We start from the raw sequence: 72,089 nt of genomic DNA on the forward strand, positions 1-72,089 counted from the left end.
TCATTCTATTACATCTGACAAGGATATATTAAACAGCAACAGAAGAAGTCCCATCTGGAAGAGGTGTGAGGTTTGTAGAGCCATTGTTTCTCAAGCCTCCTTCAATACTCTGAAGTTGTCTCTTACTCAGTTCTGCTGAATAAGTTTCACTTCTGTACTAATGAAGAGGGAGACGATCTTCTGTGCCTCTTCCTTTTGAAGAATCTATGACCCAGTTATCCTTGCAGTGAAATAATGGGTACTGATTAGAGGAGAAGCTTGTTGGTCTAGGAACAGAGTCAGTGTGGTGTTTGCTTTTCTCTTCTAATGTGGCTTTGGAGGCAACTCTGATGTAAGCCATAGCACACCATTATGGGCATTGGAGCTCATTCAAATTCCAGTTCTGACTCCTGTGAATGATGGTCTCCCATGCTCACAGAATCTCTGTTTCACATTTGTTAAATAAAAAATAATAATCTCTGCCCTCTCCTTTCCAGGATTTGGGGGTTGGGGTGCTAAGTAGCAAGTTCTATGCACATTTACTTTGTTACATTAAGATGTATGTTTTTTTTTTATTTCAAAATGTTTAAGTTGTAAAGTTGTACTACCTAGTTTATGCTTAGGCACTTGTGACGTTAGGTCAGCATTTTAAAATATTTGAAAGTTTTGATATTCAAAAAAAAAACTATTTTATTGTTTGATGAAGTATCACAAGTTCAATATTTTTATATAAAACTCAAAGATACACTGATTTCCCCCAACTCATAAATTTCCAACCAGTCTCAATCTGAGAATCCAGCATGTTGAACAATGTTTTGGACCAAAGGCTTCATTTTTTTTTCTTAATTCTAACTACACTCTGGTACTGTTGTAGGAACAAAGGAGGCAAGGCACCGAAGATAGCAGGAAACAGTTTTATTTGGCTGCAGCCAGGTTCAGAGGGCACAGCTTTTGCTGTAATCAATTAATCCCCTGAACCCCAAGTTCAGTGAGTTTCAGAGTTTTATACCCAGCGTGTAAGGGGAGGGGCTCAGAAGTTCACAATCTGCAGAAGTTCACATAAAAGCAACTTTTTCTTTCACTGTTCTGTGCAACTTAACCCTTCAAGGACAACACCTGAGAAGGGGAGAGCTTCTTCTCCCCTTTCTTTTCTCCCCCTGCCAGCTGTTACCATGGAGCCTATTTGTAACTTATCTTAAAAATGTAGACATCTCTGTGAAGCTCCAGCTCTAGGCCAGAGTCCTTGTTTGCACATTTCTTCAAAGTACTATACTGGATATGTTTGTGAAAAACTAGTAAGGGGGTGTCCAGCACCTGGAGTGCTGGTATCTTCTCCGCCAGTGGCCAAGTAAACAGGCCGACACTAAAATAGGAGGTTTATCTACATTGGACTCTTTTGCAAAGACTCTTTTGCTGACAGTCCTAAGATCAGCCATGGTGAAGAGGGCTTTTCTGTGGAGAAAGGGGGTGCCACTTCAGTACCATTAGAGGTCATATGCTTGTTTATTTGTTTGTTTGTTTGTTTGTTTTAGAATGTCTACTCCTTTAATCTATCCCAGAGTGGCTGAACTAGTTTGTTAGGATAGTGGTTTGAAAAGGAGCAAAACACTAAACCATAGTTTAATTTTATCCTTACCAGGTGACCAATGTACACTTCAAGGTTGTTGGAATTTATCTAGTTGATTGGCTTCGCAATTAATGTTGATAGGACACATTCTGAACTAGCAGGGAATGTCACAAAAGTTTTCATTGATTGCCAAGCTCAGTTATCTCATTAAAAAAAAAAAGAGGCTTCAGTGGATCCAGTTGTGGTCCTGGTGATCAGTCTCTCCTGTACATTTCTCCTCTTATTATGGGGAAAGAGATCTGGGAGAGGGAAACTCCACAATGCCTCTCCCAGAATTCTTGAAAATGTTTAAAACATCAGCAAATCCTTAGCTAATATGAGTACGTCAATGCTCATGGCTTGCTAAGGGTTAATAAATTGATGGTGGCTTGTAAGGCTAAATATATTAATCATTAATTTTTAATTAAATTTACAAATGAGGCAAATTATTAAAAGATTATTAAACAGAAAATAGGTGAATTTTGATGTTTCTATTGTATTTTATAGTTTTTCATTGTTAGAAGTTGTGTAATAAGACAATGCACCTGGGATAAAGGAAATATTTAAGTTTAATATTTGTCACAATTAAAAAAAAATCAAAAGTCTGGAGTACCCCTGCCCTTTATTGCTTCATGGTAATTTGCTTTTGTTTTCTGTTTTCTGCACAATCTAATCTGTTTGTGATGCTTTGAGTGAATTTTTGTTTGTTTGTTTCAGTGTCTTTCGTTTCTAGAAGTTCTGACTAGCTTCTTTTCAATATTGCTAATTCTTTATTGAAATAGTCTTTCAACAACTCAGTTTTCTCTCTTAATTCATCCTTAGGTCTTCTTTAACTTTATTGAACATTTTAATCGAAAGTATTTTTTAATAATTTTTCTCTGGAATTTCACCCACTTTTATATCAGTGGGATTCTTTGTTGGGGGAGTGTGAATTTGGGAGAAAGATTTGTTTCCTCATTTTCAGAGGTCTTTATCTTGCACATCAATTGAGATGGATTCCCCTTTCTGTTTTTTACCTATGCTCTTTTTGTGTGTAGTTATCTCCTTTGTTTTGGGATCTCTCTGTTTTTTTGATATATGAGTAGGTCCAGGAGTATGACCTGAGGTCCCCCCCCCTGGTTGATCCACCTTGGAGCCTGGTTGCTGGTTTGAGGTTTATGTCTCCTGAAGTCTATGTGTTGAAGTAATATTAAGGATGAGGTGGGGTTACAATAGGTGTTTAGTGAGATTCACTGTTACTGAGCTGTTGTGAGTATTGTTTGGGAGCAAGATGTCTGTGAACCTAAAGTGATCCATTCACTTTCCAACCACACTTTGAGGAAGTGGTGAGCCAGGAATAGCACTGTTGTTATCAACATATGTACAACCTTAAGTCAAATGTTCAAATCACTTATTAGACTGCAGGGGCCTACATTGCCAGCTGTGTTAATAGTCATTACAACCTGAATGAGGTACAATTTGCATAAACTGCATTATTCTTTATTTAATGAAATTACAATTTCTTATGTGCAGAGAAAATAATGTATAAAGGCAAGAGAAAGTTTTAAATGTTTTAAAAAGTGAAGACAGGAGAGGCAGAAGATATATCACAAATGTAGACTCTAAAGAAAGAGGAATAAAAATTTAAGTGTAAATAGTTTACAAATTAAAAAGAGGAAGAGGGAACTGGAAAATTGGACAGTTATTGGGAGAAAAGAGTGAAGAAGAGGCAATAAGAGGGACAAAAAATAAAGAAAAACAAGAAGAGACGGATGTAAGGTGCAGAGGCAAAGTAAAAGGGCTGTTTGTCTGAGCTACCAGATTTACTTATATCCAAAGATTTCTTTAGGTCATTGGCATCATTAGTACATATTGTTCATTGTATAAAGTTACTGTTATATGGGCAGGTTTAGGCACAGTGACACATTATTGTTGTCTCAAAGAGTTCCTTTATTCCCAGATCTTAGTGTCTGAGATTAAGCTCAAGGCTGATAAGATCCTAACACAGAGCCTCCTCACAAAGGACTTTGCCATAGCAGCCAGGCATTGAGCGTGTATTAATGCTCATTTGAAAACACCTTCACAGAGATACCCAGAAATTATGCTATTGGTTATCACTTAATCCAGTCAAGTGGAAGTCTAAAGTTAATTACATCTCCTTTGCACTTTTTTTTTTTTTTGAGAAGGGTGTTCTTATAAACAAGAGAGATAAATGAGACAAAGGAGAAGCTGAAAGCAGGCACAGAAGGTCCAAGACGTCGGTCAAAGGGAAAATCTCAGAGAATATTAAAAGTTGGTCCTAAGAGGAGAGAGATGGGCTCTAGGCTTCCAGACCATGTAGAGAGAGAGGGAGAGAATTTTTTGTGTTGCTCTTTGTGTTTCTTACTGATCTACCAGATGGAGTGCCCTAAAACTGAAGCTGTTGAGGTAGCCCTCAACTCCTTTTCACTTTTAAATTTCTTTGTAAATTACTTTAATGTTTTTATTAATTAATTAATTAATTTTAATTAGGTATATATGACCTCAGAATGCATTTTAATTTATTGTACACAATTGCTCCACGGCTTTTCATTTTTGTGGCTGTACATGATGAAGCATCATACCGTATGTACTGTCTTACATGTACCTAGGGTAATTATGTCCATCACATTCCACCATCTTTCCTGCCCCCATCCCCCCTCCAGACTCCTCCCTCCCCTTCGTCCCATCAAATTTCCTCCATTTTTCCCATTCCCCCCTCCCCGCCCCATTATGGATCAGCATCCAGTTATCAGCAAGAGCATTCGGCCTTTGGTTTTTGATTATAGCTTACTTTGCTTAGCATGATGTTCTCCAACTCCATCCATTTACCTGCAAATGTCATGATTTTATTCTCTTTTAATGCTGAGTAATATTCCATTGTGCATATATACCTCAGTTTCTTTATCCATTCATCTATTGAAGGACATCTAGGTTGCTTCTCTGGTTTAGCAACTCTGAATTGAGCTGCTGCAAACATTGGTGGAGCTGTGTTACTATAATATGCTGATTTTAAGCCCTTTGGGTGTAGACCAAGGAGTGGTATAAAAAGATCAAAAGGTGGTTCCATTTTAAGTTTTATTTTTTAAGGAATCTCCATTACTGCTTTCCAGATTGGTTGCATCAATTTGCAGTCCAACTAGAAATGTATGAGTGTGCCTTTTCCCCCGATCCTTGCCAACATTTATTGTTGTCTGTATTCTTGATAACTTCCATTCTGACTGACATGAGATGAAATCTTGGAGTAGTTTTGATTTGCATTTCTCTAATTACTAGAGATGTTGAACATTTTTTCATATATTTGTTGATCAAAAGTATATCTTCTTCTGAGAAGTGTGTGTCCAGCTTCTTAGTTCATTTATTTATTGGGGTGTTTGGCTTTTTGGTGTTAAGTTTTTTGAGTTCTTTATGTATCCTGGAGATTAGTGCTCTATCTGAGGTGCATGTGGCAAAATTTTTTTCCCAAAATGTAGGCTCTCTCGTCACTTCATTGATTGTTTCTTTTGCTGAGAAAAAGCTTTCTAGTTTGGGTTCATCCCATTTATTAATTCTTGATTTTTTTTTCTTGTGCTTTAGGAGTCTTGTTAATGAAGTCAGGGCCTAATCCAATGTGATAATGATTTGGGCCTACTTTTTCCTCTATTTCGCAAAGGGTCTCTGGTTTAATTCCTAGGTCTTTGATTCACTATGAGTTGAGTTTTGTGCATGGTGAGAGATAGGGGTTTATTTTCATTTTGCTGCCTATGGATTTCAAGTTTTCCCAGCACCATTTGTTAACAAGGCTATCTTTTCTCCAATGTATCTTTTTGGTAACTATGTCTAGTATGAGATAACTGTGTTTATGTGGTTTTTCTCTCTGTCTTCTATTCTGTCCCATTGGTCTACATGTCTATTTTGGTGCCAATACTATGCTGTTTTGTTACTATAGTTTTGTAGTATAGTTTAAAGTCTAGAATAGTGATGCCTCTTGCTTCACTTTTCTTGCTAAGGATTGCTTTGGCTATTCTGAGTCTCTTATTTTTCCAGTTCAATTTCAATATTGCTTTTTCTATTTCTACAAGAAATGATGATAGAATTTTAATTGGAATCACATTGAATCTGTATAGTGCTTTGGGTAGTATGGAAATTTTGACAATATTAATTTTTCCTATTCAAGAACATGAGAGATCTTTTCATCTTCTAAGGTCTTCTTCAATTCCATTCTTTAGTGTTCTGTAGTTTTCATTGTTGAGGTCTTTCACTTGTTTTGTTAAGTTTATTCCCAAGTATTTCTTTTTTCTTTTTTCTTTTTTTTTTTTTTTTTTTGAGGCTATTGTGAATGAGGTAGTTTTTTCTAATTTCTCTTTCAGAGGATTCATCACTGATGTAGAGAAGTGAATTTGATTTATGAGTATTGATTTTATATCCTGCTACTTTGATGAATTCATTAATTAATTCTAGAAGTTTTCTGGTGGAATTTTTTGGATCCTCTAAGTATATAATCATGTTGTCAGCAAATAATGAGAGTTTGAGTTCTTCTTTTCCTATTTGTACCCCTTTAATTTCTTTCTTCTGTCTAATTGCACTGGCTATAGTTTCAAGGACTATGTTGAATAGAAGTGGTGAAAGAGAGCATCCCTGTCTTGTTCCAGTTTTTAGAGGGAATGCTTCCATTTTTCTACATTTAGAATGATGTTGGCCTTGGGTTTAGCACAGCTAGCTTTTACAATGTTGAGGTATGTTCTTATTATCCCTAGTTTTTCTAGTTTTTCAAACATGAAAATGTGCTGTACTTAGTCAAATGATTTCTCTGCATCAATTGATATAATCATATAATTTTATCTTTAAGTATATTGATGCAATAATTCTATTTATTGATTTCTGTATGCTGAACCAACCTTCATCCCTGGAATGAACCCCACTTGATCATGGTGCACTACTTTTTTAAAATATGCTTTTGTATGTGATTTGACAGAATTTTATTGAGAATTTTTGCATCTTTATTCATCAAGGATATTGGTCTGTAATTTTCTTTCCTTGATGTGTCTCTGACTGGTTTTGTTATCAGGATGATGCTAACTTCATAAAATAAGTTTTTTTCTCTTGTTTACAAGAACACCCTTCTCAAAAAAAAGGGCAAAGGAGATATAATCAACTTTAGACTTCCACTTGACTGTATTGAGTGATAACCAATAGCATAATTTCTGGGTATCTCTGTGAAGGTGTTTTCAAATGAGCATTACTCTACCATGCTCATGCCATAGACTTTAACTGAGTCACATCACTGGTTTTCTTTGTTCTACAGAGTGAAGATCACCTAGCAAAATTTTTCAGTTGCCACAACCATGTGAGCCAATTCCTTTAATAAATTCCTTGTTTTCTATTTACCATGTATCTATAACTAGTGTTGCTGAAATCTCAGTCTTTGTTCCTGATGTCAATCTAAAAACGAGGACATGATTTAGAGAAAAAGGAAAAAGAAGGTTTATTACATTGTGATCCAAAAAAGAAGCACAGAGGATTCCTATCCCAGAGGTAGATTCTGCCCATCAACAGGAAACGGGAGCATTTAAAGAGGTGACTCAAAGACTACATTCCATGTGCTCTCTGTTGGTGTTGTAATTCACTTTTTAATTTGGGAGACAGTCATTTCTGAGATGTTCTGGTACCATCCCCAAAGTCTGGATTACTTTATTCCTTTGGTGGGTGTGTACCCAGGAACAGATAACTCTGTTTCCCCTGAGATTCAGGAAAGGGAGAGATTGAGGAAGAGCAGGGAGAGAAGAAGAGAAAGAAACATGTCCATTTCAACAATAAGTTGCAGAGGCAGAGCAGCAAGGGTCATATTCAAAGCACAAAGTGGACCATGGTTACTATCACTTTGATATTCTCTCTCTCTCTCTCTCTCTCTCTCTCTCTCTCTCTCTCTCTCTCTCTCTCTCTCTCTCCTCTCCTATTCTCTCTCTCTCTCTCTCTCTCTCTCTCTCTCTCTCTCTCTCTCTGTCTGTCTCTCTCTCTCCCTGACTAATACAGAAAATCAATTTCCTGATATTTTGTTATAAATTAGTTGAATGTTGGCTGAATTTAGGTTTCTAGGTTTAAAACACTTTCTCTGAGAATCCTCAAGGCAGCCTGATGCAGTGAAGCATGCCTATAATTCCAGTCCCTTGGGAGGTTAAGGCAGGAGGACCACGAGTTCAAAGCCAGCTTCAGCAACTTACTGATGCCCTAAGCAACTCAGCAAGACCCTGTCTCTAAATAAAATATTAAAAAGGGCTGTGGATGTGGCTCAGTGTTTAAGCACTCCTAAGTTCAATACCAGGTACCCCCCCCCAAAAAAAATTCTCAAGGCCTATTTCTAGTAATTTCTAGTGTACTGTGCTGCTTTTGAGAAATTGCATTCCTTCCTGGATCTTGATCCTTGTTATGAAGTCTGTTTTCTTTTTCTTTGAAATCTGAAAATATGTTCTCTCCACTAAATATTAACATATATTAACTGTATGTCAATTACCTGCCAATAAAGCTATAAAACAGAAAGATACTGAACCCAATAATAATTAAAATAAACTGATTAGAAACCTTTATTCTAAAGCCAGATGACTCTGAGGTTCATCTCCTTGTGAGCCTGAACAAGATACTTAACAAAGCCTTGTCTGAATCATCTTGTTAGTAATAGGATATAATAATAATTTCATATGCTGAATAATGACTTCATACCCCAAAACACCTATATTTTAATCCTTGAAACTTATTAACCCATGAATGTGTTAAGTTACATGATAAAGGGACATTATGGATATATTTATGTCAAGGATCATAACATGGATAAATTCTACTGTATTATTGCAGGTATGTTCAATGCAATCACCAAGGTTTTTGTTTGTTTGGGGGAAGGGGTTGTGGTTTTTTGTTGTTGTTGTTGTTGATACCAGTGATTGAACCCAAGGGTATTTAACCACTGAGCCACATCTCCAGCACTTGTTATATATAATTTTAAGACAGGATCACTCTTAGATGTTAGGATCTCCCTAAATTGCTGAGGCTGGCTATCATTGCAATCATTCCACCTCAGACTGCCCAGCCAACGGGATTATATGCATGGACCACTTTATCACGCTTTATTTAACTAACTTCTTTCCCCATCCACTCACATTGTCACCCCTTCCCAAATTCTGATAACAATTACTTATCATTAAGAGTGTGACTTTTTTTATATTACACATAAAAGTGAAACATGTGGCTTGATCTTGCTATGCCTGACTTATTTCACTTCACATGATTACCCCCAGGCTTTCATTGGTTTAACAGTGATGCCATAGTAAAAACTCACAAGACTGTTAAAATATACTGTGGCTAATGCAAGTGTTACAGTATGTGAATAGGAAGCATGCATTTGTGGAAACTTAGGAAACTCTCTCCAGCGGGGTTGGATGTTCACTGAAGTTCAAAGAAATAGAGTGGTGAGAAGCAGGTCAGAGAAGACAAGCCTGTAGAGGAGGAGGAGGAAGAACCCCAAAGAGAAGATTTCCAGATGACAGCACAGCAGCAGCCAGACAGAGTGCACTTCTTCAGACAGGAATGAAGCAGATTCGGTATGCAGGTGGCACAGAGATAAATCCATTGTAAACTGGGGTGGTATCAAGATCCTTTGGGTCAACCACAGATTTCAGGCGAAAGTTTTGTAAAATGGTGGTCAAGAATATAAACAGTTCCATGCGGGCCAGACTTTCTCCTGCACAAATCCGTTTTCCTGAAATAATCAAAAGAGAGGGTAAATATTCTGTGCGGTTTATTTCTGATTGACACATGAAGAATACAGAGTCACTATGTGATGAACGATTGGGTGGATGGATGGATGGATGGAAGGATGGATAGACAAAGAGTAAATATAGGGTTGGGTTGTAGCTTAGTGGTAGAACACTTGCCTAGCATATGTGAGGCACTGGATTTGATCCTCAGTGTGACATCAAATTAAATAAATAAAATAAAGATATTGTGTCCATCTAAAACTAAAAATGTTTTAGAGAGTAACTATAAAGGATGGCTCATTAAACAAATGGATGGAAACATCTGATATCCACCTAATATTTTATCAACACTCTTCATTCCATCAGTATTTATTGACCATCAGCTCTACACTAAGAACTTCTTAACCATGTCCAAAGTAAGACTGTTCTTTTGACATTTCATGTTTCCATCAATCTTTTCCCAGAAACACATGCTGACTAATTGTATTCCTTGTTCCCAGTCTGAAGTTCCATGATCATTCCTCCCATTCGTCACATCTATCTAGTCTCATCAGCCTTAAACATACAATGCAATTTCAAGCTTTATCTCATGCTGTTCTTTTGACTAGGTTGCACTTCATACTTCTCTCAAATCCTAGATTATTTTTCTTTTACATTTGCCATTTTTCTTTTACACGCTTTGTGATTCCTGTAGGCTGTGGATTCTTGTCCTCTTTGGTTTTACTCAGCACTGAAGCATAGTTAGTTTGAATCATTATTCTCTATTTTTCTAGCCTCCTAAATAGGAGTTCCATTAAGGTAGGTCTCAGTTCTTCTCATAATAGTATCTATAGTACCAGACCTAAAAGCAAGCCTGAAGAGTCAAAGAATAAATTTAGGCAATGATATGCCAGAGACTCAGCACACACTTCAGATATGAAGGGTCCTGTATTCCAAGGAGGATCTAGATGTAGGGAGACAAAGGTGGTCTGGTGTTCTTAAAGAATAATCTGCACTATTCCCAAGGTTTGCTGACCCTTATTTACCAGTCATAAGGCTCTGGTGTCCTTGATCAAGAGCAAATATCCTAGTCTCTGGTTTTTGTCTCTTAAAATGCCTTTACCTCTCTTCAGTCCTTTTACTTGGCCTCTTATGAAGCAGCTCTAATGTTTTTTCTTCTATTTGAACAGTAGTCAATTCATTTTATGCTTCACTGTGTGGTATGAGAGAAAAGGCTGGCGGCATGTTCTCCCTCTGCAATTATGAACAGACAATCCTTTCTTCTCTCCCACAGGATTAGTCATATTGGATTACAACAATCTATCTCTTCATCTGCTTGACTAACTGGGTTGTGGGATGCTTTGGGTGGCCCATTCTGTGCTCTAGATACTTACCATGCCCAGAGATCAGCAGAGGAATGAGAGGGCCCACATGGAAGATACTCACTAAAATTGTGTAGTTAGATATCTTTCAGAGGGCAAATGAGGACAGTGGAGATGAGTTGAATCTTCTAAGAAGAGTTCTTGGAGTACAGTGTTGTATTTTGAGGCATGACTCAATTTACTTTCTCTGTAGCTTTCTGACTTTGGAAGAACGAGGTCAATTTTCCCAACACCCCAGTAATTAGACACAGTTATGACTTTGTAGCCTGATCTTGGACAGTGCATGGGCACTGGGAGTGTTGCTCCTGACATGTGCAAAGAACATTTCTACCAGCCCCCAAATAAGCATTGTCAAGTTTAAGTGATCCCAAATTTTTCTCCCCTGAATAAAAACCAATGGAAATAAATTTCTATTACCTGTCGAGAAAGGCATGAAGTAGTCACTCTTCTTGAATTTGCCACTCTTATCCAGGAAATGGCCAGGGTCAAACTTCTCTGGATTGGGGAATTCTTTGCTGTCATGCAGCACAGATGTCAGTGATGTAATTATGGTTGTACCCTGCAATGAACAGTCACAGATAAACAAAGTTGTAAAGAAGTCATGGAGCTAGAGGAAAGTTTGGACTTTACTTAGTCCAAATATTACGATAAGAAACCCTTGTCCAAAGAAGAGCAGTGATATTTCCAATTAGGCAACCAAGTAATAAATGCATGAGTTTAATTCCAGTGGCTACGACCTTGCTAAAGTGCCTCCAAAGCATTTGACGTAGTGAGAACTTGAGTACTTAAGTACCAAACCTTCTGTTCTCTTTATCATCAAACTTGGATGCTAGTGTCTGCCCCTACTCAATACTTATTTTATCACTTCAGTTTTCACACATCTTGTATAGGATTCTGCTTTAAAATGGGTCTTTGTCAGCTCTTGAAATGTCCAGGATATTGTTTATAAGACCTTTCTGGAATAATAAAATGTACACCAAAAACTAACTGAATATTTATCATTGTCACAAAATTTGATTCTCCATAGAAATGTGAAATGTTGAAGATCACAAATTAATGCTAAAGTTTTTTTTAATATTCCATTTTTGTTTTAAATAAGAATGTGAAAAATGTTTATTTTTTCACATTTTTGGTACATTACAATTATACATAACGGTAGGATTTTTTGTTTTACATTCATGCTTACATATAATATAACACTATAATTTGGTCAGTATCATTCCCTAATCACCTTCTTCTTTCCTCACCTCCTAACTCCCCCTGGTCCCTTTTGTCTTCTCCACTGATCATTCTTTATGAATTTTTTCTAACTTCTACATGTAACAGTAAAAATATGTCCCTTGACTTTCTGAGTTTGACTAATTTGCTTAACATAACACTCTCATCCTGCATTATGCATATAACTATGTCATATCCAGGAAAAGTCCATCTCTTTTCCTGGATATGACATAGTTTCATTTTTTATGGTTGAACAAAACTCTGTTGTATATATACGTATACCACATTTTCTTTATTAATTTATCTGTTGATTGATATTCAAGATGGTTCCATATATAGACTGTAATGAATTATGCTGCTATGATCATGGCCATAGCAATGCATGTATCACATTAGTATGCTCACTTTAAGTCTTTAGGATAAATGCAGAGGAGTGGTATATTGGATCATGTAATGGTTCCTGAAGATACAAATATTTCTTGAAGATAGAAGGATATATTTTCAAAAAAATTGTACTAGAGTGACTGGACACTTTTGAGAAACACATAGGCTTGGCATGATGGCATATACTTGTAGCCTCAACTGCAAAGGAGGCTAAGGCATCAGGATTGCATTGAACCCAAGACTTTGGAGCCAGCTTGTGAAACATAGAGAAATCTTGACTCAAGAAAAGGAAAGGAAAGGAATGAATTGCATGACCATTATTTCATACCACAAATAATTAACTTGAAACGAATCACCAATTTAAATGTAGGAGCTAAAACTATTAAAATTCTAGAAAAATATAAAGACAAATTATGCAATCTTGTACTAGTAAATATTTTTTACATAGGAAATAAAGCACAAATTATAAAATAAAATATTGAATTGAGTCTGTCAGTTTAGCATAAAGTTAAGAAATTATGCAATAATCTCAGTCTTAGGTATTTACTTAATAGAAAAGTAAATATAGTCCACCTCAACATTTTTACACAAATGTTCATATTATTTATATTTTAAAAGCCAAAAGCAAGAAAGAACCAAAAATTTCCATCTCACTCAGAGTAGAGAATAAATTCATGGTATTCTTTGTAATGGAAGGAATACTATTCAGTAATAAAGGGGAATGAACTACTAATACATGTAAATGAAAATGAATCTAAAACAGGTCCTGCTGCATTAAAAAAAAGAAAGAAAGAGAGATACATTAAAATTAAAAAGAGAGATATATTAAAAAGACACATTAAAGGGAGACCAGTACAGTCTAGTGAGAGGATCAAGAGGAGGAGGAGTACAGGAGGACAAAAGAAGATACTGGGGAATGAAATTGATCAAATTATGTTATGTGCATTATGAATTGGCCACAATGAAATGTACTATTATTCTGTGTAATTATTATATGCCAATAAAAATTTAAAAAAGAAACTTGGACCTATATAAAGAAGAGTGTTAGAGAAAGAATGAATGAAGGTAAAATGGGCAGAGATGAAAGACTTGATTCTGTCATATTCAATGCATTTTTTTGTTGTTTTCATATTCTGTCATATTGTTCTGTCATATTCTAGTGTATTTCTAGGGTAGTACTCTTTCACACAAGTGACACTTCTTTCACTCTCTTCCCTATGTATGCAACTGTGATCCGGATTCTGTATTTTGCTCACTAAGAAATAAGAACTCCTCAATAAAAAAAGATGAATATTTTTGATGCAGTCATTATCATTGACTCTTCTACATCTCAGAGGAAGTCATCCTTCTCAGAATTGTTTCATCAACCATTTTATAATTGTGTGTGTGTGTGTGTGTGTTGAGGGGGGCAGTTTTACTGTGCCCACATTTCTGATTAAGTCCTTAAGTATGAATTGCAATTGCTCCATTGTCAGACTGATTAACATTTTAGAAAGGCATTATGATGTGTGCACTCTAGATATTTATGATACTTCCAATGGGGTAATGTAGGATAATATCATAGAATCAAATACATGGGTATTTTTAGAAAAATAAATGAATATTTCATACAAATATAAGGAGAATATAATAAAAGAGAATATAAATGATTCGTCCAAATTTAATTTAATTTTGGCCACTTAGTGAGACAGCACTTAAATGCATTCTTTTGTTTTCAGGGCTTTTGGTGGTGAACAATTTCTTTTTAAATTTGTACTTACTTGTGGTGCCTACATGTGTAATGACCAAATCAGGGTAAGTAGCATTTTCATCCCCTTATATTTTTCTTTGGTAACATTTGAACTGCTGTCTTCTGATATTTCAAAAAATACATAGTAAATGGCTATAAACAAATTAAATTAATTTAAATTTCTTATTTGCCCTAATCATATTATAAGCACTGAACAGGCATGAGTAGCTAGTAACTACTGTATTGGGCAACAGAGACATAGAACATTTCTGTCATTCAGCAAGTTCTTTGAACAGGGCGCAGACCAGTAATTAGTAAATCACAACCCATCCAAATCTAGTCTGTCATCTGTTCATGTATAGCCTTTTATCTAGTAACTTTTAAATTGAAAAATATATGTATTTTGTGACGTGCAAATTCTAAAAATCACTGTCCATCCATATTGGAATACACAGTTTTCATTCACTTACATATCATATATGAGGGCTTTTGTGTAACTATGGCAGAGACAAGAAGTGACAAGAGAGACCCTATTGCCAAAAAGACTAAAATATTTACTATCTAGATCATTACGGAAGAAGTTTCCCAAGTTATCTTAGACCATATGTCCACCTTGCGGAGTGGCTCAATCCTGTGATAGCAGAACTTATTTTTATAATTCACATGGGAGTCATTAAAATAAGCTATGCAGCATCTCAACTTCTGATTGTACCACACAGAAAGGAGTAGCTCATTCCCTTTAGCACTGGGCCCTCTACATTCAACAGAGGCCAAGTATTCTTTGCTGAAAACAGAGTGACTGGAAAAAAGGAACCCTTGTCTGAAAACTGTCATCACCAGGTCAAGGCCCATTACTTCTCTCTAGAAGATCCTCCATTCCTTTTTCTCCAAAAGATGAAAAAAGTACTTCTAACCTACTAAAATCATAATTCTTTTTTGACCATTTAACACAATTTTTAGTTTTACAATATGTAAATTTCATTAGTAATATGTTCCAGCTTTAAGTGAAATGGAGTAGCTTGGAGCATACTGACCAAAAAGTCTAAATAAAGATAGAAACTTTATATTAGACTCACTGGAAAAGCTGCTCCGAGGTAAAAATTGGGTCAAGAATGCACAGCTGGAGGAACCTCAAAGTTGGTTGAGAGCTTTGGTCAATTTTCAACTGTGTTAGTCAACAATTCTGAGTCAGGGTAAGAGGTGTTGTAGCATACTGACTATCTAGTGGAGCAGGGGTAGAAATCTTTCTCAAAGAAGATGAACATCATCGGAAACTGCAGCTTTTCTTATATGACTGTACTTAGAAAAATATTGTTAGGCATTCCAAAGACACAACTAAGAGGCCACAAAAACAAGAGGGTGGGGGATAGAAAGGCAATAAAAATAGTCACAAAGTAGGAAATATCATCTCCCTTATCTATGACACCAAGCTTCTCTTTGACAGAAATACAACAAAGAAATTTCAAGAAGAAAAATTGGAGAATAATCTGTCAAAAATGTGAATTAAAATGCTCGGAAGTGATATTGGTGAAATTATATTGTTATATCATGTGTAGGCCTGAATATGTAACAACAAATCCCATCAATATGGACAAAAATAATGCAATAATAAAAATATGGGAAGAAACAAAAGTCTTTAACAAACTGAAACAGAAGATTAAGTTCTGCTATGTGTCTGTACATAAAATATGAATATTTAGTGGAGAAAGACCAAAAAATATGACCATCAACACATGATCAATGGATGCAGAGAATCCATTTGATAAACTTGTACATTACTGTCAAACATAAATGATATAAGAAAACACCAAACACAAATAAGAAAAAGGGAAACTTCTGCCAAAATGTGCATAAAACATTACACTCAGTAATATGATGTTAAATCTTCACCTCCTGTGAGAGTCCAAAAAATTAAAAGCTTGCTCAACACACCACTTCTATTCAACCCTGTGCTAGAAATTTCAGCCAGTACAATTACGTAAGAAGAAAAACTAAGCTCACTAGAATTGGCTATAGTAATAAAACCAACACTAACCAGATAGCAAGGAAATGTACATAAGACATTGCAAATGAATCTAAACACAAATTATTATCAATGATTAACAAAGTTAATAAGAATTCTAGATATAAAGTCATCAAAGTAAAACTCTAACTATATGTTATTATGCCAAGAACAGCAAAATGGAAAAGGCATTATTTAAATTGTACAATTCATATTAGCTTTCAAAATGTTAATTACTTAATTAAAAATTCTTTCAAAAAGTGTGGAAACCACTCCAATGAAAATAAAACATTATTGAAAAAAAATAAACAAAATCCAAATGAGAACATACACAATGTGCAATAACTGAAATATTTCTACATATCAAGATGTCAATTCTTTCCAAGCTGATCTTTCGATTTCATATTATGCTGAAAAATATCCCATGAGAGTGTTTTAGAAAATTAACAGACTGATTCTGAAATTTGTTTGGAAATGTAAACAGCTGAGAATAGACAAAGCAAACTGGAAGGAGCAGAAGAAATTGGGAGAGTTCACCCTGCTGGATGTCAGGAACAGTTAGGGAGCTTCATGACCTAATCTGACCCAGCAGTGAGTCCATCAAGGTGCTGCATGGGTGAGTTTTGTACTTCTCTCATCTTGTTCTGGCAGAGGATTGGGACCATTCTGCTAAGTTGGGAACTTCAAGAGCACTGAAGTGCAATGTGGGAGAAATAATACCTTGGGAATGAAATAGTTTCTGAATTTAATGCCACAGGTCACTGCATGGGGAAGATTGGTTGGCAGGAGGTCAATGTATCTCTGGATCTCATGCAGGACAGCCTCTGTGTAGGGCATACTGCTCTTGTCCTGCATGCAGGGGCTGCGATGTCTGCCAATCACATGGTCAATCTCTTCCTGGACTTTAGCTGATAAGATACAAATGAGAACTTATGAAAAAGAGAAAAATAGTATAATCCTTAAATATTTTAGGGTTATATGAAGCATTAATGAGTATCCAGGAGGTACTAGAAACATGACTTATATGCAATAAATACTTCTGTACGTAAGAAATGATCACCATGATACTATCTATATCTACTTATCAATATCTATCAACAAATACTGTTAAACATAGATAAATACATACATACATATACTATTAGTCATATGCATTTAAGACTCTCCTATAAGCTAGGTATTAAAATATATCTACAAACTTATATAAGCCTCACATATTAGCATATATATCAAATATAATTATAAATGATAAGTGTTTCAAAATATCAAGTCATCACATAACTAATTAAAGAATTGTCACTTCAGAAAGAAAAACAGAGAAAATATTAATTTTATACCAAAATAACATGACATTATAAAATTAAATTCTACTAATGGATCTATATGATTGCATGCCTACGCGTGAACGTGTGTGTTTTTTTGTGTATGAGTGCATGTGTGGTTTTCAGTGGAACCCTTTCCAATCTCTCATTCCTTAAAGATAGCCATTTTGAGTCATTCTAGAAATCTTCTGAATATTCCTATTCCTAAATAATTATCTATTTTCGTTTCTTGATTTATCCAATTTTAGAAAATTTCTAATGATTTCCTGGTAAGGAAGATTAAGTTCCATTCCTACTCCCTGTAAAATACACACCACAAATAAATGTGCACACCCACATGCCTGAAATTATTACCCTCTCCACTGCTATATATCTTGATCACAATTTTTGATCTTATCAATATACTGTGTTTACACCATTATGACCACATAAATAATGTTTAATGTTTCATTCATTGCATATGTTTAACTTATATTTGAACAACTTATGCCAATTCCTAATTTTCTGGTTATTATCTTATATATAAATGCTTAGATTGATGTTTCAAACTTCTAGAAATAATTTTCTAAATGTTTAAACTTTAGATTCTCTCTTTTATTTTCTTTATCTTTGATTACACCTGCTTTATACTTCATGTGGACAATTGGTTGTTTCCTAAGCCTAGTGTTCAGGACCCTCCCTCACTCCCTTAAACTCCCATCTTTATACATAAATTCTCTTGATTCCTGAAACCCCTGACTGGCTCTGCCTTGATTGCAAATATTTGGATGGAGCATATGCTCAGTATCTTCCTGTGAAAATGAAAAAGGGGAATAAATTTGTACCAAAGATGGATTTTAAAACATGGGTTTTTGTTGTTGTTGTTCTTTTGTGTTAGTATGGATTTTTCTTTTGGGTGGTGTTTTTTGGTTTGGTTTGGTTTGGTTTGTCCTGGGGATTGATCCAGAGGCCCTCTACATCTGAGCCATACCTAAAGCCTTTTGATTTTATTTTGAGACAGACTGGCTCAGGCTAGTCTTGACTTCCACTCAGCTTCCTGCTTCAACCTCCCAATAGTTGGAATATAGTCTTGTGCCACCACACCCGGCTCTTACATTTTCTATTAACACACAAAATAATCGATGCTCTTTGGAACTCAGATGCCCTTCTGATTCATTCTTCTTAACATAAGACCTGGTATATTTCTAAAAGTTTATGTGATTTTTTTTAAACTTTATTTTGATGTTCTAAAATTGATTACAGGACCCCTTAGTTTCAGTTTTTCTAAAGAGTAAGCCTCTGTTCCTATGAGAGGAAAACAGTTAACTGCTCAAGGGGATGCAGAGGGTACCTGCACATAGAGGGACTCCTATTTTCTGCCTCAGTTTTCTCTAATTTGTTTGATATATGGTGCTTCTAAATGCTGAACCTTATGGATATTTTTAGGTACACAGATTGGCTTTTCCACAGTATTACAACTTCTTCTGACATACAGGCTACAGTTTGAAACTCTCTGCTAAGTTGTATTCCTTTCTTCCGCCCTCTGTGCTTCAGAAAATTGTTGAAGGTTTGTTGCCTGTTTCCTCTATTCCTCTTCTCACACTTTAGAAGAAGTAATTTGCATTTGTACTCTGGTGACACAGCACATTCAATAAGGAAACTTCTTTAAGAGAAATAAGGTGGAGGACACTAGCAGTGTCTTGCCAAGTTTCTATTGTAAAATTCACCCTGCTCACCATCTGCAGTCATACCTGTGACCTCTGGGTGCTTCAGAAGGAGCAGGAGTCCATATCTCAGAGTAGTGCTTGTTGTCTCTGTTCCAGCTCCAAACAGATCATTAACAGTGTTTATTAAGGCTTCAGTGGTAAATTCAGTCTGTGGATTGCCCTTTTCCTATAAATAATTCAATGCATTTATTTCACAATTAATTTATTTATAATAATTTACAATCATACAGTTATAAAATTAGGCCAACAGAGAATCAAAAGACTACAATATTATTAAAAGCTACTGTGTGATATGGTAAACTATAGATAAATTGACTAAATGTCTGTTTGCACCTTGTTGCCTAAAGATTCTATTCACCATCCTTTTTGCAACTAGGAAGGACATGTATCATATTTCTTATCAATAAAATACAAGGGAAAGTCTGTTGATGCAATTTCTCTTTCCTGCTTCCTACATAATATATATACATAAAATGATAGACCCATAGTGTAGGCCAGACAGAAATCATTTTGAGATTGCAAGATTTAATCATGAAGATAAAAGCTAGTATATTAAGTACAATGTGTTATTTCATTTTCTGTTGCTATAACAGATTGCCAGAAACTGTGTGATTTACAAAGAAAAGAGATTTATTCTGTCCTGGCACCTCTCAACACTGTTTCATTGAGAAACAACTTTCAACATAAGTTTTGGAGAGGACAAACTACATGCAACACATAACATATGGTGCAGGAAAATGGAAGGCACCTGAGTCTCTGATGTTTCTCTGCTATGGTACTAAACCTAGTCTAGCCCACCACAAGTCTTCCTTATATGTTAGATGACTAAATACAATTTTGAAATTTCTGGTAATTGGTTTTCCTTTATTTGTACATGAAGATGATAATAATTGATACAAATAGGTAAATTACGGCCACATCATAGTAGATAAAATTACATAAATCAAGAACATGCAATTTTCTTCTTCTGATAAAGAATTTACTTGGAATTAGGATTTCCCACACACTCATTAGGAACTGGAAAATATGCAAAAGATAATATGGCAGCACAGTCTAAAATAAACAAGAAGAGAATATATTTCGTATGTGAGGCAACAGATAACTTAGGAAAAAATTATAAGAATAAATTCACCAGGAAATTCACCCTATTCTTAAGATACAAATTGAAAAAGACACCACAAACACAAAGACAGAGTGTTTAGGTATTAACTGTTCATTGAGAATTAAGGGAAAGAGTAGAGATAATGCAGATTCTGAGGATAAGGGGCTGACTCGATAGAGCTCTCATACATTGGAAATTGAGAAATAGAAAGTACTCGATAAGAACAACTAATTTTGATTTTGGACTGAGGGTATTACTTGCCACAGAGTTGACATCAACAAAGGTTAACTTTACTGAGTAAAGATTTGAAAATATAAAATAACCCTAACACATGAATTACATATATAAAATATGTATTTTTATAACAAGTTCATAGGTGAGAATTTATTTAATGGGGCTTATATAAGCTCCAGGTGGACTATAGGATGTTCAATAATATGTAAGCAACATTTAGAGAGACAGCTATCTCAACAGGCATATTTCCTGGATAAGGTAATATTGACTTTACCTAGTTTTCTAAGATTGCCCAAACAAAATTTCAAAGAAGACCCAAATAGGAATATATTGTGCAATAGGCAGTGAAACATTTAGTGTCATTAAAATAGAAGTACTGCAGTTAAGGAAAATGGAAGACCAAAGGAACCCACAATAGAGTAGCAGCTCCCCAAGTATGAATTAAAACATCAGTTCTACAGAGAAAAACTGAGGTCGGAAGACTGTGGGAAATTTTCATTAAGGCAGCAGACAGGTGAATACCAAAAATATCAGGTGCTACAGTAGAAAGAGAATTAATAAAACAACAGACAGCCATACCATTCAGTGAGTGGTGGCTCAGTAGGGAAGATGAAGCTACTTTCCCATTAGATAAATGAATATCTGCTACTAAGTTTAAGAAAAGCAGACACAATTGTCCAACAAAGTCACATTTGAGCAGAAAATAAGCTCAGATGACATGATCCTATACTTAGAAGTACCCCTCCCCAAGGCGAGGCATGGTGCTGCTGCACACCTGTAATCCCAGCAGCTCTGCAGGCTGAAACAGGAGGATCACCAGTTCAAAGCCAGCCTCAGCAAAAGCAAGGCACTAAGCAACTCAGTGAGACCTTGTCTCTAACTAAAATACAAAATGTGGCTTAGTGGTCAAGTTCCCCTAAGTTCAATCCCAGATATGTAGAACTAATTTTTTAAAAATTGTGAATATAGCAGGATACAAGATCAACATACAAAAATCAATTGCTTTCCTGTATTCCAATAATGAATCTTCTGAGAAAGCATTCAGGAAAACAATTCCATTCAAAATAGCCTCAAAATGGCAACATTACTAGGAATGAATCTAACCAAGAAAGTGCAGATATCTACACTGAAAATCATAGAATACCAAAGAAAGAAATAGAAGAGAATCAAAGAAGATGGGAAAATCACACATGTTTCTGAACAGGCAGAATTAATATTAATATAATGGCGATAATACCAAAATCACCTATAGATTTAATGCAATCCTCATCAAGATACAAATGATATTCTTCACAGAAATAGGAAAATCAGCCCTAAAAATTTATACAGAGAAACCAAAGACCCAGAATATCCAAAGCAATACTGAGGAATAAGAACAATTCTGGAAGCATCTCAATACCTGATCTGAAATTATACTACAGAGTTTTAGTAATGAAATAGCATAGTACTGGCAAAAAAAAAATAACAGAATAAAAGACACAAGATGTTTTGCCTCACTTTGTGTCCAGGGATGTGGAATCAGCAAACACAGATTGAACCTCTGTGACAATGAGCCAAAATAAATGTTTCCTCTTCTATGTTGTTCTTGTCAGATCTGGGGTCACAACAAAGAAAAAGTTGACTAAAAGAAAAAAAATGGTATTGGAAGTGGGGCCATTGCTGTGTCTAACCTTTCCATGTGGTTAATAAGTCTTCGGGATTCATTTGATGGAGGAGGAATTTTGAAGTTTAAAGATGCAAGCTGCAAAAGCGTTAGAATGTTGTAAGTGGAGCTTAAAGAGTGATTCTGGTGGACACTCAGGAAACCAGAAGGCTGACACAACTGTGGACAGTTAAGACTGGGCTCACTTGGTTTCAAACAAGGGGACTCTTGGAAATTGAACTGGACGGCATTCATGTTATGTTGCAGCATGTTCTACATTTTTCCAGTACCCTGAGACTATCTGTGAGGCTGAATTTAATAGTGCTAGACTAATTAATCTGGCAGAAGAAATTTCAAGGCAATACAGCATTCAGCCTGTGTCATAGATCTTTCTAGTGACTTTTAGCCAACTGTACTGTGATAACCAGAGGCAGAAATAAAAGTAGAAAGATTTGAAAAATTGATGTTTGGCCATAAAATCCAAGTAAAACTGGGATACAGAATTTGTGGTTGTTAAAAACATTACAGCTACTAAATAATGTTATACTTTAAAAAGGGACAATAGGAAAGATGGTTGGAGGGCCTCTCAGGAATTGGCAAGACCACATCCATCTCAGACTAAAGGGTATAAAACTAAAAAATCATTTGAGAGGAGATCATGGCAGCACCATGCTTGCATAAAGATATTTTATGGAATATCTGGAAAGATGTTTCAATATGCAGAATGATGCAGATAGAGAGACTGCTGTATCCATGGTCCCTGGAAGCTTGGCTGCTGCTCCAGATGTTGGCATATCCTGATGTCAATCAATAGAGATGCAACATGCCAGAATCTCTGGAATCCTAGGAAGGCAGTTCTTAGACAAGAGTTTATAAACCATGAATGAATACATTAAAAAATCTGAAATAGCCCAAATACCTAATAATGCATCTCCAAGCTTTAGAAAATTTATAACAACCTAATCTCAAATATTATAGAAAGAATGAAATAATTAAGATGCAAGCTGAAGAGAACAAAAAAGTACAAAGGATCAATGAAACAAAGACTTGGTTCTTTGAAAGGATCGAACAAGACTGATAAAATAGCCAAACTAAACAAAAGAGAGAAGATATAATTTAACAAAATCAGACATGAAAAAGGAGGTAGTTCCAGAGAATCTCTGAAATCCAGAGGATTATTTTGGACTGCCTTTAAAACTTCTATTCCAATAAATTGGAAAATCTAGATGAAATGGACAAATTTATATCCAGATGCTACCTGCAATAATTGAACCAAGACATAGAAAACTTAATCATACCAATTACAAACAACAAGACTGAAGCAGTGCTAAAAAATCTTCCAGGAAAAAAAAACAGAACAGATAGCTTCTCATCTGAATTCTATCGGGCCTTTAAAGAAGAACAAGTGCTGCTCTTCTTCTGCACATGATTCCATGAAATAGAAAGTGTGAATGGGAGGGGGGTAAGTCATACTTAATTTTATGAAATCTATATCACTGTGACCCCCCAAACAGGTAAAAACACATCATGGAAAGAAAACTAGAAACCAATAAATAAAACACAAATGAATAAATTTTTAGTAAAATATTGGCAAATCATGTTTGAAAGCACAATAAGATTATACATGTGAAAAGAACACATTTTAAAAATTGTACATGATGATCAAATTTGTTTCATTCCAGGGATTCAAGAATGGGTGGATCAATACCTACAAATCAGTAAACATAATCCATTACATAAGTAGAATCAAGGAATCATAATCACATGGCATTCTCAATAAATCCAGGAAAAGCTAGTGGCAAAATCTAGCACCTATTCATGTTAAAAAAATGATGAAGAAAGTAAGAATAGTAAGAACTTCCCTAAATATCATAAGGGAAGTTGAAACTCAAGCCATCATATAGTGAATGGGAAAAAAACTGAAAACATTTTTCTCCACACTCAGGAAAAAGACAAGGATGTCCACTGTCACTTCTTCTACTTAAAAAAGTACTTGATATTTTAGTCAGAGCAATTAGGCAGGAGAAAAAAAAATAAACATGATACAAATAGGAAAGAAAGAAGTCAAATATCACTGTTTGCAAATGATATGAGTCTGTATTTGGAAAACCCAAAATAACTTCACCAGAAGATTTCCAGGGTTGTTTCAGAAAACCAGTTAAGAAAAGTAGTGGGCTATAAGATCAAAATATTAAAAATAATCAATAACTGTTACATACAGCAATAATGAATCCACTAAAAAACAAATCAAGACCACAATTTCATTCATAATAGCCTTAAAAAACCCAAATCCTAAAATCTAACTGAGGAGATGAAAAATCTATGATTAAAATCACAAAACAATGAAGAAAGAAACTGAAGAAGACCTAGGAGGAAGAGAAGAAGACTTCCCATGTTCTTGAATAGAAAGAGCTAACGTTATCAAAATGAACATATTACCACAGCAATCTATAGATTCAATGAAATCCTGATCAAGATGACAATGCCATTCTTCACAGAACTGGAAGAAAAGGTCCTAAAATTCATTTGGAAAAATAAAAGACCCAGAATAGCTTAAGCAATATGGAGCAGTAAGAGCAATGCCAGAGGCATCACAGTACATAATCTCAAATTATATTATAGTGCTCTGGCAACAAAGACTACCTGATTCTTTCATGTAGATTAATGGGAACGAAATCATAAAGATAAACCCACATGGATACAGTGATCTAATCCTTGACAAGGGCGCCAAACATATACATTGAAGAAAAGTCATATTTGTTCCGTTTTGTTTTGTTTAAACAAGTGGCACTGAGAAAACTGGATGTCCATATGTAAATGAAGAAAACTACATTCCTCCCTCTCACCCTTCTCACAATCAACTCAAAGTAGATCAAAGACCTAGGAATTAGATAAGAAACACGGCAATTGCTGGGGAAAAAACTGAAGGGCAACACTCCAAATGATAGATATAAGCATTGGCTTCTATAATAAGACTCCTAAAAATCAGGAAATAAAATCAAAAATAAATAAATGAGAGGGCATCAAAGGAAATAAGTAAGAGGATGAAGAGACAACCAACAAAATGGGAAAGAAAACTTTGCTAGCTATTCTTCTGGTAGAGGATTAATAAGCAGAATACACAGACCTCAAAAAACAACACCAAAAAACCCACAAATAACTTAAATAATAAGTGCACAAATGAACTAAAAACACACTTCTCAAAAGAAGAAATATTAACAGTCAACAAATATATGAAAAAATAGTCAACAGTGTTAGCAATTAGGGAAATTCAAAGCAATGAGATTTCATCTTATTCCAATTAGTATGGCGGTCATCAAGAACACAAACTATAATTAATGCCTAAGATGATGTGGAGGAAAAAAAACACTTTTACACGGTTGATGGAGTTGAAAATTAATACAAGCACTATGTAAATCATTATGAAGGTTCCTCAAATACTAATACTGGAACCATCGTATGACCCAGCTATACCAACCCTCAGTAATTATCCTAAAGTATTAAATAAGGAAAAGAAAGTTGGGGAAATCACAAAAGATCAATGGTAAATCAGTAGAGTAGAAAAAAGGGAACAGGAAAAATGAGGAGGTGAGAGAAAGGGCAAATACTGGGAAATAATATTGGCTAAATGACATTGTTATATTGTGTGCATGTATGAATATGTAACAACAAATCCTGAAATTATGTACAACTACAATGCAGCAATTAAAAATATATGGAAAAAAACAATAATTTTAAGGAAAAACACTTTATACTGTTGGTAGGATTCTAAATCAGTACAATCACTATGAAAATTAGTCTGAGTATTTCTTAAAAAAGTAAAAATGGAACCACAAAATGACCAAGTTATACCACTCCTGGTTATTTATCCAAAATAATTAAAGTCACATACTCTAGTAATATATGCAGCACAGTTCACAATAGCCAAGTTATGAAACCTTCAACAGATAGAGAGATTACAATAACATGGTATGTGACATACAGTGAAGTTTCACTGAATCTTAAAAATGAAATGTCATTTCTAAGGAAACTGATGGAACTGGAGAAGATAATAGAAGATAATTCTAAGTGTGATAAACCAGACTCAGAAAGTGAAGGGTCATGGGTTGGGGATATATCTCAGCTGGTAGAGTGCTTGTCTCACATGCACAACGTCCAGTGCCACACACACACACACACACACACACAAAAAGAAATTCAAGGGTCACATGTTTTCTCTCATATGTGGCATCTAGAGAAAAAATAAAGTAAAGGGACCTCATCAAAATGGAAAAACAACAAGAACAATAGAGAAGGGGAATAGGGAAGGGAGAAAAGGAAGGAAATGGGAATTTGGGGGAAAAAACTGACAAATTTGTTCTGTGTGCATATAGAATTATATCACAATATATCCCACTATTATGAATAATTTTAATGTATTAATAAAAACCTTTTTCTAAAAAAAAAAGATGACAGTACAGGAGTAATGACTCAAAAAGATAGTGGAGTAGGAAGTTCCAGGTATAAGCCCTTTCAGAGAAAACCCTATTAACCTAATATAAACTCTCTGAAGCAACTGTTTGGGAACTCTGGAATCTAGTTGAAAAAATTGTATCCAGGAAAAATATTTGATAAAGAAAAGTTTTCATAAATCTCAGTGTCTTACGTACCAGCTACTATTCCCCATAAATCAGGACCTACTGCAGACAGCTGTGAGGACAGTGATCTACATTCCTGTTGCACTTCCCTGGTCTTAGAATGGGCAACAGGAATCCTGTCCTATAAAATCAGTGTTTGATGTTTTGGTCACTTGGTCTTGATCACTGAGGAACCATTACACATGCAGGCCACTAGATAATTACCCATTCTCCTGTATACTGAGTACAAGCAATAATTTCAATTTACATTTTGTGGCTCCAATTTTATATTTTGCAGCTTATTTATAACCATTCCCTTTTCATCTGAGATGTGAATTTTGTCTTTCCTCGGGTAGATTGTTAGTATCTATAGAACAGGATCCACGTATTCCAGCTGTTTAACAATTCAATTTCTATGATAATTCATGCAAAACCATAAAGGAATAATGTGCTTCAAAGGCCTGTCAAGAATGTCTTGCCTCACCACTTAACTATCACTAGTAATTATAGAATTAATCAGTGAATGGCAAAATGCTGATGCAATTAGATAACTGAGTTGTCATTCATGTTCTACCTCTTCCATTTTAATCAGGAAGCAGTCGATGAAGTCCCGAGGATTGTTCATATCCAGGGATTCTTGATGTTCTTTTATTTTCTCCAAAAAATACTGTTTCAAATCATTAACATTCTTAAAAACTTTTTTATGACTTCCTGAGAAAATATTAATGAGAACAGGAAAATTGTTGCAGACCTGCAAAATAAAAATAGGTATTAACTAAAAGCAAGTAATAAAGACACATAAATATTATGCCTAGTCCATCATTGAAACTATAGCTTTAAAAACAAATGATGTCCACCTTAAAAGAGAAGGTTTTACTGTACGTATATAATAATTCCCAAGCTTATAGAAAAATTTGATGGAGAGAACTATGACCAGAGGATTAGAAATGATAACCCTTTTCTATACTCAAACATCATCTTTAGAGATAAGATAAGGGTTCCACTACAGCCTGGAATTCCGGGGCAGAGCCCACTCATTCATCCCACACCTGCAGCATGGAGTTCAGGGACAGAGCCACCCCCCCCACACACACACACACACACACAAGAGTCACCCCGTGCTGGGGTTCCTTATTCACCAAAGTGTGGCCCCACAGCCCAACATCAGGAAACATACAGGCTTGAGGCTGCCACCACCCCAAAGCTGGGATATCACCACTTCTATCAAGAGACAACAATAAGGACTTGGTAAGACATCACCAACATCCCTGTGGCCTGGCTGCACCAGAGGTTTCTCTACTAGGGGTGCTAGCAGTTATTCTGTTGCTAAGGTAACAGGGAGTCTTGCATAGGGTTGCCTATCTCTTGTTTCTCCTACTAACAGCCAACTTCCTATTTATCCTCTCACTAGTCATATAATCCAATACATCCATATTCTCACATCCTACCTCATAAACATCTCAGCCAATCCTCCAGTACCCCTTCCACCATCAGAAACTGTAAACCATTATGCAAACCTATTGAATATACGGTTGAAGATAACCAAACTCATCATTTCTATTTATAGTGACAAAACTGTAAATGTAAAAATAGGAGCTAACTGATATATGGCTGCACATTGGGTACATTGAGTGCTATAATATTGATCTCTCCCTTAAAAGTGAAGCACTAGTAATCTGTAGGCACACTATAACACAGTAAGGCAGAAGTTGTAATACCTCAGATCTACACTGCAAGAGAGAAAGACACATAGACATCATGAAAAAACAAGGGAGAAAAGTGCCCCAAACAAACCAAGAAACTACAACAACAGAATCCATATATAGTCAAGTAAGTGAAATGTCAGAAAAGGAGTTCATAATACACATAATTAAAATGATTTGGGAATTAAATACAACCTAAGTGAGCAGATACAGGCAAAAATCAATCACTCCAACAAAGAGATAAGAGCACAAATTCAGATGCCCATCAATCACACCAAAAAAGAGATAAAAGAGCAAATACAGGTTGAAAGAGATTACTTCAAGAAAGAGATAGAGATACTGAAAAAAAAAAAAACCACAGAAATCCTCGAAATGAAAGGAACAATAATCCAATTAAAAACTTCAATTGATAGCATCACCAACAGACTAGACCACTTGGAAGACAAGACCTCAGATAATGAAGACAAAATATACAATCTTGAAAATAAAGTTGGCCTCACAGTGAAGATGGTAAGAAAACATCAACAGAATATCCGAGAATTATGGGATACTAACACAAGACCAAATTTAAGATTTATTGGGATAAAGGAAGGTTCAGAGATTCAAACCAAAGGAATGCACAATCTCTTCAATGAATTAATATCAGAAAATTTCCCAAGCATGAAGAATGAATTGGAAAATCAAATACAAGAGGCCTATAGGACACCAAATGTACAAAATTACAACATATCTACACCAAGACACATTATAATGAAAATGCCTAGCATACAGAATAAGGATAAAATTTTAAAGGCCACAAGAGCAAAAATCAGATTACCTGTAAGAGAAGATCCATTCGAATCTCTGCAGATTTTTCAACCCAGACTCTAAAAGCTAGAAGATCCTGGAAAAATATATACCAAGCTCTAAAAGATAATGGAAGCCAACCAAGAATCTTATATGCAGCAAAATTAAGCTTCAAATTTGAAGATGAAATAAAAACCTTCCATGATAAATAAAAGCTAAAAGAATTTACAGCAAGAAAGCCTGCACTAGAGAGCATTCTTGGCAAAATATTCAATGAGAAGAATATGAAAAACAACAATGAAAATCCGCAAAGGGAAGGACTACAATAAAAGAAAAGCCAACCAAATGAGAAACCAAGTAAAGCTAAATACCAAAAATAAACAAAAATGACCAAAAATACAAATAATATCTCAACAATAACCCTAAATGGCTTAAACTCACCAATCAAGAGACATAGGCTGGTAGATTGGATACAAAAAAAAAACAACATGCTGCCTTCAAGAGACTCATCTCATAGGAAAAAACACCCACAGACTGAAGGTAAAAGGTTGGGATAAAATATACCATTCACATGGCCTATGTAGGCAAGCAGGGGTTTTCATCTTCATATAAAATAAAGCAGACTTCAAGCCAAGGTTAATCAAAAGGGATAAAAATGAACGTTTCATACTGCTTAAGGGAACCATACATCAACAGGACATAACAGTTATAAATATATATGCCCCAAACAATGAAAACTACAAAACACTAAAGAAAAAAGATTAAAGAAGACCTTAGAAGATGGAAAGATATACCTTGTTCTTTGATAGGCAGAATTAATATTGTCAAAATGACTATACTACCAAAAGCACTATACAGATTCAATGCAATCCCAATCAAAATCCCAATGGCATAACTTATAAAAATAGAGAAAGCAATCATGAAATTCATCTGAAAAAATAAGAGACCCAGAATAGCCAAAGCAATCCTTAGCAAGAAGAATGAAGCTGGTGGCATTACTATTCCTAATAGTAACTAAAATAGCATGGTAATGGCACCAAAATAGACCTGTAGACCAATGGTACAGAATAGAAAAAACAGAGTCTAACCCACATAACTTCAGTTATCTTATATTAGACAAAGGCATCGAAAACATACAATGAAGAAAAGATAGCCTCTTCAACAAATGTCGCTGAAAATCCACATGTAACAAAATGAAATTAAACCTCTCTAACCATGCACAAAACTCTAAGTGAATCAAGAACCTAAAAATTAAACCAGAGACCTTGCACCTAAAGGAAGAAAAAGTAGGCTCAAATCTCCATCATATTGGTTTAGGCCCCAACTTTCTTAATAAAACTCCTGTAGCACAAGAATAAAAACCAAGAATCAATAAATGGGAATTGATTCAAACTAAAAAGCTTCTTCTCAGCAAAAGAAACAATCAGTGAGGTGAATAGAGAGCCTATAGAATGGGAACAAATCTTTATCACAAGCACATCAAATAGAGCACTAATCTCTAGGATATATAAAGCACTCAAAATCCTTAACACCATTAAAAAAATAACCCAATCAATAAATGGGCCAAGAAACTGAACATACACTTCTTGAAAGAGGATATACAGTCAATTAACAAACACATGAAAACATGTTCAATATCTCTAGCAATTAGAGAAATGCACATCAAAACTACTCTAAGATTTCATCTCACTCCAGTCAGAATGGCAGCTATCAAGAATACAAATAAGTGTTGGCAAGGATGTGGAGAAAAAGGCACACTCATATATTGCTGATGGGACTGCAAATTGGTGCAGCCAATATGGAGAGCAGTATGGAGATTCCTTGGAAAACTAGGAATGGAACCACCATTTGACCCAGCTATCCCTCTCCTTGGTTTACACCTAAAGGACTTAAAAACAGCATACTATAGGAACAAAGCCATATGAATGTTTGTAGCAACACAATTCACAGTAGCTAAATTATGGAACCAACCTAGATGCCCTTCAGTAGATGAATGAATAGGGAAACTTTGGTATAAACACACAGTGGAACATTACTCAGCATTAAAAGAGAATAAAATCATGGCATTTGCAGGTAAATGGATGAAGTTGGAGAATATAATGCTATTAAAGCAAGCCAATCCCAAAAAACTAAAGGCCAAATGTTTTCTTTGATATGAGAATGCTGACTCATAATGGCGATGGAGCAGGTAGCATGGGAGGAATGGAGGAACTTTAGATAGGGCAAAGAGGAGGGAGAGAAAGGGAGGAGGCAAGGGGGTAGAAATGAGTTAGACATAATTACCCTAAGTACATGTATAAGACACAAATGGTCTGAAAATATTCTGTGTACAATCAGTTTCTTGAAAAATTGTGCTCTATATGTGTAATATGAAATAAATTGCATTCTGCCATCATGTATAACAAATCAGAATAAATTTTTAAAAAATAAGTTTACATATTCTCCCCCATTTTAAACCAATTTTTTCCTACAATCTGGCCATAGAGATTGGCATGAATTACCACGATTGATGTGTTGTAGATGAGAACAGAGCTTAAGGGAGTTGGGGTAACCGGAGAAAGAATAAAATGCAGGGTAATTATGAATTGTGCTCAGTAGGGTAGAGGGAAGAGAACAGGAGGAGGAAAAGGGGAAGTGGTGGGGACTGAATTAGACCATATTATTTTCCATGGTTTATAATTATTGTTCTCAGCTTTTCCTTATGTGAAGCAGCCTCATATATAGAGTACTTACTATAAAATAGGAAAGATATTGAAAATACAATGAAATGCATTTGGGCATTCTATAGATGAAGGAACTGTGCATAAGAGTAGTTAGGAGGTTTCTAAAGATCTCACAATTGACTTTTATAAAGAATGCAGAACCTCTCAGCTAGGCAGAGGTAAATCTGTTTGTACAGGGTCGTACACCCTGAAATGCAATTATTTAGTTCACCTAACACTACTACCTTGTCAGGGGGATGCCATATGAAGCACTGTTGTGGTTTAGGAGAGGTGTCCCCCAAGAGCTCATACATGAGAAAATTCAACAGGGTTTAGAAGTGAAAATATTTATAAGAGCCTTAATGTAATCAGTGTATTCGTTCACTGATAGGGATCAACTTGGTGGTAACTCTAGGCAGGTTGTGGATGGAGGAGCTGGGTCACTGCGGGAGGGTCTTTGGTGTATGTATTTTGTCCAATGTCCTGAGCTGCTTTTCTCGTCCACACCCTTCTGCCATTATGTTCTGCTCACCTCAAGCCCCAAAGAATGGAACCAGTCATCTATGGACTGAGACGTCTAAAATCGTGAGCTCCAAAGAAACTTCCATCTCTAAATTGTTCTTTTCAGGGCTTTTGGTCACTGGTGTGAAAAAGCTGACAAAAAAAGAATCAAAAAATCTCTACCCAGTTCAGTTTCCTTACAGCATTTATGCTCCTATTCGCCCTCATTAATATCCTTAAATGAAGATATTGTATGTGTGTGTGTGTGTGTGTCTGCAATTGATTTTTTTATCAGTTCTTTTTAGTTAAACATGACGTTAGTATTCATTTTGACAAACTTATAAAATCGTGGAATAAAATTTATTCTATTCCATCTGCAGCACTTCTACTCCTCACTTCCTCCCCCACTGTTCCCTTTCCTCTACTATTCTGATCTTTCTACTGTTTACATATAGTTTCTTTTAGATTAGTGTCTTGTATGTGTACATGATGGTGAGATTCAGCGTGGTATATTTATATTGCATTTATAGGAATGTTAGGACAGATTCATCTCATCATCTTTCACTATCCCTTCCATCCTCCCTTCCTTTCATTCTCTTTTGTCTATTCCACTGATCTTTCTTCTATTCTTTTTTATCTTCCTCTCCTTATTTTGGATTAGCCTCTGTATATCAGAGAAAACGTTTATCCTTTGGTTCTGTGGGACGGGCTTATTTCACTTAGTTTGATATTCTCCAGATCCATTCATTTACCAGAAAGTACCATAATGACATTCTTCTTTATGCTCAGTAATGTTCCACTGTTTATATACACCACATTTTCTTTAATCATGTATCTGTTGAAGGGCACCTGGGTTGTCTCCACAGATTAGCTATTGTGAATTGTGCTGTAATAAACATTGAAGTGGCTGCATCACTGTAATACGCTGATTTAAAATCCTTTGGAGGTATATATGGAGGGGTGAGATAATTGGGTCAAATGGTTGTTCCATTCATAGTTTTCTGAGTAATCTCTATACTGCTTTCCAGAGTAATTGCACCAATTTCCAGTCCCATCAACGATGTGTGAATATACATTTCCCCCACATCCTCACCAACATTTATTGTTATTTGTATTCTTGATCATTGCCATTCTGCCTGCAATGAGATGAAATCTCACTGTAGTTTAAATTTGCCTTTCTCTTAATGCTAGAGATGTTAAACATTTTTCCATATATTTGTTGACCATTCATATTTCTTTCTTTCAGAAGTGTCTGTTTAGTTCCTTTGCCATTTATTGATTGGGTTATTTGGTATTTTGGTGTTAATTTTTATAAGTTCTTTGTATATCCTGGATATCAATGCCTTATCTAAAGAGCAGATGGCAAAGATTTTTATTTTCTTATTTGCACTTTAGGAGTCTTGTTAATAAAGTCAGTTCCTGAACTAACATGTTGAAGTGTGAGCCAACATCTTCTTCTAGCAGGTGCATTTTCTGGTCTAATTCCTAGGTCTTTGATCCACTTTGAGTTGAGTTTTGTGCAAGGTGAGCTATAGGGATTCAATTTCATTCCACCACATATAGATTTCTAGTTTTCCTGACACCATTTGTTAAAAAGGCATTTTTTTTTCCTCCAACATATGTTTTTTGAAAACTTTGTCAAATATCAGATAACTGTATTTCTGCCAATTAAAGTAATGAAATTTCTAAGTGGTGATTGGAGTGCAGCCCTTGTGAGTGATGAGTCCTCCACTGGGGCCTGATAACCTTAATCCTGCTCAAATGCAGTTACCAAAGTCCTTTATAAAGATTAGGCTTTGGGGGATACTGGGAAACGAACTGGCCAGAGAGCCAGTGGTCTTGCCTGTCATCTCTACATGTGGGCATTTATTTTCCTGTGTATAAACTAAAAGACTCAGACATACTTTCCTGATACTCTGGGTCAGACTGTTGTATCTAGACTCACTTTACTGCTTGGAGCACTAGAAATTTTAACTTGTCAGAATAAAGATCATATAATTTCTCAAGAAAAGGAGGTGGGATTTTGTCTTACCTGGATCCATGGGGAACTCAGAATCTGCACATTTTCATTTACTTTCCTCATAAACTTTAGAAAATGCTGATCTTTATAATTAAAGCGATTATTGAAAATAATGGAGCAGATCACATTGCAGGGAGCACAGCCCAGGAGAAAAGTAGGATCACAGGGTGAGGCTGAAGAAGTGGAAACATTAAAAATTAATATTAAAGTATACATACAAATGTATTTCTCTTTGAAATAACAGGGAAAGGTAATTGTAGAAAAGCTAATCAATATCTGTCTATGAATTCCTTTGATATGAAAAATATTCACCACGCTAAAAATCATTCACTTTTACCTTAAACTCGAATTGACTTTTACCTGGTAGCCAGTTTAATAATGGTTTTCCTAATGCTCCAATCAATTCCACTGCCTTTTTAAGCCATCCTAACCCAAAGTGACACTTAGAAAACATTTTAAAAGATCACTTAAAAACACTTGTTTATTCAATTTCAGTGCAGAATCATATTTGTCATCAAACCTGTAGATAATTCGGAATTATATAAAAAGGAAAAGAAGTTAGGGACATTGATTTTATATCACTGAAAGATTCATGTGTAAAAACTGCAGAGTTAAAGACTAATAGATAGTAACTGTACAAATTTGTATATTTGTGGGAAAAATGGATATAAGCAGAAAACCTTCATATTTTAAGAAGAAGAAAGGCAAACATACATAAACAATTTCTCAATAAAGGTGAGAAATTTTTATTTTAAAGTAAATTCAAGGTGACACAAAGGTTAAATTTATAAATGTAATCTGTTTATTTCTTCATTAGAAAGAGCGTAAGAGAGAAACACTAAAAGAAAATTTGCCACTTTAGGAAATATAGCCCATCATCTTTAAATGCCTCAAAATTTAATCTATTTGGCAATACTGCCCCCCTGTGAACTTCTGGAACATTTCTCTGAATCATATAGCCACCAGCATAATATATTTTAGTAAATTTGAATGCTGGACATCACTTTAGTCAATGCTGCAATTTTATAGGTAAAGAAATTAACATATGACAAGATTTTCATTTTTTTTAGGAATCTATAAAAATGAAATGACAATTAGGTGATCAGTACATATCATTTGTTAAGAAAAAAAAGTATCCAAACTCACAACTATATTTTTAGTTACAGTTTACTTGATAAAACAGGTAAGTTTTAGGGATGGGGTTGTGGCTGAGTAGTAGAGCACTTGCCTAGCACATGTGAGGCACTGGGTTCGATCCTCAGCAACACAAAGAGGTAAATTAAATAAAGTTATTGTGTCCATCTACAACTAAAAATATCCCCCCCAAAAAAACAGGTAAATTTTATGTTTAATTAATTTACTTGATAAAAAAAATTAACCAAGGAAGCAAAAGACATCTACAATGATAATTACAAAACACTGATGAAAGTAATTGAAGATGATACCAAAAAATGAAGACGCCTCCCATGCTCAGAAACTGGAAGATTAACATTGTTAAAAGGGTCATGCTATCCAAATCAATTTGCAGGCTTAATTCAATTCCCATGAGATAATACCAAAGATATTCTTCACAGAACTAGAAAAAAACATACCTAAAATCCATGTAGAAGTACAAAAAGAAAAATCTAAATAGGTCAAGACAATGTTGAGCAAAGGGGAAAAGCTGGAGGCAGAAGGATTCCTGATTTCAAGCCAAACTACAGAGCCACAGTAAGCAAAAGAGCATGGCACTGGCATAAAAACAGACAAAAAGAACAATGGGAGAGAATGGAGATCTTGGGGCGATGGGGGATGTAGGAGCGGGGAACCAAGCATCCACAGTCCACTGATTCTCAACAAAGTTCCAAAACTTATGGTGGAGAAAAAAGAGCCTCTTCAATAAATGGAGCATGAAGAAGATTCCAACTTGACCCTCATTTCTCACCTGTACAAAATTCAACTCAAAATGGCTCAGAGACCTTCCTGTAAGAACTGAATCCCTAAATGAACTAGATGAAAACATAGGGGAAACACCTCAAGATGGATACAAGTTATGGTTTTTTTCTATAAGGCCCTAAAAGCAAAAACAGGCAAGTAGATTACTTCAAAATGAAAAGCTCATACACAACAGTCAATAGAGTGAAGAGATAGTCTACAGAATGAGAGATAATATTTGCCACTTGTGTCAAAAAGGATTAAAATCTACAATACCTAAGGAACAAAAAACAACAAATCCTAAGTAATACAGTTAAAAATGGGCAAATGATCTTAATAGGCACTTCTCAAAAGAAGAAATAAAACTGAGCAATAAATATATTTTTAAATGCCATTTTAATGAACCATTAGGCAAATGTAAATCAAAACTACCATAAGGAATTATTTTGCCACAATTAGAATGGCTGTTGTCAAAACACAAAAACAAAAATAAGAAACCCAAATTACCACCACCAACAACAACAAATAACAAATTTTGGAGAGGTATGCAGAAGAAGGACACCCTATGCCTCTTGGTGGGAATGTACATTAGGACACTCATGCTAAGGAAAACAGGATACAATTTTCTCAAAAATAAAGACATCTTCCATATGATTCAGGTGTCCTGCTTCTGATACCCAGATGAAAGAAATGAAATCAATATACAACATAGATTCCTGCAATGTTCAGGATAACTATGACACTATTCATAATAATTAAGATATCATATTAAATCATGTGCTTATCCACAGAATAGTGGATAAAGATGCTCTGTTACATACACAATGTATTTATATCGATCATAAAGAAGAATGAAATCTTGACATTTTAATGCAAGAGAGACAGAAGAGGTCAGAAACATTAAAGTATTGCAAGGTCTCTCTCATGTGTGGAAGCTAAAATGAATGTGAACCTGAAGGTAAAATTGCGATTACTGCAAATGGGGAACAGTGTGCACTGGCAGTGAGGAGGATACAGAGATGGAGAGGATGGCTTTTAACTGTACATGCTGTACGCTTGTGTATGAGTACCATAGGGACCTCATTAATATGGACTGATTAAATGTCAGTAAAAGATACAATAGGATAATTTAGAAATAAACAAATGAAAAACTGATGCAAAGAAAGCATAGAGCATTGGGTAAAAGCAAAGCTTTCGAGTTCTCTTCTCCTCCACCAGGCTCTGTAAATATTCTAGGGTTCTAAGCTCTCATAACAAACGTTTACATTATCTATGGAGTTAGAGGGTAATTAGGGAAGCCAGGGAGTTTCTAGGTGTGTGTCATTCATTGGTAACGTCTGATTCTTAGTCTTTCCCTTTTTTTTTTTTTTTTTTTTTTTGTTAATTTGGAAGACAAGTTTTAAAACAGAGCAATCTGGATGCAAGATGAAAATCAAAGACACTGAAAAAAAACATCTTGGGTCAGTAGAGATAAGTGATTCCCATAAGAATATTTGACACTTTCCAGGAGATATGCAAATCAATGAAAAACCATAGATTAGTATAGTTACTAGGTACTGTCCTGGGAAGAAACCTTGAGAGAAGACAGATAACAAAAGTGACTGGACAACCCCAGTCCAATTAAGTGAAAGTACACATCACTTGCTTCAGCTCTGCAGAGTCCAAGGTGGATATTTCCATGGTGTCCAGTAGACAATGGTGAAGGCCATGGAGTGGGAAACTCACAAATGTGCCACGGGGAAACCCTGCTCTTTAACTCTTGAAGAAAAAGGAACTCTACACCTTGTGTCTTCATGATGCAATGATTTGAAAACAGAAATAAAACTTGTCAGCATAGGATTATATTATCTTTTACACCCACCATGCATACCCAGTCATGCCTGTGATTGGGCAGCACAGATACACAAACTTTGGCTCTCTGCTTTGAATCATACCTCCTCCATATAAGGACTAAAAGGACCCATAATTAAAGATCTGGCTGTTGCTGAAATGCAGTCACTAGACACAGAAAAGAGCAGTCTGTTAAGGACAATGATATAATGAATCACTCACACTCGGTTTTCCTCAACTCCTCCATAAGGCAACGAGCTTCCTCTTGAACTCGGTTCTCAATGCTCTTCTTCCCCATCCCAAAATTCCGCAGAGTCATGACTGAGAAGCGCCTCATCACTTTCCATCTGCTTCCAGTACTAAAAATGATTCCTAAATGAGGGAGAGCAGAATCTAGGAGGATATCCCAGGCAACGTACTGAAAGTTGATGAGTGAGCCACAGAGATGGTCAAGCTCAATCTGGCTTTCTCTTTTTCATTCTTCTCCTCCCCATGACCATTGCTCACCCACCTCACATACATGCACACTTACCAAGTCCTTTAGTAACTCTATCACCCACAGGGAAACTGCCTCTTCCAGAAAATACTTCCCCATGATCAATCAGGGCTTCCTTCACAGCTTCATATCCATGCAACACCACAGTGGGTCTCAAACCCAAATACACAGTGAACACAGGGCCATAGACTTTTGACAACTAGAAATAGAAAAGAAAATGCAAACATTAGCTGAAGAACATCAGCATTTGAACTACATGTTTGGGATGATTCAGACTGTTACAGATTATTCTTATATTTGTTATACTTTATTGTGCCATATTTGTTATACTTTATTGTGCCACAAGAATCTTCAAATATTTCTGAATTTTGTTCACAAATATGATGTCAACTATGGCTGTCATTATGGATGGTCTATGATCTGCCATGCCTGACTCAGACAATTGATATCTACACTATAATTAATCTTCACATCAATGCATTTAGGGAAATTATGTGTCCTATTTTACATGAAAGGAAATTAAGTCAGACATTTGCAGTGCACCATAACTAATAAACTTAAGACTCAAATTTGAATCTTGTTCAATTTCTGAAGTTTGAACAATTCGTCAGTCCCCATTGCTTATCCACTTTGGCACCAAAATGCAGCTGATTTCTTCTGGGTCATTAGCAGTGCTTGTATTATAGAGATTTTGATTGAGTAAGCCCATGATAATTATGTATTGGAAGTCTATATTTTAAAAAGTGCCCCCAGATGATCTTAACACTCATAGGTTGAGGCCACAGGTATCACTAACACAGCAAGAGAGTGAGTACCAGGGAGGCAGCATCAGGCCATCCAGCATAGCAATTTCTCTCACCCAGCAGCAATTCATAGAGTACAGACTGCAGCTTTGTGCAAAATGCACAAGGATTCTGTTGCTATCCAGTGGACCATGATTGCTTAATTCATTCCTTCTTTCCCTTATGCTATTTCTCAACCCATGGTTTTCTTTTTATTAATGGCTTTATTGGGGGTACCATTGAAAAATAAAAGGTATGTATATTTAGAGTGTAAAATGTGGTATTTTGATTTATATAGACCTTGCAAATTGATCACCACAGCCAAGTTAATTAATATATGTATCAGCTAAGTGTTAACATTTTCATATGTGTGTGATGAAAACACATTAGTAAACTTCAGGTATAAAATGCATTATTATTTACTATAGTCACCACTATGTGAATAAGCCTTAGGTCTCCAGTGCTTATTCACATAGTAACTGAAGGTTTGTGAAGCCAGATTTAGACAGGCAGTCAGTTTAAACAGGTCAGATCAAGGAGACCAATTTGAGTGAGTCCAGGAGGTTGGAGACTGTCCCCTGAGAGACTGAAATGGCTTCAGAGTCTTTCCAACACCCTATCAAAGATAACCTGCCTCTGCTCCAATCTGTTGCTAGGGTAACCTCTCCCAAGAACTTTCACTCCCTATAGGGGGGAGTCATAGAGTTGTTAATTAATGTGTCCTGGGCTGCTCCATCCAGTCCTTCCCTGTCCATCTACTTCTCACCTTTTGCCATCCCACTGAGCATCCCCCCCCCCCCCCCCCCCGCCCCCGCCTAGTCACATACACAAGAAGGAGAGATAAGGGGAAGAGAGCCGGAGAACAAAGGAAGCCCAGGACATATAAAAAGGCAAAACACCCCTCACTTCTTGGGAGACCAGGATACCAGCTATGGCCCCCTTCTCCCTCCCAGAAGAAGTCTGTTACTTCTTTTTAAATAAACCCTGCTTTATGTGCTTGCCTCTAATGTTATACTTCAACATATGGGGGAGCAGAACTGGTCACCGATAACCGGCAGTATCATTTGTACCCTTGAACAAACATCTCGCCTTTTCTCTCACATCCCAGCCCCCAATAACCACCATTCTACACTTACTCTGAGTTTTAGGTGCATACTTTGTTTTCTAAGACTCCACATGTAAGTGAAATCATGTAATGAAGATCTTTCTGTGTGGCTACTTCCCTCCTCATAAAGTTCTTCAGGTTCATTCCATGTTGGGGTAAGTAGCACCACTTCCACTACAGGAATTTACAATTTGTCAGCACTCCTCAGTGGATCCTACACTACACTAGAAGAATGGACGCTGAGAGCTACTACCACAAATGAGCTCCTAGCCACATTGTCTGGCAGTTGGATAAGTGAGGAATGCAAAGATGTTTGGGTTAACAATGCCCAAACCTTGACTCTGATGCCCTTGTCCAGTGTCCAGTGAGAGCAACTGAACCAAAGTCACTCATGTGAAGTTGGGGTGACACAAAATACCATGCAGACACGGAATACCTTTTTATAAGCTTCAGGATGGCTTACCCAGCTCCTGGCCTCAGGGTCCCACAGAGGGGCAAGAGAAAGTCACGAGAGGCTGAAGAGAGAGAGAGAGACAGAGACAGAGAGAGAGAGAGAGAGAGAGAGCTATTCTGGAGCTGGTTTTTCTTGGGGGACACTGTTTCTTAGAACATTCTATCCAAAAAAAGGTAAGGGGTAGGATTACAAAGGAATAGGTAAGTGTAACTCAACCCCACCCACCGGGTAATACCTACTCCTAGGGCCAGGCCTCATTATCTGAACGGACATAAAGCCCAAGTTATTGCAGGAAGCAATAATTGTTTGGTATCTCTTACTCAGGACTTAAGGGCATGTATTTCCAGAGTAGCTCCTGACACTTGACCCCTGGGTTACAAAGCAAAAAATAAATATAAAAAATAAAAATCCATCCCTACCAACAATTTAGACCCTCAGTGGAAAAAGGCCTTTTACTTCTCATTAATATTTTCCCTTTTTGCCCCTCCATGTTCACCCCATTTAAAATATATTGTTTGTTTTATGTTTTAAAATTCAAGAACTCAAAAAAACTTAATAACCCAATCAGCAAATGAGCAAAAAACTGACTGGCTACTTCACAGAAGAAATACGAATGCTCAACAAATATATGAAAAAATGTTCAACAGCTCCAGCAATTAGAGAAATGCAGATTAAAACTATACTGATATTCCATTTCTCTCCAGTCAGAATGGCAAATAATTAGAATACAAGTAACAATAAATGTTGGTGAGGATGTGGAGGAAAAGGTTCACTCTTACATTGCTGGTGATACTACAAATTGGTGCATCCACTCTGGAAAGAAGTTTTCTTTAGAAAACCTGGAATGGAACCACCATTTAACTCAGTTATCACACTCCTCAGTTTATCCCCAAAGCACTTAAAATCAGCATACTACATTGACACAGCCATATCAATACGTAGAGCAGCTCAACTCACAATAGTTAACCTATGGAACCAACCTAGGTGTCCTTCAACAGATCACTGAGTAAACAAACTGTGGTTTATATACACAATGATTCAAATATTACTCAGTCATAAAGATAAACGACATTGTGGCATTTGCCAGTAAATGGATGGAACTAAAAAATATCATGCTATGTGATATTTCACAAAGGCCGAATGTTCTCTCTGATATGTGGATGCTAACCCACAACAAGGAAGGGTAGAGAGAGGAAGTATAGAAGTTCGATGGATTGGACAAAGGGGAATGAAGGGAAGGGAGGATGGATGGGAATAGAAAGGAGAGTAGAATGAACCAGACATAACTTTCCTTCGCTCATAAACGAATACACAACCCATGTAGCTCTACATAAAGTATAACCTCAAGAATGGGATCCAAGTCCAAATACACTCTACTCTCATGTATATTTAAAATAACAAATAAAAAACTTTAATTTTTTTTTTTTTTTTTTGGAAATATCATTTGTTGGGCCCATGAGTTGAAACTCTCAGGGTTCAGCACACTGAATCCGGAAGTTGTGATTAGCACACTAACCACACTCAGCCCCATCACCATGGAAACCTGGCCTCCCTCAGGTGCACTCAGGTGCACAACATGTCCTTTTCCTTCTGCTTTTCTGCCAGTGACCTATTAGCCCATTAGTCACTGCTTGTAAGCACTGCTAGCTTACTGGATCATTATGACCCTCACATAAATTCGCCCAGGAACAGGCTATGCACAAAAGCTTGCCTATGCAATAATAAAGTGGATCAAGTTATCTGAAACTGTTCCCCAGAGGTCTCTCCTTGACTCCACAGCCACACCTTCCTCAGCTCTTTGATGAGCTACGGCTGGACCAACTGAGCCCACAATCATTTTATTGTATTTTATTATTTTTTACTTCTTTCCATTGTGCAAGATTTCTGTGTGTGTTTGTGTGTGCATGTGTGTGTACTCACTGCAAGAATAGGTTCAATATTTGTATATATTCATATCAGTTTGCTTTCACCTGCCCCTGTTTATTATTTACCACTGGTTTCACACAGGAGGGATGTATGCATCCATGGTTTTGAATTGTTTTGCTCTCACATTTGCTTGTTTGCTGTACCTTGGTTTTTAGCCCTCTTGATGGCCCTTCTTCGCTCTCTTCTCCCAATAACACTCAAATTTTCCTGTTCCTCTTCCTCTTTCATTTGTAAACAACTTACGGTTAATTTTTTATTTCTCTTTCTTTAGAGTCTACATTTGTGATCTATCTTCTGCCTCTCCTGCCTTCACTCTTGAAAACATTTTAAACATTCTCCTCCCTCTCTATCCTATTTTCTCTTCACATGAGAAAATGTAATTTCATTAAGTATATAATTATACGTTTTATGCCATTTGTCCCTCATTCATGTTCTTATGATTATTAACACAACGGACAAAGTAGTAGACCTCTGCTGTGTAATAGTGATCTCATTCACATTTTTCTTTTTATTTTTGATCCCATCATTTCTCTGTAGGTGGTGATTAGTTTTACCAATGTCAAAATAGGTGCTGGACATTTGTCTCAAGGCTGTACATCTGTTGATAACAATAGTGCTGCTCCTGGCTCACCACCTCCTCTAAGTGGGATCAGAAAGTGAGTGGGTCACTTCAGCTTCACAGAGTAGACATCCTGCTCCCAAGCCACACATACAACTCAGCTGAGTAACAAAGAATCTCACCCCACACGTGTTCTAGCCCCACCTCAGCATCAACATTACTTCAACATATAGAATTAAGGAAACGAAACGTCAAACCTACAACCAGGCCCCCAGGAGGATCAACCAGACAGCAAGATCAGGTCACACCCCTGGACCTACTCATATATCAAAAACAGAGACAGGTCCCAAAACAAAGGAGGTAACTACACCCCAAAGGTGTACATGTTCCCATAGGTGATAATGTCCATTTCATTTCACAATCTTCCCCGCCACATACAAACACCCTCCCTTCCTCTCCCTCCCATCTGCTCAATCCAAAATTCCTCCCTTCTTCTCTTGCCTGCCCCCACCATTATGGATCAGCATCCACTTATCAGAGAAAACATTTGGCCTTTGGTTATTCTGGGATTGGCTTACTTTACTTAGCATGCTATTCTCCAACTCTATTTACCCATAAATGCCATCATTTTATTCTTCTTTAAGGCCGGGTAACATTCCATTTTGTACACTCAGAGAAATGAAAAGTTGGGCTCTATTTGTGTAAAAACTAAAATTAAATTAATTTTTAAAAAGCATATATGTATAAAAGAGAAAGGGGAAGCTATCTCCACTGAAGTGCAAGTCCAAAACCTCTGACAACTTGATGAAACAGACAAAATATCTTCTTCCCAAATTTACAATCCCCCTCCAAAGGGTTCCACAGATAAGAAAGTGTGTGAAATTCTAGAGAATAATGATACAAAACTGATTATTAAAATGTTTAGTAAACTAGAGGAAGACCTAAGGAATGAATTAAGAGAGAAAACTAAGGGGTTGAAAGACCATTTCAATAAAGAAATAGAGATATTGAAAAGAAGCTAGTCAGAACTCCTGGAAATGAGAGACACGCTTAAATGAATAAAAATTCACTCAAAAGCATCATGAACAAATTAAAATGTGCAGAAAATAGAAAATCACAGCAAATGACTATGAAACAATGAAGGGCAAGGGTTCTTCAGACTTTTGACATTAATAGTGCCTTCCAAATATTAAATGTAAGCATTTCTTTTAACCCTGATGCATTGTTTCATTACACTGCCTCTATCAGTGAAAAATATAAAAACAATGGAAACATTAATACCCAAAGAGAGTATTTTCTGCACAACAATCTCTTTTAATAATTTGCCTTGTGCATATATTTAATTAAAAATTAAGCATTAATTTATTTATCCTTTACAAGCCACTGGAGAAGCATCAACATACTTACATTGGTTAAGGATTTGTTGATGTTTTTAGTATCTATCTGCAGGATATTCCCAAGAATTGGGAGAGGCATGGGTCCTGGTGGCAGTTTCCCTCTCCCAGACCTCTGTCTCCATAATGAGAGGAGAAGCAAACAGGAGAGACACAGCACCAAGGCTACAACTGGATCCATTGAAGCCTTGTCCTTTTACTGAGACAGCTATGAGCTTACAATCAAAGTAAAGTTTTTATAGTGCTCCCTATTAATCAGCAAGTGTTCTATTGACATAAAGTGCTGAGCCAATGAATTAGGTAAGTTCTAATTCCCTCTAAGTGTACACTGGTCACCTGATATGGGTTGAAACAAACTGTTTACTCTTGTCTTCTTTCAAAAATTCTATGACAGCCTAGTTCTGCCACTCTGGAACAGATCACAGGAATAGGCATTTTAAAAACAGGCAAGAAAATAAACACACAATCACACAGTGCCTGGTAGTTCCAATGTGCCGCTATGATTAAGAAAAGAGTATTTGATACAAAACACTGCTCAACATGCTGGATTCTCAGACTAATTGACTGTTTAGAAATTCATGACTTGGGGGAAATAAGGGTATCTCTGACTTCTATATAAAAATATTGAACATGAAATATTTCATCAAACAATAAGATAATTTGGCTTTGAAAATCAAGTCTTTTTAGTATTTTTAAATGCTGAACTAACATCACAAGTGCCTAAGCATAAACTAGGTAATACAACTTAAACATTTTGAAATACCAAACATACATCATCATGTAACTAAGTAAATGTACATAGCATTTGCTATTTAACACCCCAAACCCCTAAATCCTGGGGAGCACAGGGCAGAGATTTTTTTTTTTTACAAATGAGGAAATAGAGACTCTGTGAACGTGGGGACCTTCATTCACACACTTCACAGGGATCAAAACTGGAATTTGAATGAGCTCCAATGCCTAGAATGGTGAGCTATGGCTTTCATCAGAGCTGCCTCCAAAGTCACTCTAGAAAAGTAAAGCAAACACCTCTCTGACTCTGTTCATAGACCAACAAGCTTCCCCTCAAATCAGTACCCATTATTTCACTTCAAGGAAAACTGGGTCATAGATTCTACAAAAGGAAGAGGCACAGAAGGGCTTCTCCCCTCGCTGTCAATACAGAGGTGAAACTTAATCAGCAGAACCAAGGAAGACACAATCTCAGAGAAATGAAGGGAGAGGCTTGAGAAACTATGGCTCCACCAATCTCTCACCTCTTCCAGATGGGACTGCTTCTGTTGCTTGTGTTCTTGTGGATTTAAGAATCCGCAAGACTTGGATTCTTAAAAAAAAAAAAAAAAAAAAAAGATTTTGTACTGAATCTTTGGTGATATTTCACCTTGCTATGTCACCAATACCCTCTTACTAATCATAAATTAAGGTACTAGGCCAGTGGATCTCTGAAATTACTTCTGTCTCTGTTTGCAATTCTGTTTATAAATTTTAACATGCATTAATTCTACATATTAGCCTGATTGAGGTAATATCTCATTAAATCAACTTCCCTTTATTGCTCTTATTCCTTCCCACTATAACCCAGCCTTTAGTAATAATTACTGTAAATTCAAATTGACCCTTTTTTAGATTCAATATATCATGGAACTTGTTTTTCTGTGTCTGGCTTATTTCACTTAAAATAATGGCTTGCAGTTCCATCCATTTTGCTGTGATCATGGGATTTCACTCTTCTTTAATGATGAGTAGTATCCCATTGTGTACATATACCACATTGTCTCTATCCACTCACTTGTTTATGGCTACCTAAATTGATTCATCCTAGCTATTGTGAATAGTGCCACAATAAACATGAACATGCAGGCATTTCTTCGGTATGCTAATATCATTTCCTCCGGCTACATATGTTCAGAGAAGTGGTACCCATTGTTACCCTTTGATTATGAGGTGTTCTTCCTCTAAAAGATCCTAGATGGCAAATATTTTATCCCAGCCTGTAGGCTGACTCTTCACTCTACTGATTATTTACTCTGTTATGTAGGATCATTTTAATTTTATGTAATACATTTGTGCATTTTTGCTTTTGTTTTCTGTGCTTTGGGATCATATGCAAAAAAAAAAATCCCTTTATCAATTTCATGCAAAATTTCCCCTATATCTTCTTCCAGCAGTTTTAGAGCTTCCTGCCTTACTTTTATGTCCTTGACACAAAACACTTTGAGTTGATTCTGTGCAGATGAGAGATAGAGTCAACTTTCAATCTTTTACATGTGGCTTTATAATTATCACAACTGTACTAAAAAGGGTGACCTTCTCCAATATATGGTTTTGGCTTTTTTTTTTCAGAACCATTTTCCACAGATGCATGAGTTCACTTCTGGGACCTTTATGTTTTTCCGTCGGATAATGTGTCTGTTTTTATGCCAGCACCATGCTACTGTGCTCACTCTGCCTCTGTCATGTACTCTGCCTCTGTCCTGTGTCTGGAAACTAGGAATCAGGATGCCTTCAGTTTTGTTCTTTTTGTTCAAAATGATATTGGCTCTTTGGGGCTTTTTGTATGCTTCCTTATAAATTTTTGGACTATTTTTTCCATTCACACAAAGAATTCCATTGGTCTTTTCATGAGGATCATATTTGATCTTTAAATTTATTTGAATTTTATAACCCTACAAACAGTACTAATTTTGTCCAGTGCATGAAAATGAGACAGGGGTCTTTACATTTTTGCATGTGTATGTGTGTGTGTGTGTGTGTGTCTTTAATTTCTTTCTTTTAATTTTTGTAAAGATGTGCAGATCTTTCACTTCCTTGGTCAAATTCTTTTCTAGATATTTAATTTTTGTTGTAGGTTTTATGAATGGTATTCCTTTCATGATTTTTTCTCATAACTTACATTATTGGTTACAAAAATTCTACTGATCTTAATATTGAATTGTATCCTGCAAATTTTTTAATCAATTCTAGTCACTTTTTGGAGGAGTCTTTAAATTTTTCTATTTTTAGATTCATATGATCTGCAAACATGGAAAATTTGAAGTCTCTCCTTCCTGCTTACAGCTTTTATTTCTCTCTCTAGTTTATTGCTCTGGCTAAAACTTCTACTTCTATATTTAATAAGAGCAGTGAGAGTGGATTCCTTTGTCTTGTTCTAGATTTAGGGGAAATGCTTTATGGTTTTCCCCATTTATTTTCATGTGGAATGTGTTTTTGCCATATCTTGTCTTAATTATGTTAAGGTACAATCCTTCAATAGCGATTTTATTCAGGATTTTTTTTATTTTGTTTGTTTTGTTTAAGTTGTTGATAGATCTTATTTTATTCATTTATATGTGGTGCTGAGAATCGAACCTAGTACCTCACACACGCCAGGCAAGTGTGCTACCACTGAGTCACAGCCACAGCACCTGTTCAGAGTTTTTATCATGCAGCGATGTTGAATTTTGTGAAATATATTTTATCCTTCATTGTTTTGATGTGATTATTACATTTATTGATTTGTCTATGTGAAGCCATCTATGCATCCTTTGGAAAAAATCCATCTTCATCATGGTGAATGATCTTTTGGAATAGTGTTGGATTTTATTTGCTAGTATAGTTTGATAATTTTTCCTATATATCACAGATATAGTTTATTTGCTGTGTTCTTCTGTGGTTTTTGTACCAAAATGATGCTGGACTTGAAGAATATGTTTGAGTTTCCTCTCTTACAATTGTTTGGAATTTTTTACTAAACACAATGTTGTTAGTTCTGTGAGTTTAGTAGAACTTAGCAATGAAGCCATTCTATGTTGGACCTTTATTTGTTGAGAAATATTTGATTACAGGTTCAATTTCACTATCCATTGGAGTATGTTTGTGTTTTTATGCCTTCATATATATCAATTTGTGTAGTTTATGTGTCCATAAACTTATCTATTTCTTCTAAGTTTCCCCTATTTTAAGACATAGTCTCTCGAAAATTTTCTAATATTCTATTTTACTTTTGTAGTATCAGTTGTAATATGTCTTGTATTATTTATGATTTTACTTATTTTTTCCTTTCTTTTTTCCTTAATCAAGCTAAAGATTTGTTGAGTTTGTCCATCTTTTCAAAAACTTTGTTTCATTGAGTTTTCTTATTTCATCTTTTTAAGATCTGCTATTTGTTATTTTATTTATTCTATTAGTTTTAGTTCTCTTTACTACATCCTTGAGATGCATCTCTAGGTTATTTGTTTGATTCTTTAATCTTTTGATGCAGGCAATTATTGCTAATCCTCCTTAGTGTTACACTTTCATTATCCCATAACTTTTGATTTGTTATGTGATTCTTTTTTTTTCTATAAAAAGAGAAAAGTTCAGGCAAATCCTCTGTAGGAGGAAAGTTGAAACACACTCATCTCAATAGAATAAAATTCATGATGCAAAGAGATCAATCAGATGTTCTTTAATTTAAATAAGCCAGTGTGTTTCTCTCAGCAATTAGAGTCTGGTTGGTTTGGACTTCATATCTCTGTTGAGTCAGAAACAAGTTAGTTTCTGCGTGCTCTGAAAAAAAAAAAAAGAGTTCATTGTGTCCTGGGTTTGTGCAAATTCTAAAGAATAAAAATCAAATTTTGTGACCCCCATTTTAACCAGTATGATGTTGGTCTTCTAGAATGAGTTTGAAACAGAGTAGACTCCCTATCAATTGTTTGACCAAAAAGAAAAAAGAAACACACGTGATTATTTATTCTGTAGAGTTTGATAGAATTCAATAGTCAAGTTATTCTATCCTGAACTTTTATTTGTTGGGAAATATTTATTTCTTCAATCTCACTGCCAATTATTGGTCTGTTTGTGGATTTCATGGCTCATAGTTCAATCTGGTTAGGTAATATGTGTTCAGAAATTTAACCATTTCTATTGCGTTTTCCCTTTATCATCTTATGATTTTTTATAATGAGCTTTCTATTTTGTGATATAAATCATAATGTATGTTTTTCATCTACGATTTGATTTGTTCATATCTTCTCTCTTTATTCTTAGTCTGGCTAAGTGTTTGTTGATTTTATCGTTAAAATTTTTCATTGACCTTTTTGGAATTTGTAAACCCCTACTTCATTTATATCTACTCTGATCTTTGCTATTTCTTTACTTCTATTAATTTTGGGTGGGTTTAGTGTCCTCTTGCTTTACTGTATCCCTCAGATGCATCATTAAGTTATATATTTGAAACTGATTTCTTTATGTAGACATTCATTGCTATCAACTTACTTCTTGACACTGCTTTTGCTATGTCCCATAATTTTGATATTGTATGTGATTCTATCTATAAAAAGAGAATGGGTAAGGCAGGAGGTTCATAGAAGTTAAGAAGAAGAGGAGAGAAATTCATCTCATAGAGAATGAAGCTAATGATCTAAAGAAAGTCATCAAATTTATTTTATCAAAAATAAAAAAGTGTGTTTTACTCATTTCTCAGGGCCTGAGTCACATAGCAAATTACTGCTTCACCTTCACATGGACTCATAGTTCATCAAGGCCTGAGTTAAGGCAAATTCTAAAGGTTAAAAAATCAAACTTTTCTGACCCCCTTTTAAGCAATAAATGTTGCAATTACTGTCATGACTGTTTTGAAAGTCAAAGATTAGTATAATCAGGCAGTACTACAAAATAAGGCACCTTCATAAACACTGAAATTGTTTGAACTATATTTCTACTTTGAGGAAACTCTATGACAATAGGGCATATGGTTTACAGTTTCTCCTCTACCAGGAGCAGTGTGTATGCTCTTAACCAAGGCATTTGATCTCTGAGGGTCAGCTTCCCAATTCTAAAATGGGAATAATTCCACTTTCGATAAAGGTAATTTAAGAAAATCAAAAGTGATATAATATGTGAGAAATTGCATGTTAATTTTGAGAATACCTGTACTCATGAGCATTAAACATTATGTAACTGGGGTCTTGATAGCAATTTTCCTTACTAAATCGATTATAAATAACAATGCTTGCCAATTTAAAACAAATACAATGATATCTTTACAGGACTCATGTTTATATAGCATTACCTTTAGTGATCTAGTAGTGTACATCAATCCAATGATATGCAAATAAAGTCTCATATTTCAATTTACATAATGTTTCTTCTGTGCTGGGAGTCTGGTATAGTCCCTGCCTCCCATCTGCCTCTAAAGTGCAGGCCTGTCTTTGTGTCTATAATATCATTGGTTGTGGTTCAATATTTTTCATTCCATTACGTCTAACAAGCACATAATACACAGCAACAAAACGAGTAGCAACTGGAAATGGTGAGAGTTTGGCAGAGCCCCAGATTCTCAAGCCGCCCCCTTCAATTCTCTGAGATTGTGTCTTCCTTGGTTCTGCTAAGTTTCACCTCTGTACTGATAGTAAGGGGAGAAGCCCTTCTGTGCCTCTTCCTTTTGTAGAATCTATGATCCAGTTTTCCTTGCAGTGAAATAATGGGTACTATTTGAGGGGAAGCTTGTTGGTCTACGAACAGAGTCAGTGAGGTGTTTGCTTTACTTTTCTAGGGTGACTTTGCAGGCAGCTCTGATGAAAGCCATAGCACACCATTCTAGGCATTGGAGCTCATTCAAATTCCAGTTCTGATCCCTGTGAGGTGTGTGAATGAAGGTCTCCCATGCTCACAGAGTCTCTATTTCCTCATTTGTCAAAAAAAAAAAAATCTCTGCCCTGTGCTCCCCAGGATTTAGGGGTTTGAGGTGCTAAATAGCAAATGCTATGTACATTTACTTAGTTACATGATGATGTATGTTTGGTATTTCAAAATGTTTAAATTGTATTACCTAGTTTATGCTTAGGCACTTGTGATGTTAGTTCAGCACTTAAAAGTACTAAAAAGACTTGATTTTCAAAGCCGAACTATCTTATTGTTTGATGAAGTATTACATGTTCAATATTTTTATATAGAAGTCAGAGATACCCTTATTTCCCCCCAAGTCATGAATTTCCAAACAGTCAATCATTCTGAGAATCCAGCATGTTGAGCAGTGTTTTGGATAAAATGCTCTTTTATTAATCATAGCGGCACTTTGGAACCACCAGGCATTGTGTGATTGTGTGTTCATTTTATTGCCTGTTTTTAAAATGCCTATTCCTCTGATCTGTTCCAGAGTGGCTAAACTAGATTGTCATGGATAGAAGTTTGCAAAGGAGAGCAACACTAGACAACAATATATTTTTGTTCCTACCAGGTTACCAATGCACAATCAGAAAGGATTGGAACTCATCTAGTTGGTTGGTACAGTACTTCATGTCAATAGGACATATTCTGAACTAGCAGGGAACACCACAAAAGTTGTACAGTGATTGCAAGGTCACAGCTGTCTCAGTAAAAGGAGAAGGCTTCAATGGATCCAGTTGTGGTCCTGGTGATCAGCCTCTTTCTGTACTCTTCTCCTCTTACTATGGAGACAAAGATCTGGGAGCTGGAAACTCTCACCAGGACCCATGCCTCTCCCAATTCTTGGAAATATACTGCAGATCGATGCAAATCCTTAACTAATACAAGTATGTCAATGCTCATGTCTTGTAAAGGGTTAATAAGTTGACAGTGACTTGTAAAGGGTAAATAAATTAATCCTTAATTTTTAATTAAATATATGCACAAAGAAAATTATCAAAACATATTGTTGCTAGGGGCAGAACAGAGCCGCCACCAGCTCCCAGAACAGGCCCAGTGACCTGCCGGCGTGGTAGCCACGACACCCCAATTGGAATAAGGAGAGAGCAGAGCCGCCGCCCGCACCTGCAGGAAAGATACGCAAGCAGTATGAAAAGACAAGGAAAGAAAGGACCACAAGCAATGCAGGTCAACGCAACTTTAGAAGAGGTAACAGCTGCAGCAGATGGAATGTCAGATAAAGAATTCAGGATATACATGCTTCAGATGATCTGGAGTATCAAGGAAGACATTAAACAGCAAAATCAGACAATGAAAGATCACTTTGACAACGAATTACGCAAACAAATCCAGGAAGCAAAGGATCAACTATACAGGGAGATAGAGGTTACAAAAAACAAGCAATCAGAAATCCTAGAAATGCAGGAAGCAATAAACCAACTTAAAAACTCAATGGAGAATACTACCAACAGAGTAGAACACTTAGAAGATAGAACATCAGACAATGAAGACAAAGTATTTCAACTGGAAAAGAACATAGACAGCTCAGCAAGACTGTTAAGAAACCATGAGCAGAACATCCAAGAAATATGGGATAACATTAAGAGACCAAACTTAAGAGTCATTGGGATACAGGAAGGTACAGAGCTCCAAACCAAAGGAATGAGCAGTCTATTCCATGAAATAATACAAGAAAACTTCCCAGACTTGAAGAATGAGACAGAATCCCAAATCCTAGAAGCCTACAGGACGCCGAATGTGCAAAATCATACGAGATCCACACCTAGACACATTATAATGAAGATGCCCAACATACAGAATAAGGAGAGAATTTTAAAAGCTACAAGAGAAAGGAAGCAGATTACATTTAGGGGCAAGCCAATCAGGATAACAGCTGATCTTTCAACACAGACTCTGAAAGCTAGAAGATCCTGGAATAACATATTTCAAACACTGAAAGATAATGGGTTCCAACCAAGAATGGTGTATCCAGCGAAATTAAGCTTCAGGATGGAGAATGAAATTAAAACCTTCCACGATAAACAAAAGTTTAAAGAATTCGCAGCTAGAAAACCATCTCTTCAAAACATCCTCGCCAAAGTATTACAGGAAGAGGAAATGGAAAATAACAATGAAAACCAACAGTGGGAGGTAGGACAGTAAAGGGGGGGGGGAAACAATCAAAGAGGAAAACAAACAATGTTTAGTAACAGAAATAAACAAATATGGCTGGAAGAACAACCCATATCTCAATAATAACCCTAAATGTTAATGGCTTAAACTCACCAATTAAGAGACACAGGCTAGTAGAATGGATCACAAAACAAGACCCAACAATATGCTGCCTACAGGAGACGCATTTGATAGGAAAAGACATACATAGGCTGAAGGTGAAAGGTTGGGAAAAATCATATCACTCATATGGACTTCGGAAACAAGCAGGCGTGTCCATACTCATATCAAATAAAATAGATTTCAAGCCAAAGTTAATCAAAAGAGATAAAGAGGGACACTACATACTGCTTAAGGGAACCATACACCAACAAGACATAACAATCATAAATATTTATGCCCCAAACAATGGTGCAGCTATGTTCGTCAAACAAACTCTTCTCAAGTTCAAGAGTCTAATAGACCACCACACCATAATCATGGGAGACTTCAACACACCTCTCTCGCCACTGGACAGATCTTCCAAACAAAAGTTGAATAAGGAAACTATAGAACTCAATAACACTATTAATAACCTAGACCTAATTGACATATATAGAGTATACCACCCAACATCAAGCAGTTACACTTTTTTCTCAGCAGCACATGGATCCTTCTCAAAAATAGATCATATATTATGTCACAGGGCAACTCTTAGACAATATAAAGGAGTAGAGATATTACCATGCATCTTATCTGATCATAATGGAATGAAACTGAAAATCAACGATAAAAGAAGGAAGGAAAAAGCATACATCAATTGGAGAATGAACAATAGGTTACTGAATGATCAATGGGTTATAGAAGACATCAAGGAGGAAATTAAAAAATTCTTAGAGATAAATGAAAACACAGACACAACATATCGGAATCTATGGGACACATTGAAAGCAGTTCTAAGAGGAAAATTCATTGCTTGGAGTTCATTCCTTAAAAAAAGAAAAAACCAACAAATAAATGATCTCATACTTCATCTCAAAATCCTTGAAAAAGAAGAGCAAAACAACAGCAAAAGAAGTAGAAGGCAAGAAATAATTAAAATCAGAGCTGAAATTAATGAAATCGAAACAAAAGAAACAATTGAAAAAATTGACAAAACTAAAAGTTGGTTCTTTGAAAAAATAAACAAAATCGACAGACCCTTAGCGATGCTAGTGAAGAGAAGAAGAGAGAGAACTCAAATTACTAGCATACGGGATGAAAAAGGCAATATCACAACAGACACTTCAGAAATACAGAAGATAATCAAAAACTATTTTGAATCCTTATACTCCAATAAATTAGAAGATAGTGAAGGCATAGATAAATTTCTTAAGTCATATGATCTGCCCAGATTGAGTCAGGAGGATATAGAAAACCTAAACAGACCAATATCAATTGAGGAGATAGAAGAAACCATCAAAAGACTACCAACTAAGAAAAGCCCAGGTCCCGATGGGTATACAGCAGAATTTTACAAAACCTTTAAAGAAGAACTAATACCAATACTTTTCAAGCTACTTCAGGAAATAGAAAAGGAGGGAGAACTTCCAAATTCATTCTATGAGGCCAACATCACCCTGATACCTAAACCAGACAAAGACACTTCAAAGAAAGAAAACTACAGACCAATATCTCTAATGAACCTAGATGCAAAAATCCTCAATAAAATTCTGGCGAATCGGATACAAAAACATATAAAAAAAATTGTACACCATGATCAAGTAGGATTCATCCCTGGGATGCAAGGCTGGTTCAATATACGGAAATCAATAAATGTTATTCACCACATCAATAGACTTAAAAATAAGAACCATATGATCATCTCGATAGATGCGGAAAAAGCATTTGACAAAGTACAGCATCCCTTTATGTTCAAAACTCTAGAAAAACTAGGGATAACAGGAACATACCTCAATATTGTAAAAGCAATCTATGCTAAGCCTCAGGCTAGCATTATTCTGAATGGAGAAAAACTGAAGGCATTCCCTCTAAAATCTGGAACAAGACAGGGATGCCCTCTCTCTCCACTTCTCTTCAACATAGTTCTCGAAACACTGGCCAGAGCAATTAGACAGACGAAAGAAATTAAAGGCATAAAAATAGGAAAAGAAGAAATTAAATTATCACTATTTGCAGATGATATGATTCTATATCTAGCAGACCCAAAAGGCTCTACAAAGAAACTATTAGAGCTAATAAATGAATTCAGCAAAGTGGCAGGATTTAAAATCAACACGCATAAATCAAAGGCATTCCTGTATATCAGCGACAAATCCTCTGAAATGGAAATGAGGACAACCACTCCATTCAAAATATCTTCAAAAAAAATAAAATACTTGGGAATCAACCTAACAAAAGAGGTGAAAGACTTATACAATGAAAACTACAGAACCCTAAAGAGAGAAATAGAAGAAGATCTTAGAAGATGGAAAAATATACCCTGTTCATGGATAGGCAGAACTAACATCATCAAAATGGCGATATTACCAAAAGTTCTCTATAGGTTTAATGCAATGCCAATCAAAATCCCAATGGCATTTCTTGTAGAAATAGAGAAAGCAATCATGAAATTCATATGGAAAAATAAAAGACCCAGAATAGCAAAAACAATGCTAAGCAAGAAGTGTGAATCAGGCGGTATAGCGATACCAGACTTCAAACTATACTACAGAGCAATAGTAACAAAAACAGCATGGTACTGGTACCAAAACAGGCGTGTGGACCAATGGTACAGAATAGAGGACACAGAAACCAATCCACAAAACTACAACTATCTTATATTTGATAAAGGGGCTAAAAGCATGCAATGGAGGAAGGATAGCATCTTCAACAAATGGTGCTGGGAAAACTGGAAATCCATATGCAACAAAATGAAACTGAATCCCTTTCTCTCGCCATGCACAAAAGTGAATTCAAAATGGATCAAGGAACTTGATATCAAATCAGAGACGCGCCGTCTGATAGAAGAAAAAGTTGGCTACGATCTACAGTCGGTGGGGTCGGGCTCCAAATTCCTCAATAGGACACCCATAGCACAAAAGTTAATAACTAGAATCAACAAATGGGACTTACTCAAACTAAGAAGTTTTTTCTCAGCAAAAGAAACAATAAGAGAGGTAAATAGGGAGCCTACATCCTGGGAACAAATCTTTACTCCTCACACTTCAGATAGAGCCCTAATATCCAGAGTATACAAAGAACTCAAAAAACTAGACAATAAGATAACAAACAACCCAATCAACAAATGGGCCAAGGACCTGAACAGACACTTCACAGAGGAGGACATACAGTCAATCAACAAGTACATGAAAAAATGCTCAACATCTCTAGCTGTCAGAGAAATGCAAATCAAAACCACCCTAAGATACCATCTCACTCCAGTAAGATTGGCAGCCATTAGGAAGTCAAACAACAACAAGTGCTGGCGAGGATGTGGGGAAAAGGGTACACTTGTACATTGCTGGTGGGACTGCAGATTGGTGCAGCCAATTTGGAAAGCAGTATGGAGATTTCTTGGAAAGCTGGGAATGGAGCCACCATTTGACCCAGCTATTCCCCTTCTCGGTCTATTCCCTAAAGACCTAAAAAGAGCATGCTACAGGGACACTGCTACATCGATGTTCATAGCAGCACAGTTCACAATAGCAAGACTGTGGAACCAACCTAGATGCCCTTCAATAGACGAATGGATAAAAAAAATGTGGCATTTATACACAATGGAGTATTACTCTGCATTAAAAAATGACAAAATCATAGAATTTACAGGGAAATGGATGGCATTAGAGCAGATTATGCTAAGTGAAGCTAGCCAATCCCTAAAAAACAAATGCCAAATGTCTTCTTTGATATAAGGAAAGTAACTAAGAACAGAGTAGGGACGAAGAACAGGAGAAGAAGATTAACATTTAACAGGGATGAGAGGTGGGAGGGAAAGGGAGAGAGAAGGTAAATTGCACGGTAATGGAAGGAGACCCTCAGGGTTATACAGTGGAGGGGGTAGAGAGAGAGGAGGGGAGGGGAGGGGAGAGGTGGGGAGGGGGGAGGGTGGATGATGGGAAAGGCAGCGGAGCACAACAGACACTAGTATGGCAATTTGTAAATCAATGGATGTGTAACTGATGTGAATCCGCAATCTGTGTATGGGGTGAAGGTGGGAGTTCATAACCCACTAGAATCAAAGTGTGGAATATGATATGTCAAGAAATTTGTAATGTTTTGAACAACCCACAATAAAAAATTAAAAAAAAAAAAAAAAAAAAAAAAAAAAAGGTGATAGTTTGTAGTTGCTTAGCATTGTTTTAGCACACAGTAGGCCATCCAGAAACTACTGAATATTTGAAATTAGTTGGACTTAAGTATTTTCCATATTTAAATAACATGGTATATTTCCTGATCTCTACAAGTATATTTATGGATTTAATTTAATTTTTTAAAAAAATTGGGGTAGTGTGAACCCTCCAACTTTGTTCTTTCTAAAAAATATTACTTTGGGGGATATAGCTCAGTTGATAGAATGCTGCCTCTCATGCACAATGCCCTGGGTTCAATCCCCAGCAGCACAAAAATAAGTAAATAAATAAATAAATAAACAAATAAAAAAAAAAAAAAAAAAAAAACATATTGTTGCACAGCAAATACTCTAGGTGAATTTTGACATTTCTATTGCATTTTATAGTTTTCCATTGTTAAAGGTAGTGTAATAAAACAAGGCATCAGGGATAAAGGAAACACTTAAGTTTAATATTATGACAGCAATATTAAAATGTCAAAAGTCTGGAGTACCCCTGCTCTTCATTGTTTCATGGTCATTTGCTGTGATTTTCTATGTTCTGCACATTCTAATATGTTTGTGATGATTTGGGTGAATTTTTATTTGTTTCAGTGTGTCTTTCATTTCCAGGAGTTCTGACTAACTTCTTCTCAATATCTCTATTTCTTTTATGGAAATAGTCTTTCAACACCTTAGTTTTCTTTCTTATTTCATTTCTTAGGTCTTCTTTTCACTTATTGAACATTTTAATAATCAGGTTTTAATAATCAGGTTTAATAATCAGAGTCTTATGGGCATCCTGTATTTGAATTTTCATTTAATTCTTAAGGTTTGTAATTTTTTCTGATATTATTTCAGTGGAAAGATTGTGCATTTCTTTAATTTGTATTTCAGAGCCTTTTCCTACCCACAATGAATCTTAAATTTGGCATCTTGGTGTTATCCCAGATTTCTTGAATATTCTGTTCATTGTCTCTTTACATATTTTCTCTATGGTCAATGTTATTTTTTAAGATTATATACTTTGTCATCAAGGCCTGAAAATCCATCTTCAAAGTGGTAAATCTATTGGTGATACTTTCCACTGAATTTTTGGGGGGCAGGGAGAGAGAGACAGACTATAAAAATGGTAATTTACACCAATGCAGAAAGGAGAAATAAATGAATAAGTAGGAAATGGTGCCAGAGGATGTGTAGGAGGTAAGAGAACCAGATACAAATTACTGCTTTAAAAAAAAGATAGGAAGATTGATTCCAATTAATGCTTTAAACCATTATATGAAATTCATTCAAATAGGTTGAAGGTATCATATTGACTATTGGATTAACAATTATCATTCAAATTAAAAAGTCTTTATGTGGGGCTGGGATTGTGGCTCAGTGGTACAATGCTTGCCTAGCACATGGAAGGCCCTGGGTTTGATCCTCAACACCACATAAAAATAAATAAATAAAATAAAGATATTATGTCCAACTACAACTAAAAAATAAATATTTTTAAAAAGTTCTTTATGTGATCAAAGTTGACATTAGCATTATTTATAACATACCATTTCAAGATAAAGGAAATTCTTGTTGAATCCGGGTTTGCATTTCACTGGGGTTTGGACATTTAGCAGATGTCCATCAGTATTGACTATACATCTCTCCCAAGCTGCAAGGGAATAGTAGCCAATTCCCTAGTTGCTATGAACCTCTTATTAGTAGCTTCTTGTTTGTCAGCTCAGGGGACTGAAGTTCACTGATCAGAGGATGCAGTGTTGTGGTTTGGCCAAGTGTGCTTAGCTCAGGGCTCTGAAATGCCACTGTTTGTTGTGGGTCGTTAAGTATCTATACCCCTCTAATAGGTCCTTTTCACAGTAGTAAAGATCCTGATGACTGTCTGTGAGTGCAGGAAATTAGGTTGTGGATTTTCCACAGAATGTCTGTGGTAAAGAAGCATTCCCCAGGTTGGCACCACTCTCTGAGGTACTGCAGTAAAGATTCTCCAATAGTTCACCTGGGCTCTAGTTTCCACAGCCCCAGGTTGTATATTCCAGATGTTGATTTCCTCTGCCTACTAAGTCTGATAGAATATACCACAAGTATCCTGTCACTTGCCAGTTGTGATTATGGTTCAGGCTGTGCACCTCTTTATAAGGCTTATATCAGTCCCTTTCTGCAGCATAGCCTCTGGCAATTTCCCACTAGGATTCTATGTCACTGGATAGCCAGGAAGCTTCCCTCTAGTTTGGCTCTGCAATTATGGGGACTGTCCCTGATCCTCCCAGGGTGAATCTGCTTTCTTTCTTCAGGGCCAAAGCTGCTTCACTGTTGTCTGAGTTAAGCAAGCAAGAAGATGATGCACAGAGCTTAGCATCCTTGCCTGGGTAGCAGATGCTGAGCAGGGTTAGGTACACTTTCCTGGCACAGGACCCCACCAGCCTGTTCATTCCCACTGTTCACAGTAAGGGGGATCCATACATTTTTGGCTAGTAGTGGTACTTCTAGAAATTGTTTCTGAACAGATTCTTAAGAAGTCCCACTGCCAGGGACTTCCCTTTGATTTGATTCACAGCTGTCTGAGTGTGGGAAGATTTAAAGGGGTAACTGGTTGGCTGAGAGCTCCACAAGATGACTGCAGTTTCCTGGCTCAGCTTTCTTTTCACAATTTGGTTTTGAAGTTGTTTTTGCTGTTTGAAGTAGCCTTCTATTGCCATTTCACTTTAAATTTTGTCTGTTTTTCCAAAAGTTTTTAAGTGAATGAGCTTAAGATGATGTCTGTTCTCCCCTACTTTCTCTCTCTGTTGCCCCACCCCGCTTCTCATCCATAGGTTTGGTTCTGGGTTAGGGAAATTTGAGTTTGTTTTCTACTCTGTTAATCTATCTTCTAGCCTATCCAGGTCTCAGGCTTGTAATACTGAGCCCTAAAGAGAACATTCAGCATTTGGTGTTTTGCGATAGGCTAACTTCACTTAGCATTATATTCTCCAACTCCCTCCATTTACCTGCAAATGCCATGATATTATTCTCTTTTATTGCTGAGTAATATCCATTGTGTATATATATCTATATCTATATCTATATATCTATATATCTATATATATATATATATATATATAGAGAGAGAGAGAGAGAGAGAGAGAGAGAGAGATACCACATTTACTTTATCCATTCATCTACTATGGGGAGCATGGGAGGATTAGATGAACTCTAGACAGGGCAAAGGGGTGGGAGGGGAAGGGGGGCCATGGGGGTAGGGAAGACAATGGAATGAGATGGACATCATTACCCTAAGTATATGTATCAAGACACAAATGGTATGAATATACTTTGTATACAACCGCAGATATGAAAAATTGTACTCTATATGAATTATAATGCATTCTGCCTTCATATATAACAAATTAGATTTTAAAAGATATTGGGTTCTAGAGCATTTATTTTTTCACCCACCTCTTCATTCTGCTCTTCTTTCACTGCCTTCTTCTGTGTTGTGAGGAGACCAGGACTTGTTGCCTAGCTTGCTTTTGCCATCTTCCAGCACCCTTTATGAGTTCTTATTTTTACCTTATCAGCTCAAGTCCTGGAAGAAATTGACCATGACATTGGCAGACACCACATCCCATGCAAGCAGGACGAGAGCCATATGTCCTACACAAAGCTGTTTTGTATGAGATCCAGAGATACGTAGACCTCCTCCCAACCATCCCGCCCCATGCAGTGGCCTGTGACATTAAATTCAGAAACCACTACATTCCCAAGATAAGATTATTTCTCCCGCATTGTACTTCAGTGCTCTTGAAGCCCCCAACTTTGTAGTATGGTCCCAATCCTTGCCAACACAAGATGAGAGAAGTACAAAACTCATCCATGCAGCACCCTGATGGACTCAGTGCTAGGCCAGACTAGTCCATGAGGCTCCCTAACTGTTCCTGACATCCAGCAGAGTGAACTGTCCCCATTTCTTCTGCTCCTTCAAGTTTGTTTTGTCTACTCTCCAAACAAATTTTAGAATCAGTTTGTTAGTTTCCTAAAACTCTCTCCTGGGCTATTGTTCAGCATGTCATTAAATCTACAGACCAATTTTGAAAGAATTGACATGTTAAATATTTTTGTTCATGAATCTGTAGATATAGATAGGTAACTAATATTTCAAAAGCTAATATAAATTGTACCATTTAAATAATGCCTTTTCAATTTTGTTTTTCTTGGCATATGGACACATACTTTTTATTTTAATGACTTTATATCTAGAACTCTTAAATGTAGTCATCATGGATAACAACTTGTTTAAATGAATTTGAAATTTTTATGTACATTATCCTGCTGTCTAGGTTAGTGTTGTGGGGTAGCTTGCTCAGAAAACACACCAAGTCCCAGTTTTATCCAAATTGAAGGGTCTTTGTTTAGCAAGCTGGCTGGAGACTGTTCCCCACAGGACCCATAACTGTCTCTGCAAGGAACAGCCCGGAGCCTGAGCACTTTAGGATATTTAAAGGCAAAAACCACATCTGGGTTGATGTAGCTGAAGCAAGCAGGTACAGAAGCTGAAATGGGCAGATAGTGAGACAGTGCAATGGGTACATTAGTATTTCCCATGAGACTTTCCAGGTTGGCAGAGCAGCAAGCAAGCAGAAGGGAAGTGGATCAAAATGACCCTAGTTCACTACAAGTTAGAGAATGGTTACTAATGTCCAATCAATCTCTGACAAGGTACATTGCCAAAGAAAAATGGGAAACAAAGAGAACAATTTTACATTGTATAAGAATTGCTATTTTGTGTTTCTGAGTATGTTAAGCTAAGTAACTATTAATGGGTACAGAGGTGGGGCTTTCCCATGAGATAAGCATTTCTTGTATGATATGGAGCCTCAGTGTAAATGGAGTCTGCTTGGTCATTGCCCATATAGCCTGACCCATAACAGTTAGCACTTGTTTCATTTAATATTTTCCAAATCTAGTGAAATGAATTCTCTTTATTACATTATTGCATGGCTGGGATTTCCAGAACAGTTTTGAACAGAAATGGTGTGTTGAACTTATTTTTTTTTTTTTTGTATCTAGTAGGGCGTGAAGTTTAACATCACACTATTGAGTATAATGTTTTATGTACATTTTGGCAGATGTTCTTTATTAGATGAGGAATGTTTGCTTTGTCTTGTTTTTGTTTGGTATTTTCTTAAAATATGTAATTTTGTTTGTTACAGGGTACAATTTTATCAAATGGATTCTCTGCATCTGTTGATCATATATTGTCATATGCTTTGGTCTCCCTTTCTCATACATATTATTAAGTACACACATAGCAGGATTTGATCTTCTACAGGTTGTTAAGGACATCTGTATTTATATTTGTGATAGATTATTTTCCAGTTTTGCTTCTTGAAACTTCCTTGTCATATTTTTGATACCAAAGAAATTTGGGCTCATAAGTGAGGGAGATCATATTCCCTACTTTTGGATTATTTTTATTGCCTTTCTATCCTCTTTCTCCTCTTTTTGTGGCCTCTTAGTTGTGTATTTGAAATACCTAATAATATTTGCCTAAGTAAAGTTATATAAAAGTACTGCCATTTCAGGAGGTGTTCATCTTCTTCCAGGAAAGAGGTATTCTCTCCACTTCTAGGTAGTGAGAACGCTTTAAAACCTCCAGCCCAGACTCAGAATTTCACAACATAGTTAAAAATTGACTGCAGCCACCAACCAAACTCTGATGTTCCCCTCGTTGTGCAATCTTAGAACCATTTGAAAAGAAGAGCACCCCCCCACCCACATTTCTAAAATAGGAGAAACAAATATTGGGAAAATGTAAAATATTCAGTTGGTTTTTGCTATATTTTTATTATCCCAGAAAGGTCTTATAAACAATGTCCTGGACATTTCAAAAGCCAACAGAGGCCCATTTTAAAGTAGAATCCTATACAAGATGTATGAAAACTGAAGTGATAGAATATTGAGTAGGGGCAGACATGAGCATCCAAGCTTGATGATAAGGAGAACAAAAGGTGTGGTGTACAGGTACTCGCTACATCAAAAGCTATTGGGGGCATTTTAGCAAGGTTGTAGCCACTGGCATTTAAACTCATGCATTTTATTACTTGGTTGCCTACCTGGAGATATGCTGCTCTTCTTTGAACAAGGGCTTCTTATCTATAGATCATAATGTTTGGACTAGGTAAATTCCAGCATTTCCCCTAACTCTATGAATTCTTTACAACTTGGTTTATCCATGTCTGTTTATTGCAGGGCACAACCATAATAACATCACTGACATCTGTGTTGCATGATAGCAAAGAATTCCCCAACCCTGAGAAATTTGACCCTGGCCATTTCCTGGATAAGAGTGGCAAATTCAAAAAAAAGTAAGTACTTCATACCTTTCTCAACGGGTAATAGAAATTTATTTCCATTGGTACTTCAGGGGTCAAGACATCTTCATGGGATTAGTTAAAGTTGCACAGTGATGATTTAGTGGCTGGTAGAAATGATCTTTATACACAATCAGAGCAACACTCCCAGTGCCCATGCACTGTGCAAGACCATGCTACAACATTGTTACTGGGTCTGATTACTAGGGCTTAGGGAAAATTGACCTAGTTCTTCCAAAGTAAGAAAGTTACAAAGAGGGAAGATTGAGTCATGCCACAAAATACAACACTGCCCTCCCAGAACTCTTCTTAGAAGATTAGATTCATCTGCACTTCCTCATCTGCCCTGTGAAATGTATCTAACCCCACAGCTTTGTTGAGTGTCTTCCATGTAGTGCCTCTGCTGAGCTCTGGACATTGTATGTATCCACAGCGCCACCAAAAGAGTCCCACACCCCAGTTAGCCAAGCAGATGAATAAACAGATTGTTGTAATCCAATATGACTAATCCTGTGGGAGAGAGAAGAAAGGATTGACTGTTCATGATGGCAGAGGGAGAAAATATCTCCTGCCTGTTCTCTCATACCAAATGGTGAGGCACAAAATGGATTGAGTGACATTCAAATAGAAGAAAGGACATTTGAGCTGCCTCATAAGAGGCAAACAAACAGGACTGAAGACAGGCAGGCATTTTAACAAAGACAATGAACCATAGGAACAGAATATTTGCACTTGATCAAGAATTCCAGAGCCTCTGACTGGTAGATGAGGGTCAGAAAACCTTGGGAGTGGGGCACATTAATCTTTAAGGACACTGAAGCACCTTCATCTTCCTACATCTAGATCCTCCTTGGGATATGGGGCCTTTCACACCTAAAGTGTGTGCTGAGTCTCTGGCATACAATTACCTAAATTTATTCTTTGGCTCTTTAGACTTGCTTTTAAGTAAGGCACTCTAGATACTAATAGGACAAGACCTAAGCTCTGCCATAATGGAACTCATGTTTTAGCAGACTAGAAAACATAAAGAATAATGATTCAACTAATCTGTGCTTCATTGCTGATTGAAGCCAAGGAGAATGAGAATCTATAGCCTGGAAGAATCACAAAGAGTGTAACAGAAAAATGACATTTGATCTAGGATCTGAGAGAAGTATGGAGTGCATCCTAATCAAAAGGAACAGCATATGATAAATCTTGAAACTGCATTGTATGTTTAAGGCTGATAGAACTAAACAGATCTGATGAATGGAAGGAAAGATCATGGCACATCAGACTAGGAACAGGGAATGCAAGTAATGAACGTGTGTTTCTGGGAGAAGACTGATGGAAACATGAAGTGTCAAAACAATGATTTTAATGTGAATGTGGTTAATAAAGTTCTTGAAGAAAGCTGATGCTCAATAAATATTGGTTGAATGAAAAGGGCTGGAAGAATATTAGGTGGGTATCTGAGGTGTTCATCCTTAGGTCTGTCTAATCATCCAGCCTTTTTATTTGCTACCCATCTGCAGCCATTCATCCAATCATTCATCATATAGTTACTCGACATTCTTCTTGTTCTAATTAGAAATATACTGTTCAAGGAGTATTTTCCATATCTTGAAGAAGGATCAAGATGGCGGCGAGGGGAGTGCATTGCCCCCGTGTGCCGCGTCACTGAGTGGGAGAATGACGAGTCAGGACGGCTAAAGGCTATCTTGTTAGGAATTTCCAGCAATAGTGGGGTGCTCCGGAACCTGGAGGAAGGATTTCCATCGCACGAGGATCGGCTACAGGGACTCAAACGCGAGAGATTTGTTGCACGGAGGGTAACACTGCTTATTCAGCAAATCCACCCGTGGCTAGAGTCTGCAGCGCACGCTGGGAAACGAGGAGATAGCGAGGCAGGGATACAGCGCTGCAGTTTCTGCCAGCCGTGCAAGCACCGTACTCAGTGCTGAATTCGGGGTTCGAGACAGGGGAAGGAAGCGGTCCAATTCGGTTCTCCACACCGGTCAGACCACAGAGGAGGCCAGCGGCCACCATCTTGGAGAGCTGACGTCACCATCCCTGTTTTCGACTGACCGCAGCTCATTCAGCCATAGAACAGGTAATTTCAGGCTGCCATTCTCCTGCAGCTTGCAGACAGATTACTCAGGCTCAGTGCTAAATAACCCACGGAAACTGCTTCATGGAGCCTGCTCTTATCAGAGCATACACCGAGCACGGAGCAGCCGAGTTCTGGCTCCCGGAACTGCTCTGGCCCAGGGCTAAGGAGCCCGCGGAAACTGCTTCTCGGTCCAGGTCCTGCTGAGTACTGTGGAGGTAAATACCAACCGAGCCTTCGTGGGCAGCGGCAACAGGACTGAGATGGGGCCTGTGAGGGCCGGTCAGGACTCACCCGTTGCTTTGGTCACCCGGCAAAGGGAACGAAATGCTGCCATTCGCATAGGATACCAACATGGCAGAGATCTGATGTCATCAGAAAGCAGCAGAGGAGAGAACTTCATCAATACCAGCGGCGACAGAAACCGTTGGTCTCCTAGTAGGGAGGGTGAGTCACAGACACCCGAGTCTCTCTAGCTTTGTCTTCGAGCCAGAGGGGAAGAGCTGGGCCACTGCCTGTGCCCGGAGCAGGCCCAGCGGCTCGCCGGCATGGTGGTCGCATGACCCCAATTGGAGAGGGGGCGGAGCGGAGCTGCCACCCGCGCCCACAAGGTGGGCAGACCTGCGATCCAGTGGTACGCGGGTGTGATAGGAGGGGCAGGGTAGAGCCGCTGCCCGCGCCTGCAAGATAAGCAGACCTGCGACAGACTGGCGGGTAAGGCCCAGCGGCCTGCCAGGGTGGTACACACGTCACCCCAACTGGAGTAGGGGCAGAGCAGAGCCACCGCCCGCACCAGGAACAGGCCCAGCGACCTGCCGGCGTGGTAGTCACGACACCATAATTGGAGTAGGGGCAGAGCAGAGCCGCCACCCATGCCCGAAAGGTGGGCAGACCTGCGACCGACCAGCGGGACAGGCTCAGTGGCCTACCGGTGCAACAGACATGTCACCCCATTTGGAGTAGGGGCAGAGCAGAGCCGCCACCCGTGCCCGCAAGGTAGGCACACCTGCGACGGACCGGTGGAACTGGCCCAGCGGCCGGCCGGGGTGGTAGGCACGTCACCCCAATTGGAGTAGGAGCAAAGCAGAGCCTTCGCCCGCGCCCGGAACAGGCCTAGCGGTCCGCGGGTGTGGTAGACAAGTCACACCAATTGGAGGGGGGGCAGAGCAGAGCCGCCACCCATGCCTGCAAGGTAGGCAGACCTGCAACTGACTGGCGGATCAGGCCCGGTGGCCTGCCGGTGTGGTACACTCGTCACCCCAATTGGAGTAGGGGCAGAGCACAGCCACCTCCCATGCCCAGAATAAGCCCAGCGACCCACCTGCATGGTAGACACCTCACACTAATTGGAGGAGGGGCAGAGCAGAGCCGCCGCCCGCGCCTGCAAGGTACGCAGACCGCCGCCCGACCCTGCAAGGGAGACTTTTCAACTATACAAGAGCAATATAAATATATAGGGGAAAAAAACATTTCAAAAACACAACAGTTTCACCAAGCAGAAAGAAACACAAGCAGTATGAAAAGACAAGGAAAGAAAGGACCACAAGCAATGCAGGTCAACTCAACCTTAGAAGAGGTAATAGCTGCAGCAGATGGAATGTCAGATAAAGAATTCAGGATATACATGCTTCAGATGATCTGGAGTCTCAAGGAAGACATCAGACAGCAAAATCAGACAATGAAAGATCACTTCAACAATGAATTACACAAACAAATCCAAGAAGCAAAGGATCAACTATACAGGGAGATAGAGGTTATAAAAAACAAACAAACAGAAATCCTAGAAATGCAGGAAGCAATAAACCAACTTAAAAACTCAGTTGAGAATACTACCAGCAGAGTAGAACACTTAGAAGATAGAACATCAGACAATGAAGATAAAGTATTTCAACTGGAAAAGAACATAGACAGCTCAGCAAGACTGTTAAGAAACCATGAGCAGAACATCCAAGAAATATGGGATAACATCAAGAGACCAAATTTAAGAGTCATTGGGATACAGGAAGGGACAGAGTTTCAAACCAAAGGAACGAGCAATCTATTCAATGAAATAATACGAGAAAACTTCCCAGACTTGAAGAACGAGACAGAATCCCAAATCCTAGAAGCCTACAGGACGCCGAATGTGCAAAATCATAAGAGATCCACACCTAGACACATTATAATGAAGATGCCCAACATACAGAATAAGGAGAGAATTTTAAAAGCTACAAGAGAAAGGAAGCAGATTACATTTAGGGGTAAGCCAATCAGGATAACAGCTGATCTTTCAACACAGACTCTGAAAGCTAGAAGATCCTGGAATAACATATTTCAAACACTGAAAGAAAATGGGTTCCAACCAAGAATTGTGTATCCAGCGAAATTAAACTTCAGGATGGAAGATGAAATTAAAACCTTCCACGATAAACAAAAGTTAAAAGAATTTGCAGCTAGAAAACCATCTCTTCAAAACATCCTCGGCAAAACATTACAGGAAGAGGAAATGGAAAATAACAATGAAAACGTACAGTGGGAGGTATGACAGTAAAGGGAGGGAAAATAATCAAAGAGGAAAACAAACCATGTTTAGTAACAGAAATAAACAAATATGGCTGGAAGAACAACCCATATCTCAATAATAACCCTAAATGTTAATGGCTTAAACTCACCAATTAAGAGACACAGGCTAGTAGAATGGATCACAAAACAAGACCCAACAATATGCTGCCTACAGGAGACGCATTTGATAGGAAAAGACATACATAGGCTGAAGGTGAAAGGTTGGGAAAAATCATATCACTCATATGGACTTCGGAAACAAGCAGGAGTGCCCATACTCATATCAAATAAAATAGATTTCAAGCCAAAGTTAATCAAAAGGGATAAAGAGGGACACTACATACTGCTTAAGGGAACCATACACCAACAAGACATAACAATCATAAATATATATGCCCCAAACAATGGTGCAGCTATGTTCATCAAACAAACTCTTCTCAAGTTCAAGAGTCTAATAGACCACCATACAATAATCATGGGAGACTTCAACACACCTCTCTCGCCACTGGACAGATCTTCCAAACAAAAGTTGAATAAGGAAACTATAGAACTCAATAACACAATTAATAACCTAGACTTAATTGACATATATAGAATATACCACCCAACATCAAGCAGTTACACTTTTTTCTCAGCAGCACATGAATCCTTCTCAAAAATAGATCATATATTATGTCACAGGGCAACTCTTAGACAATATAAAGGAATAGAGATAATACCATGCATCTTATCTGATCATAATGGAATGAAACTGAAAATCAACGATAAAAGAAGGAAGGAAAAAGCATACATCACTTGGAGAATGAACAATAGGTTACTGAATGATCAATGGGTTATAGAAGACATCAAGGAGGAAATTAAAAAATTCTTAGAGATAAATGAAAACACAGACACAACATATCAGAATCTATGGGACACAATGAAAGCAGTTCTAAGAGGAAAATTCATTGCTTGGAGTTCATTCCTTAAAAAAAGAAAAAACCAACAAATAAATGATCTCACACTTCATCTCAAAATCCTTGAAAAAGAAGAGCAAAACAACAGCAAAAGAAGTAGAAGGCAAGAAATAATTAAAATCAGAGCTGAAATTAATGAAATCGAAACAAAAGAAACAATTGAAAAAATTGACAAAACTAAAAGTTGGTTCTTTGAAAAAATAAACAAAATCGACAGACCCTTAGCCATGCTAGCGAAGAGAAGAAGAGAGGGAACTCAAATTACTAGCATACGGGATGAAAAAGGCAATATCACAACAGACACTTCAGAAATACAGAAGATAATCAAAAATTATTTTGAATCCTTATACTCCAATAAATTAGAAGATAGTGAAGGCATAAATTTCTTAAGTCATATGATCTGCCCAGATTGAGTCAGGAGGATATCGACAACCTAAACAGACCAATATCAATTGAGGAAATAGAAGAAACCATCAAAAGACTACCAACTAAGAAAAGCCCAGGACCGGATGGGTATACAGCAGAGTTTTACAAAACCTTTAAAGAGGAATTAATACCAATACTTTTCAAGCTACTTCAGGAAATAGAAATAGAGGGAGAACTTCCAAATTCATTCTACGAGGCCAACATCACCCTGATTCCTAAACCAGACAAAGACACTTCAAAGAAAGAAAACTACAGACCAATATCTCTAATGAACCTAGATGCAAAAATCCTCAATAAAATTCTGGCGAATCGGATACAAAAACATATCAAAAAAATTGTGCACCATGATCAAGTAGGATTGATCCCTGGGATGCAAGGCTGGTTCAATATACGGAAATCAGTAAATGTTATTCACCACATCAATAGACTTAAAAATAAGAACCATATGATCATCTCGATAGATGCGGAAAAAGCATTCGACAAAGTACAGCATCCCTTTATGTTCAAAACTCTAGAAAAACTAGGGAAAACAGGAACATACCTCAATATTGTAAAAGCAATCTATGCTAAGCCTCAGGCTAGCATCATTCTGAATGGAGAAAAATTGAAGGCATTCCCTCTAAAATCTGGAACAAGACAGGGATGCCCTCTCTCTCCACTTCTGTTCGACATAGTTCTCGAAACACTGGCCAGAGAAATTAGACAGACGAAAGAAATTAAAGACATAAAAATAGGAAAAGAAGAACTTAAATTATCACTATTTTCAGGTGACATGATTCTATACCTAGCAGACCCAAAAGGGTCTACAAAGAAACTACTAGAGCTAATAAATGAATTCAGCAAAGTGGCAGGATATAAAATCAACACGCATAAATCAAAGGCATTCCTGTATATCAGCGACAAATCCTCTGAAATGGAAATGAGGACAACCACTCCATTCACAATATCTTCAAAAAAAGTAAAATACTTGGGAATCAACCTAACAAAAGAGGTGAAAGACTTATACAATGAAAACTACAGAACCCTAAAGAGAGAAATAGAAGAAGATCTTAGAAGATGGAAAAATATACCCTGTTCATGGATAGGCAGAACTAACATCATCAAAATGGCGATATTACCAAAAGTTCTCTATAGGTTTAATGCAATGCCAATCAAAATCCCAACGGCATTTCTTGTAGAAATAGAGAAAGCAATCATGAAATTCATATGGAAAAATAAAAGACCCAGAATAGCAAAAATAATGCTAAGCAGGAAGTGTGAATCAGGCGGTATAGCGATACCAGACTTCAAACTATACTACAGAGCAATAGTAACAAAAACAGCATGGTACTGGTACCAACACAGGCGGGTGGACCAATGGTACAGAGTAGAGGACACAGAAACCAATCCACAAAACTACAACTATCTTATATTTGATAAAGGGGCTAAAAGCATGCAATGGAGCAAGGATAGCATCTTCAACAAATGGTGCTGGGAAAACTGGAAATCCATATGCAACAAAATGAAACTGAATCCCTTTCTCTCGCCATGCACAAAAGTTAATTCAAAATGGATCAAGGAGCTTGATATCAAATCAGAGACACGCCATCTGATAGAAGAAAAAGTTGGCTACGATCTACATACGGTGGGGTCGGGCTCCAAATTCCTCAATAGGACACCCATAGCACAAAAGTTAATAACTAGAATCAACAAATGGGACTTACTCAAACTAAAAAGTTTTTTCTCAGCAAAAGAAACAATAAGAGAGGTAAATAGGGAGCCTACATCCTGGGAACAAATCTTTACTCCTCACACTTCAGATAGAGCCCTAATATCCAGAGTATACAAAGAACTCAAAAAA

At 36.9% G+C, this 72,089-nt stretch overlaps 1 protein-coding gene and 1 pseudogene across 1 annotated transcript; one reads left to right on the plus strand and one right to left on the minus strand.

Annotated features, from left to right (window-relative positions):
* Positions 1-7,021: 7,021 nt before the first annotated feature.
* On the minus strand, positions 7,022-45,021 carry LOC124096544 (cytochrome P450 2C18). The gene is made up of 9 exons (XM_046450490.2): positions 44,811-45,021; positions 38,614-38,776; positions 38,304-38,453; positions 34,350-34,510; positions 27,200-27,376; positions 19,056-19,197; positions 16,724-16,911; positions 11,088-11,229; positions 7,022-9,311 (listed from the first exon to the last, which is right to left on the minus strand). Exons 1-9 carry the CDS (start codon positions 44,976-44,978, stop codon positions 9,130-9,132), a joined length of 1,473 nt encoding a protein of 490 aa, XP_046306446.1. The 5' UTR covers positions 44,979-45,021; the 3' UTR covers positions 7,022-9,129.
* Positions 45,022-52,151: 7,130 nt separating this feature from the next.
* LOC124096349 (cytochrome P450 2C27-like) overlaps positions 52,152-72,089 on the plus strand; it is a 20,704-nt pseudogene continuing 766 nt past the window's right edge.

This window comes from Marmota monax, unplaced genomic scaffold (assembly GCF_021218885.2).
Source record: "Marmota monax isolate L192 unplaced genomic scaffold, Marmota_monax_Labrador192_F-V1.1 WCK01_AAM20220418_F8-fsc00004, whole genome shotgun sequence".
Taxonomy (NCBI): Eukaryota; Metazoa; Chordata; class Mammalia; order Rodentia; family Sciuridae; genus Marmota; species Marmota monax.

Coding starts and splice junctions, on each gene's coding strand:
- LOC124096544 (XM_046450490.2), bottom strand. CDS start 44,978: ATGGATCCAGTTGTAGCCTTGGTGCTGTGTCTCTCCTGTTTGCTTCTC. Junction 38,777..44,810: donor TCAACAAATCCTTAACCAAT/GTAAGTATGTTG, acceptor TTCTATTTCTAG/TTGTCAAAAGTCTATGGCCC. Junction 9,312..11,087: donor CTTCATGCCTTTCTCGACAG/GTAATAGAAATT, acceptor TGATTATTTCAG/GAAAACGGATTTGTGCAGGA.